The sequence below is a fragment of the Brachyhypopomus gauderio genome, chromosome 1, assembly GCF_052324685.1.
Source record: "Brachyhypopomus gauderio isolate BG-103 chromosome 1, BGAUD_0.2, whole genome shotgun sequence".
Lineage (NCBI taxonomy): Eukaryota > Metazoa > Chordata > Actinopteri > Gymnotiformes > Hypopomidae > Brachyhypopomus > Brachyhypopomus gauderio.
In genome coordinates, this window is record NC_135211.1 from 15,560,954 (window position 1) to 15,631,738 (window position 70,785).

At 41.3% G+C, this 70,785-nt stretch overlaps 5 protein-coding genes across 17 annotated transcripts; 1 reads left to right on the top strand and 4 right to left on the bottom strand.

Moving 5' to 3' along the window:
- Positions 1-1,667: 1,667 nt before the first annotated feature.
- On the bottom strand, positions 1,668-5,006 carry ndufs3 (NADH:ubiquinone oxidoreductase core subunit S3). Its single transcript, XM_076998930.1, has 7 exons — positions 4,853-5,006; positions 3,888-3,947; positions 3,514-3,611; positions 3,233-3,382; positions 2,467-2,592; positions 2,206-2,325; positions 1,668-1,984 (listed from the first exon to the last, which is right to left on the bottom strand). Exons 1-7 carry the CDS (start codon positions 4,905-4,907, stop codon positions 1,823-1,825), a joined length of 771 nt encoding a protein of 256 aa, XP_076855045.1. The 5' UTR covers positions 4,908-5,006; the 3' UTR covers positions 1,668-1,822.
- Positions 5,007-5,387: 381 nt separating this feature from the next.
- On the bottom strand, positions 5,388-8,263 carry ptpmt1 (protein tyrosine phosphatase mitochondrial 1). The gene is made up of 4 exons (XM_076999042.1): positions 7,530-8,263; positions 7,229-7,309; positions 6,765-6,956; positions 5,388-5,674 (listed from the first exon to the last, which is right to left on the bottom strand). The coding sequence occupies exons 1-4, from the start codon at positions 7,674-7,676 to the stop codon at positions 5,537-5,539; spliced, it is 558 nt and encodes a 185-aa protein (XP_076855157.1). The 5' UTR covers positions 7,677-8,263; the 3' UTR covers positions 5,388-5,536.
- Positions 8,264-8,428: 165 nt separating this feature from the next.
- Positions 8,429-37,997, top strand: celf1 (cugbp, Elav-like family member 1). Of its 12 annotated transcripts, none has more exons than XM_076998982.1 (17): positions 8,429-8,626; positions 12,882-12,921; positions 17,489-17,611; positions 24,728-24,915; positions 25,096-25,178; positions 25,280-25,328; positions 25,852-25,986; positions 26,247-26,326; positions 26,501-26,662; positions 27,750-27,819; positions 29,223-29,345; positions 29,798-29,914; positions 30,372-30,560; positions 31,021-31,041; positions 31,317-31,460; positions 31,749-31,920; positions 35,911-37,997. In XM_076998982.1, the coding sequence occupies exons 3-16, from the start codon at positions 17,508-17,510 to the stop codon at positions 31,874-31,876; spliced, it is 1,593 nt and encodes a 530-aa protein (XP_076855097.1). In that variant the 5' UTR covers positions 8,429-8,626; positions 12,882-12,921; positions 17,489-17,507; the 3' UTR covers positions 31,877-31,920; positions 35,911-37,997. The 12 variants fall into 12 exon arrangements, with proteins under 12 accessions (XP_076855097.1, XP_076855058.1, XP_076855101.1 ...); XM_076998943.1 differs by having other exon boundaries at positions 8,430-8,626; positions 29,223-29,393; XM_076998986.1 differs by having other exon boundaries at positions 8,430-8,626; positions 27,762-27,819.
- Positions 37,998-39,280: 1,283 nt separating this feature from the next.
- Positions 39,281-42,044, bottom strand: nudt19 (nudix (nucleoside diphosphate linked moiety X)-type motif 19). The gene is made up of 3 exons (XM_076999055.1): positions 41,150-42,044; positions 40,474-40,681; positions 39,281-40,096 (listed from the first exon to the last, which is right to left on the bottom strand). Exons 1-3 carry the CDS (start codon positions 41,939-41,941, stop codon positions 39,870-39,872), a joined length of 1,227 nt encoding a protein of 408 aa, XP_076855170.1. The 5' UTR covers positions 41,942-42,044; the 3' UTR covers positions 39,281-39,869.
- Positions 42,045-45,655: 3,611 nt separating this feature from the next.
- Positions 45,656-57,336, bottom strand: slc7a9 (solute carrier family 7 member 9). 2 transcript variants are annotated; one of them, XM_076999075.1, is made up of 14 exons: positions 57,271-57,336; positions 56,929-56,999; positions 56,005-56,129; positions 55,509-55,656; positions 50,688-50,930; positions 50,319-50,444; positions 50,011-50,110; positions 49,522-49,566; positions 48,086-48,209; positions 47,768-47,871; positions 47,284-47,380; positions 46,974-47,123; positions 46,612-46,786; positions 45,656-46,435 (listed from the first exon to the last, which is right to left on the bottom strand). In XM_076999075.1, the coding sequence occupies exons 3-14, from the start codon at positions 56,125-56,127 to the stop codon at positions 46,368-46,370; spliced, it is 1,503 nt and encodes a 500-aa protein (XP_076855190.1). In that variant the 5' UTR covers positions 56,128-56,129; positions 56,929-56,999; positions 57,271-57,336; the 3' UTR covers positions 45,656-46,367. The 2 variants fall into 2 exon arrangements, with proteins under 2 accessions (XP_076855190.1, XP_076855182.1); XM_076999067.1 differs by having other exon boundaries at positions 56,929-57,029; positions 57,271-57,320.
- Positions 57,337-70,785: the final 13,449 nt, after the last annotated feature.

Consider the following 70,785-nt stretch of genomic DNA (forward strand, 5'->3'; position numbering starts at 1 on the left):
AGATTTGTTTTTTGAAAACACAGGATGCTTTATTGTAAACACAATATCGTTTTCGTGGAAACGGTATTTGCTTCACATGACCGTATAAGCTACATGTTAAGTAATAGTTTTCTTGATTTACTTCATTTTATACTGTGTTTAGTTGGTGAAAACCCGCAGATTATTAGTCGAAATAGCCAATCACGGACGTCAAAATATTCTGACATTACATCCCGCAGTCATTCTCGGATGACTAACTCCTGTTCAGCCTTCCGTTATAATTGAGTGGGAGTGTAGAATCCTGATAGCCATCCACATCTACAGATACGCCCCTTCTCAACCATGGGATACGCAACTTGACTCCTTTAAGGGTCACGGGCTCCATATGATGTACTTTGTTCTTACCGATAAGTTAAAAAAATACATTCTATAGCCTACATATCTGGGATTGTTTCAGTGGAGGGTCCCAGAAGAGTGTCGGGGTTGGCCAATCCGCAGGAAAGAGACTATTATTATTATCTGTTGTTCAAATATACAGGAAATACAGGAACTTGTGGGAGCAGCTAAACAGTTTGTCACCGTAGAAGACTAAGACTAAACTAAAACAAAAGTAATGGAAAATAATTGGATTAGGTTACTTTATTATAGCAGTCCTATAGTAATACAGATATATGTGTTTATAGGTAATGGGTCATCTGTAACTGAACACATTTTTAAAGTAACCCTCTCAAACCTGTGCATAAATGTTAGTTCAAAAACATTGTTGAGCTGTGCTCTCCTATAGAATAATGGCTGTATATGTACAGATGAATAACTGCAGAGCAGTACAGCTTGTGCCATTATGCAAGAAATCAAGATGATTTTCCATAAACCTGCCCTGAAAGGTACAGCTGTGAATAGCAGGGGTCTCTCCACAGTACCTTCAAGAAGTACCCTTTCTGCCATTGTCTGCATCAGATGAGGAAGATGAAGGTTGTTAAGTCCAGACCCGTTTCCACTGTTTCATTATTGAGAGTGTCCTGGTTGCCCCCATCAGTGCCTGGCTCCTGTCTGTTCTCCAATGCCAGAATGTAGTGTTCTCTCATGGTATGACAGCTGTCCACAAGCAGCACCCTTTCCCTATCTATTCACCTCACTGCCAGTAAACATGGTTTATAAGCACCACTACCCAGACATCACATTGCCTCCCGGTTCTTCTATGAACCAACGTTGTTTCAGCTCCATTAGTTTACATCTGTATTTATTCACTTCCCATGTCCCCGTTTCTGTCACTTCGAATTACTCGTTTGTAGTCAAGCTCCTTTAACATCACGTCAACGTAGCATTAAATGGTCTAGGTTCCTCTGCTTGCACTCCTGAAAACAATGTGCCCAGAAACTCATCTCCTGCCCGAGGTATGAGCGCATATTCCCAGCTGTGTTTCTGATGTTTGTTGTGCATGTTGACCACTGTGCAGCATGGAGCCCATGCAAACTCCCATAAGCTTGTCAAGTGTAAATCACTGCAATTCAGTCCAACTGATATGTTTATATCTTGGAAACCATAAATAACTGAATAATGTTAAACAGGAAATTCAGATAATTTTTTCAAGGAAATTCTGAAAAATGTTAGACAGTGGAAGGACAGCAATGCAAGTTTGTCATGTTGTGCAATGTGAGCTGTAAATAAGTAAATATTAGTCTTTGTTTTTAAACTGATTGTTTATTAAGATGCTTGGGGTCTCCATCAGCTAAAGAGGGTCTAACCAACATCAATACATGGTCTCATATTTACATAAATACCCGGGGAAGGAGTGCAGAGTGACTGGAGGGCCCGTCTCCTGCACCACGGAGCTGAAAGGGAGCTACTGTGCAGGTTTGTCTGCAGCCTCCAGTTTGCCTGGTGCTTTGGACTCCCGGAATGCTGGGAACGCCTCCCACGGGCTGTTCAAGTCAAACTTCCGGAACTCCTGTGACAGCTCCACCGGCTCTGCCACGATCCTCTTTAACTCGTCATCGTAGCGCACCTGAGAGAGCGTGAACAAGCGTGATCGGATGACATGCACATAATCTCACCGTTCCAAATCATATTCATATTAAGTCAAATACAGCAGAGCCATTCTATGGCTGTAGTCTAGCCGATGCTAAAAATGTCATTTACAAAAGAGAAGTAACAAAGAACACGGATTACAATATGAATAATTAGATTCTGAGAAGTGTTAGAAAATAAATGTGTCGATATGTCTACCTCCACATATCCAGAAAGAGGGAAGTCTTTTCTTAACGGATAGCCTTCAAAACCATAATCTGTCAGGATTCGTCTCAGATCAGGATGATTTGCAAAGAATACTCCAAACATGTCCCACACCTTGAGGATAACAGGATGTGTGAACATGACATGTATAAATACTGAATTATAAACGCCTCTGCAATGTTCCGAATATATGAACTGTTGGACGTTTGGAAACATATTCAAAAGTGGTGGTAAAGCTGGGAGAGAATGACTTACCTCCCTCTCATACCAGTTGGCAGCTTGATGAACAGGGACGGCAGAGTCAAGTGCAGTCACCTCATCTGTGTATGTTTTCACCCGGATACGCGAGTTATAGCGCAAGGACAATAGATTGTACACAATCTGAAACGGCATTGAAAATATCCAATTTGTTCAAAATCAGTATGCGGAACATGTAGAACATTGGTGAGAATGACCACAGTACATGAGACTGGGTAAAACTGATACTACTAAACCGAGATTATAGTGAATACGGCAGAATGTTGACTGCAAAATTCAAAAGATTAGAAAATGATCAAACTGTCATTACCAGCAAATCCAACTCCCTGTTTTTCATATGGTCTAATACAAGCAACAATTGGTCAAGCTCTATATTAGCATTAATTAGGTAATCCGGTAAATTTTCATACGAATTCATGTTGGTGATCGTGTATTAATAATGGGTGAAAAACTGCATGCAGTCTGATATTTTACTAATATAAAACTTTGTGTGACTGTACAATGCACACGCACACACAAAATCAAATGGCACATACAACAGCAAATTTAAAAGTCAAATGATGAGAGGGAGGGACAAAAAACTAAATACATCAAATCACTCCAAGCACCATGATGTTTTTCGCAAGATGCACACACACAGCCTTGCTTGTATTAACGTGTCAGGGCTGTGAACAGCTCAAATGTATTATGACAAGGTTTAGGGTACGCGAGTGAATTTCCAACTAATTATCGTCCTGGAAAGTCCCCCTTGTGGTGTGCTGACCTCAAAACGGTTTTGCCTGGTGGGCACGTCGACTGCTGTGAGGTCGATCATGTTGTTGAACTGGGCGTTGGTGTGATCCCGAAGGAAGGTCAGGACAGGGACGATTCCCTCTGGGTGGATCATTACTTCCAGCTCATTGTATGAGGTAACCTGAGGGTGCGTGATTCTCAAGTTATTTGAAAACACAAATAATACAGCAGATTACTACAAAGATAAGAGTGCTAACATAGTTCTGCGGAAGCAACAGAAACAACAACAACAAAGTTGTTTGTGAGCGTCACCTGAACATGTTGCACGTATTTGGGAAGAATCTCAGCCACATACTGCCCAAACTGGGAAAGCTGGTTATGAGTGACTGCATCCTTGGGCCTGATGGTAGCTGTAGAAACACACTACAGTTGAGCTGAGTGAGCAAATCTTAACCAAGTGGTCAGACAGTCTGCTAGCTTGGCCTGGTAAATATGTTAACATTAATATTATAAAAGGATGTAAAATTAGGTAACCAGCCAGGATGCACAAAAATATAACAAACAACTGTATTTACACGTTAAAATCAAATTGATAAATGTTTTCCAGATACAGCTGTAGTTCTCAGAATTAACAGAACTAAACATTTTTGGGCTGGGAAGCCCACCAAAGTTGTAAGTCTACTCACGTCTTGTTTCAGTTGTGGTTGCTTCAGACCGTGTTTGGACCAGTGCAGCACGACTGGCTACTACAAAAATTGAAGGAGAGAATTAATTTTTATTCCCAATATAAGAGGTATCCACACAGCCTACGTGTTCCCATGATATTCATGTCTGTTATACCAAAGGAAGCAACTTCAAGCATGGCACGTTAGGCCACGCACATGATGCAGGCTGCTCCTCAATTTACTGCTGGATGTGTGTTTTTTTGACACGAGGTCAACATGTGCCAGAAGTAAATAAAATATAATTTATCATCATTTACTACTATATTATTTTTACTGTTGTTACACTAGACTATAAGATTATGCTTATTTACTATGCATTACGGACATGAAGCACACAACCTTTTTTTTTTTTTACCGGTGCATCCAATTAGGTTTTACCAGTGTTAATTGGGGGTTTGGAGGCAGCTAATTGTTTAATGTGCTGTTCAAGATGAACGAACTCTGCATATGGCGACAGACAAACGCAGATAGAGGTGTGAGCATGTTTATCTACCAAATAATAAGGAATTTGCACCTTGTTCGAATGCATGTAGCTGCTGTTACAACTGCTTTAGATTAACCTGCACCGACCGTGTCTTTCACAGACTAAACCCCTGCACCTAAACCTAGCCAGAAACATTGCGACGCCCAGCAAAAACAAGATCCGATTAAAAGGCGTATACTTCGGGCGGGTACACATTCTATAGCTTCAAAAATTAACCCAGGTCTTAGTTAATGCGTATAATAATGTATATATAGCTGGACAGCTTATAGCTGTTATTCGTTATCTGATGACCAAGAAGGGAATTTAGCAGGCCGACTAGGACAGAGGTCATTGGTCATGGACGACTCGACAGAACATCGGTTGAGACACCACACAAATATATATGATACATGACAAAGAAACCGCTCACGACACAAAGTGGTGGTCATATTTCCTCGCCTACCGTTCAAGCTTCTGCACAGGCCCCCGCGGACAAACCTAACCAAGGAGGCTGCCATCTTGACCGAACTGACGGAAATGGAGCAACAAATTCTGGGAGTTCGTGAAGCGGCAATGTCGCCACCACTCGGTGAAACGGCGAACCAAAGCAAACAAACTAACAAAAACCCAGCACTTAATCTCACTTATCTTAAAGTGTAAGCAATAAATAAGTAGAGGTGGGAATTCCAGGTTCAGAAAGTAAAAGTCCTCACCAGGATTTTGCTTGCTAATTTTCTAATTGGTGCAATCCAGGTAAAATTAGTGGAATCAACACAATACAGAAAGCCTGAGCAAAATCCTGGTGAGGACTTTTACTTTCTGAACCTGGAATGCCCACCAAGGTCAAGGCAAGGCAATGTTATTTATATAGCACCGTTCATACACACTGGCAATTCAAAGTGCTTCACACTTCTGTAAGCTTATTATTAAGACCCAGGGGTCTATCACCTTGGGAAGGTGCAAGTACCACTGCAAATAAGTAATAAAAACGTATCAAGTAAAGCACAACAGCTTAGTTTAATTATTACAAAAGTGTTCCCGTACATTGTTTTGCATTTCTGTGCATATTTCACAAAATCACATTTTAGTGTTCTTTCTACATTCTTCAGAAAATGTCTCTAACACACACACACACACACACACACTATCACACACAGCCTGACACTGATCCACACACTTTCTGGTGGTACTTCTGGAGCATGTCGAGTTGAGTAGAGCGGATCAGCACATGGGGCCGGATGGCTGCTAACATGTTGCAGGCCTTCTCTGGGCTACAACAGTGTACCTACATAGAGAAGAACAACAATCCATCATATATTTTATACATACAGCACTGTTTAAAAAAACAGGATTACATACATATACTAATTATATATATATATACTAATTAGTATAATTATATGTATATGTATGTACACATACATACATACATACATACACATATATATATATATATATATATATATATATATATACACACACATACATATTATATATATATATATATATATATAATGTGTATATATTATTATTATATTATATATATATATATATATATATATATTAGTAATTCAATAAAAAGAAACCTTAAAGTCTTCACACTGCCAATTGCCAGTGCCTGCAAAATTGTACATATGATCTCTGAATCTTGAGACTAACTTCTAGTCTGCCAGGCTACATTTCCAAATTCATCACTAGATTGCCACCTGTTTAGCAAGCCAAAACCAACCAGTCCTATTCTGTTCAACTCACCACTAACACACCTTCCTCTCGCACTTTATATTTGACATTGCCAGTGCAAACCTTTGTTTGGCCTAAAACTGTCAGTGGATGGGGGAAAGAAAGCAGTGAAATATCAACTAACAAATAGTTCATATATCCTGTTCACCTCCCCACAATAACAAAGAATATTGCATAGGGAGATAGGGTGGGGGTGACATCACTTACAGTGGTGTCCTAAAATCCTTACACCAGAAGATTCAGAACATTTAACCTAAATGGGTTTTGTGACATCAAAGGTGTCATCACTCACTGAGATGTAAATGCTAAGGAATGTCCAAATATTCACTTCACCGGTTCAAGATTGCACCACTAATAACTACTAGAAATTATGCAGAAATATGACACTTCATTTCCAAACAGGGTTTCCATAATTCTCAAAAATGCATGACAATTTGTGACAATCATGATTTCATTCATTTTAACAGATACAAAGGCCATGCAGCTGCAATAAAAGGTTGATGAAATTGTAATCTGCCATTCTGATAAATTATACTACAATATTTTGTGTCTTAGTTATCAAAAGATCACTGTATCTCATCCTGATGACATAGGCACTGTATCATTTACCCTGAGACATGCACTGCATTGCTCACCCTAATGAGGTATGCCGCAGCCAATGTAGCACTGCGTGAGCGGCCTGCTTTGCAGTGAATATAGACGCTGTTTCCTTGCTCACGGTGTTTAAGAGCAAACTCTACACCTTTGTGGATGTGTTCCAGACTGGGAACTCCTATTAGATCCACTGTGCTGAGTCTAATCTGCTCAACTCCTGCATTTTTCCACTCCTAGAAAACCATACACACACACACAACAATAACCACATGAGACACAAAGATTATTAGTATATTTGTCAAAAGATCAGTTTAAGTTAAACTAATTCTTATTATTTATTGTCCTAGTCCTGCAACCAAACCACTCCAAAAACTTAAATCTAACCACATAACAAGCACCTGAAATGTTTAAATATTTATACTAACTACACCTACACACCCAAAAATAGTTAAGGAGATACTGTGCAAGTAAGTGGAAACGTATAACGATATCGGACGTTACTCACCTCCATTGAATTACAAAAATACTTAGTCTCGTATTCTTCGTTCATGGTTATCACCCCTCGAACATTTTCTGTTTCCACCAACTGTATTAAAACACAGAAGATATATTGCCACATAAACTAAAACTAAAGTCAAAGAGAAAATACAGGAAAAAGAAATGTCAGAAAATGAAAAAATGTTGGAATAATGCTAATGAAAATCATAACTATACAGATTTAGCACCAAGCCCGGGGTATTAATACTGCACGTTTGATTAGCTAGGTTCGTAAATTTCACTAAAAAGTGACTACAGATGAAACTCACCTCAACTGTCATTGATTTGAACGGAAGAGCCCCGAGTAGGACAGTCTGATCTACACGATTGAACCATCGCCTCGAGGAGATTTTCTCCATAACAACATTGTATGCCAGTGTGGGGTAAAACAGGATCCTTGCTAATACACCTGACATTCTTATTGTTTTCTTTATCCTCTAAGCACTAGTTATATAAAATTGGAAATTCATGTGGATTCATGTCCGCGTTTTCTTCAACGCCCGTCATGGTTGAGCCTCTGAACCGCGATCGCCGCCTTCTGTTTCGGAGGCGTTTGGAGACGACGGGTCTGTAGTGAACGCATGACGTGCATATAACCTGTTTCTTGTGTCTTTAAAAGTCATCTGTAAAAAATCTAGCAACAAATCACAAGTTATAGCCGTGATTTAGGATCGTGGTGCAGAGGACTAGCAGTGGTCTACCAATATCACAGACCACAGGCTATTTGTGCGGTGTATTGCTGTAAAGCTTGAAAACTGTTTTCTGTTGTTTGTCTAATTAGTACATTTGACAGTAGAAATATATAATTCGTTTACTTTCTAGTGTTGTGAACTAAGATCTTGTACAATTATGTTTACCGCGGATAAAAGGGAGTCAGCGTAACCCACTATATCTTAAGTATTTCACCACATAACAGTGACAAACCTTTGAATTTCATTGACTTCAATAACCACGTGATCACGCACTCCATTTAAGCAGGGGACTAACATAGTTTATATTAAATCGCGTATATATATTAACTAGGTTTCTGATAGATGAAGAAAAATGTTCATTACCTGTGAATTAAGCAAATGTTTACATGTTATTTTCGTGTACAGGCACGCATTTTAAAAGTACTTTTCCATTAAGGCTCCACCCCACTCCCCTTTTAGAAGTTCCGATGGTAGATGCAGGAAAGACAGCCATTTTGCACCGTCCCTAGCAGAAAGTGGACTGTCGTGGGAAGAAGCGCTCAGTAACAAAAAATAGGATTAAAAAAAGATCAAAAATAATAAAATAGACGAATTTCCCCACAAGCAAAAACTATTCCCTCGTGTCAGTACATATATTAACCTAATTCCAGTCACCAGAAAAGGGGACATCGAGGGTAAGTTACCAAAAAAACATTTCTCCTTGTTCCTGTGGCCGCTTTCAGAAAGCGCTGCTCAGCCCCACCACCACGTTAGCTTAGCATAGCCTAGCTTAGCTCTCGGCTAACTTAGCTTAGCTCACTCGGCTAGCTTAGCTCTCTGCTAACTTGTTTACTGTATAGCAGCTCGCGAAGTAACATGCGTCATTGTGTAAAAGGCTAACGGCCGAGCTGCTTCACTAACCAGAGTGACCGATGAAGGGGACGGTATTAAACGGTCCTCCGTGAACCGGTAGCGGGTGTATAGTTCGCCCGCGTCGCCTTTAAGAGCGGAATGATTAAAGTTGTCCTTTAAGTCCGTATGTGGGCCAGCCAGCGGACCGTGGACGGTGGTCGCTACGCGAGGCTAGCTAGCACAGACACTGTAGCTAGCTAACCAGGTAGTTCCCTGTTATTTTTACTTTCATTCTAGTTTTGTTAATTTTCAGTTTAAAAAGCCCAACTTGCACCAACATGGCTGTATTAATGTCGATGTTACACTATCACAGTGAGCACGGAGACACCCAGAGGACTGCGCGGTCGCCCCGGTGGCCTGTTTGATCCGAGTGTCCGTTGTAAATCGATAGGAAAGTTGAAAGTGAGCAACAGCTAAGCGTGTAGGTAGCGCGGCGCCACCAGGCCTGCGCCCTATGTTGTGTGTGTTGTAGCGTTTGTGGCCTACAATTCATGCCCTGGACGTAAGTAAAACAACATAAAACACCGAGGTTTGGGGTTTTTACTGTTGCCAACCACCTACCTACCCGTGTTGAGGTGTTCTACTGCCAGCCCGGGCTGCTAGCCACGCTAGCTAACTGGAAACTTGCCACACACCCTTTCCGCCCCGTGTCCGTGTTGTCGGGTGAAACTGGAAATGTGTGTTTTTGTGTTTGCTTCGTACTTTTATTTAATTACTCGCATAACATTTCGAAGGAGGTCGCAGACGGATTTTAACGGTGTGGTGGGGTTTCTAACACGGTGAATTCATCAAAGCAAATTTCGAGGTGTGGTGGTCGCCGGCCTACAAGCTTGAAAGAGGCCTCGTCGACGCAAAAAGGAGTCGACTTGTAATGTCACGTTTATTGACGTGAACCAGTTGAACTGTGCAGTATTCTTACTAATACTAACGTTTTATACTACCAACGTTACTTTTAATACTACGACTGCAGAGTACATCGTTCTGCAGTTGTAGTAGTGTTTGGCATCAGCCGTGGTTGTCTCGTATATAGCTGCGACGTACAGACGAGTCCTCCCAACGAGTCGCGCAAAACGTTGTTTTCTGTGTTCTTCTTTCACAGCTTCAGATGTTGTGCACAAGTTTTTGTGGGTGTGCTGTGAAATTGCAGCGCTTGAATGATTCAGTGACATAAATACTTTTCATGAAAAACAATGCAAGCCACATTCAGGGTTCATCATTTTAAACGTGAGTCTCTTTTGGCGTTGTAATTGGTACACTGAAATGTAATGTAAGTGAACACTGACAAAAAAATAACATGGGGCAAAACTGAGATATTGACAGATAATGCTACTCAGAATTATACACAATGCAGTAGCCTACAGCATATAATGACCAATATAAAGTCATATGTAGCACATTATTACCCAGTATCATCTGAAATTGAATATACAGTCTTGGGATCAGAGTACTACTGCACATTACTTGGAATTACTTCCATTTGGAATGGGAGTAGCTACAGTTCTTGGGGAGATATCTTCAGTCTGTTTTGTCATTTATTGAATTTTCCTTTAATGCTTCCTGCATTGTAAGGGGGAAAAGAGGTTGTGTCCTGGGTGCTTCAGGTCTCTTATTCTGCTACTGGCTTATTTTGTACCACAGCTGCAATGGGTAACACACAACATCAATACATTTATCGACATTGTGCAGCCCTCCCTGACAATTAAGTATTTAACATGGATGATCAGATGGTTGTTAAAACCCTAAAACATTCATAGATCAGTACTAATTAAATAGATATTCTGTGTACACTTTCAAAGACTCTGCCGTTCAGGAAACTATGCCATGTGTGATTTAATCTTAAGACAGTGGCTTATGTATGTAGTGAGCATGATTTTGTGCGGTATAGAATTCTACTGCTTTGGGGTGATCTCTGTAACTTGATGATTTGCTCATGTTGCCCCTTTAACAAAGATGACCCATTATGACCACAATGACTATCTGCTTAATAATTTCCAATATATAATATAGCAGTTAATTAACTGCTTGACAATACATTTATTAGCCCTTTGATTATGTAGGTTTTGGGGGATTTTTTGTTTAGTTTTTTTTTTCTTTCTACTAGAAATAGTTGAGGTGCATGTACTGAGCACATAACATATAATTTGATAGTTCTCTGTAGGTAATCTGGATATAACATTGTTCATAAAGATTCATGTTAGAAATGTAAAGGCTTTTGTTCACTTCCTACCTTGCAGGTAATCTGACAGTCAGGGCAGTAATGTCTGGCATTAATGCAGTGGCTGGTGCGCGCGTAATAAAACGGTACTCTCCACTCAAAACTCCAAAGCTTTGCAGCAGCAAATGGGTCCTTGTTATATGGCAGAGAATGTTCTTGTTGTAAGAGCTTCCCGTGTTCGTTCGGCTGCATGCTCTTGGGAAGCTCACCCGGGTTTGTTTACAGGGAGTCCTGGTGTGCCGGGTACCTTTTTATAGTTCAGTGTGACCTTATAGCCATAATTAACTCTTTTCAACCGAAGAGATGCTCGCATGCAGCTTTATAGAGTTTGTACAAGTCTACCAGTGAATTCAACACTGACCATTGTGGTAAATCGCTTTAGTCCTGTTGTACGTTCAGATTGAGGTTATTATATAAATATATATGTTTATATAATAATGGTACTAAACTCTCTTCTGTTAATACCCAGGGATTCATGTATGCCTCTAGTCATCTGAAAGATCAGAGTTTTTTCTCCTTCAAACTAAAGCCTTCAAGTGAAGTTTCTGTGAAAAGTAAAACTTTAAAATGTCTGGTGAGATGTTCCCCAATCTTACCATTCTTCTTGCAGTTCTTCTCTGGAAGGTGAGCTGGCAGCACTGTGTGTGTGGAGTAGGAATCGTGAAGGTTGTCTTAGACTTCAATTAGGAAACGTGTCTGCATGCCTGGGACAGAGAAAAACGGACATCTAACATCAGCAGCTGAAGAATAGTTCATTTCAGTAGTTTAATCTCTTAAGAATCTGTTTGCTATGTTGCTATTGCAGGAAAAAGGGTTTAAAATACTTTGTTGTAAACGGCACGTTGAACAGTGGTGTCCATCAGTGGTAAGTCACAGGAATCAGGATTACTTGCTACAGTTGAAGAATGTCACTGATATTGCAACATGTTTTAGGGCCCTGTGGACAAAAAAACTAAATCAGAATATAAACAATTCTGATGAATTGTGGCTAAGTTCCATGTTTTACTGTTTTGACACTCCCAGGTGCGATATATCCTACATGTAACAGGTGTGCAAATGTTTGTTCATGTTGGTTGGGGATGTTTGGTTTTATTTATTGGTTTTTAAGCATAAGATGTATCCAAACAAAACTTGGCTAAATCTAGGCCTTAAGAGGAACTGAATAAATGGGGAAATGTCACATTGCCAGGTAGGAGACTGTTCTGTGCTTTAATGGAGATGTTTAATTGCAATACAGGGACTAACAAGTGTATTCAAGCTTCACAATATCTCTGAGAATAAGGACTAAAATCCTGTTAAAGCTGTCACTCTTTACACCTGTCTATTTTTTGTTTGTTTGTTTTGTGGGGCTTTGCGTGTGGTTTAAGTACAATTACCTGCATTTAATGTGAAACAATTATATATTTATAATTTGTCAATATATGGGTCTTGGCACCCTGCACCAATAATGTAGTAACGGCATTGTTTTATTTCCAATGCTTGTTTCTGTCAATGCTGCACACCACTGCATGCTTTCCAACCTGACATAGTGAGAGTAGTGTGAATTATAGGCTACTACTTTTCATTATTTAATTTCAAACAGCAGGCAGGTTCAATGCTGATCTACAGCCCACATGATGAGGCCGGATGAATGAAACCGACCCGAAGTCTTTAAAATGCACATAGAGCAGAACATATGTTGTGTGTACATAGACCTGTAGCATCCCTGAGTCCTGCCTGTTGATGCACCTGGAAAATGGATGACACACACACACCAGCTTCCAGTGATGTGTGTTGACAGCTACTCTGTTTACGCACCTTCTGTTTTTTTCCCTTTTCTGTAGGAGAAAAGTGCCATTTCATAAAGGAAAGGCCAGTAACAGGGTAAGTGTGCAGTACCATTAACTTTGCATCATTGTATACCATTAAGTGTAAAGACAGGTTTGTATGTTCAATCATCCGTATTCAAGCATTTCATGTGTGACGTTCAGATTTTTAGATCCATTTTCTATAGGTAACCTGGCTGTTTTTGTGGTAAATTTTTATCTTCTAATCCTTCTTGAGAAGAGACAAAATTTTTTTTGTTTGACACTCTGGATAAGAAGGTTCTGCTCACACCATTTCAGAGATTGTGCAGAAATCCGATCACTACGTTAGAAGTCTATTTCACAGACACTCTTTCTCATTAGTTTTCTCCTGCAGTTTGCAGGCCTGTGTATTGTCCACTGGTCTAGACTCTTGAATGGAAAAGATATCAGCATAGAATTAGTCAGTGTTACAGTTGAGAATTATCTAGCCTACCTAATGTATCCCAGTGGCAAACTTTGTTTTTCTCTTTCACATTTCCATAATTCCCCCATGATTACGGCACCTTGTGCTGTTAATGCACGGATGATGGTGGCTAATTATAGACTGTGTGATACTCCTATGACCATGTGCATTTGTTAGCATCTTGCACCTCTTGTGAGCACTGCCTGTAGGTCTCAACATGAATGCTGGTATAGTGTCCGTGCATGAAACGAGACTGCATGTGCTGGATGTTGTTCTATTTAAAGGCTGCTACTCCTCTAAAATAAAAGATGAGCTGTTTCCTTGGTTACGTGCAGCACCAGCACACACACACATACACACTCCTCATGTGTAGCTGCCGGTCTGCTTGCCTGTTCTCAGTGGGTGGATTTTAGTCCTGTGTGGCAACACCTTCATTATCTGATGCTGCAGGCTGACTGTACTGATTCGAGTTTGACTGTGTTGATGTAGAATGTTATGAAGCTGTGTGTGTGTGGTGGGGGGGGGGGGGGGGGGGGGGGGAGTAGAAATGAAGATGTTTATGCTCTTCATGCTGGCATGCGTGTCGGAGTGCAGGCTCTAAACGTGCCATCAATCACACACCAAAAATACACACATGGGCCACCCCAAGCTGCAGTTGGTCCCCCCAAGTACGCAGAGGCTTTTGGATGAACTCCAGAAACTCGTAAAAAAAAATTAGCATTAATATTTACATTAATGTTAGTCTTATTTTTTTTAATTTACATTAGAGATATGGAATTTCAGGTCAAACCTCGCCATGTTGTTTTAGATCATGTCCACTTGGTTATGAACATTACCTTGAGTTCAGCACTCTTTGTTTCGTGCTAAAGAGCCAGGATCTCCTTGCTGTATAAATGTTTAGGCCCTAATAACGCTAAACATTGTTCTCTGCAACCATATTTAAAATTCAAGATGGAACTGTTTGCCGTCTTGTGGGTTGTGCATGAGAAGTGTGACGTGCATAATTGGGCCGATGCTTGGTTTCCTCTGATCTGCACTATTCTGCTATTCTGAGTGAACATGAACACAGCAGCCTATACATGTTTTTGCATTGATGTGCTTGTCAAGTGTTTTTACACGCAGCCTGTCAGTTTGTTGTCTGATGCATGTTCTGAATATTTGATCGATGGATGAGCAGACACTCATAATTGTGAGTGATTCTGCATGTAAACCGGAAAATCTTTGAACCACTGTTCTTAGCACCTGCTCATGGTTCAATCAAAAACGTGCATTAAAAACACTTCACAGGCTTTACAAATTTACATTATCTGAATAATACTCTTGTGTAAGTTAAATTCTCAAATTGCTTGTATTTGAGTGGGATACTTTACAGCCGATTTAGAAACTTAAAAAAATGAACCCAGGGTCCAGTCAGCTGCTGTTTTTACAATCACATTGTAGTGAACAGCCGTTTTTTGAGACCGGCTTCATGGGGATATGTATAAAGGATGTTCACAGGTTACTTATGTGCATATAGCCGTGATGTGCATTGCCTGTGTATAGGCCTCTTTCACACCTATTAAATAGCCTGATTCCTGACTGTCATAAATTTAACTGTACCCATGTAGCAGACAGGCAGATGGATCGCTTGGTGGATACACACACATACTGCTGTGTATTAGTTTAATGGGATATACAGTGTTGTAAGTGCCCTGTTTAACATTGACAGTTTGATGAGCTAGTTAAATACAAATTGGCAAGCACAATAAAAGAGTGATGCTGTATTGCGGAGGCAGTGGAAATACAGATCCAAAAACTTGCCATCGGCCATTGCTATAGAAATTCTTTTTAAAAAATGGTGTTGGCTGATGAAATATTTTAATACAGCAGTAAAACAGTTTTCATATTTAAATGGTGCAACAGTACAGCTGGTTGGCTGGCTAGCTTATAGCATGTCACCGTGAAGGACTGCAGTTAAATTTTTTCATGTTGGTTTTGCAATTGGCTATTGTTTAGCCTTTTCGAGGGCAACAAGATTGGTCCTTATTATATACTTGTCTGTATATAGTCCTACAGCAATGAGTTATTGCTTTTCTCAGTTTATGCTTTGGTTACTGCTTTCCATGAAAATCTGCAGATGACTGAGCATTGAAATATTTCAGAACTTTAATATGGGGACTGTAGCTTGGTGAGTAATGTAACCACCCCAAACCTATGTGACCTTACATAGTCAAACCATGAAGACATGTGTCATCCAGCTGTCATTATAACAGTAGGTCTCTGTAGTCATTGAGCCAAGAACTACACAGCTGCTCAATGTCACTTTAACTATAGGAACATAAATTATCGATGAGCAGTTGTCATCAATGCAATGTGAGCAGTTTACTGCATTTTGTAATTCACGTTTACCTTTTAATCAACGTCACAACAGAATTGCACTTACACAACATGAAGCCATGTAGTAACTAGGGGTGGGAATCTCCAAGCACTCTACGATTCGATTACGATTCAGAGGTCTGCGATTCGATTATAAAACGATTATTGATGCATCTTGGTAGTAGCAATCCATGATGAATTAACTTCAATTTTATTTCCATTTTAAAACTCCCATTTTATTTTATATTTAATCAAACGAAAGCAATATGGCAAGCACAAGGCCACACTCCAGAGAACTGAACAAAGAAATACAAACTGAAAAAGTGCACCTGTAGCAGCATGTTTGCAGTAAATTAACAGATTTCAGCAAATGCCAACTCTTAACCAAAATTATGTGCAAACAACAAACAAATGGTACCAAAACCACAGCTTCCACACGAGTAGAATTATGTGCTAGCAGCTGACTTAAAACAGTATCCTGAGTATAGAACTCAGACAAAATCAGAAATTTACCAAAATCACAAACAACTTTTCATACACACATTCAGAATTCTGTGCCATCAGCTTTAATTAAAAAAAATATGATTGTACACTTCAGCATATTTTGAATAGCTACTAACTTAAACGCATTCCTTATATAAAAATAAAGATTCCAAGACTTCAGACTAAATATTGAAAAATAATATGTCCTAGACGAGACGCTGTATCTCGGCTCCAATGTGTGCAGCAGGGCGCGAAAGCCCTGGTTCTCAACGACTGAATACGGACGCAAATCCTTCGCTATGAAAGTTGAGAGAGTTAAGCACAAAGCAAATTTTAATGTATTTCGAATCATTTCGAGTACATGTATAAATATTTAACTTAAGTTTAACGTGCTGGGAAATATAGAAATAGACCTTGAAAGTTACGTACAAGTGCTTTAATTCCACCTTATAAAGGTGTATGAACCCTGCAAACATGACTTTGTTCATTGCGCTGAGGCGCGGCGCGTGTGAAGTTACAAAACTCGAGAGGTGCACAACCTCGTGAATCGACAGCGTGCGAGACCCTCTTTAGTAAGTTATAGTGTCTGCTGGATTTGCTGCTCTTACTGCGTCTTTGGTATGTGCGCAGCTAACGTCTAGACAATCGATTGTTGTCATTTGTGAATCGATTTTGAATCGTCCATGTTGCACATAGAGATGCATCGAACAATCGAAAATTTCCCGCACCCCTAGTAGTAACTGCAGTACTGTCATGATACGATCATGTGCCCTGCTGGGTGCTCTGTCCGAGTAGGAAGCAGCCATCATACCCCATAGGTAATGCACGACTCCTTTGTAGCCACCTTATTGGGGGAGAGCCGAAATCGGAGTTCCTTCCTGCGAAGAGCTTGCTGATGCACTGTGGGTCGTCCTCACAGTACACTAGAGTGCATTGATCTGTGTCTTGTTGATGGCAAAGCATCATTATGAACCTGTTGATTGTTGCTGGCGTGCTTCCAGGAAAACCCTGGCATTTATCCTGTCCTTTATCAGACGTCTTTGGCTCTTGGTTTATGGTGAAACTGGAGTAAGCGTTGCCCCACGGCACTTTAATCTTTAGACTTCATCTCCACTTGTGGGTTTTCCATCGCAGCTTAGATTGCACGGTTGTCTTGTCCACTGGGCATGTCGTTGAACACCTTGCATGCTGTCTGTTATGTCCCCACTTGTGTCTTGTTCTTTGTGAGGTTTTTTCCCTCTGTTTGTTTTTGTATTCTCCTGTGTGTAAGTCTGATTGTGTGTTTGTGTTTGTGTGTGTGTGTGTGTGTGTGTGTCCTGTACTGTCTGGTGTCTTTCTGTAGCATTTGTCAAAGGCACTGGATGGATAGCATCGACGCTGAAGCTCTTTACCTGACCACCGCACAGCATGGGCAGTCTCAGTGCGAGCTTCCCCACACTGCTGTGGAGGTATCTACTCTTGGGGGGTAAGGACTCGCTCATTATACCTCTCTTTTGCCCTGGAAGAGTAACCCCCCCCCCCCCCTTTCCCCCCTCCCTCCTTGCTGTGAACTGGAAAGGAAACTGATCTCCTCTTTCATCCTTCTTTCTCCCTCCCCCTTTGACATTAAAATATGCCTAGTGACTTGGGCCACCAGATGTCACGTTGGTCAGTAATGACGAGTTGATTGCCATAGCCAGCCTTTAGGGATTGGTGCGTTATAGTAAAAAAAAAAAAATGCTGATGTTTATTTGACCCATAACGTTCTAATTAAACTTAACAGTGAAAGTGTCTTGTTTTTTCCCCACTTTCCTCCTGGTTTGGCTTGTGGATGGTGGCGCAGTACTGGAACATGGTTTTGTCCGGGAGGGTATCGGTACAGGGATTACCACTGCCACGCTGCTGTCCATTCATTCCTGCCAATCACGCGTGCTTATCAGAATCGACCTGACACACTGTTTACCTGACGCTGCACTCTCTTTTGCTTGGCTAAGAGAAATGCTCACAAAACAAGTCCCCAGCCATCAGCATTTTCCTTTGTGGTAACGGGGGAGCTGTTTTCAGTGGCCCGGCCAAGCCCCGGCCCCATTATCAGTCCCTGCGCCATTGGTGTGGCGGCTCTGTGTTCTCACCCAGCATGCTGTGTCCTGTAGCCCCATGTTCATCTGACTTCGTTGTGTCTTCTTCAAATACTCAGTTTTGGGGGGTGATTCTTATTTTTGTTTCCTGGTGGTCCTGCGTTTTGGGTTTTGCACTCTCGTCCCCTCCGCAGGCACTTTGAGTCCTGAGAAACGGGTCAGTTAGCAGGCACCTGTGCTGGCGTTGCATTCGTTGGTGTTGAGAGTCCTGCGCTCCCTGGACTTGGCTGGAGTTTTTTGTTTTGCCGAGGCTTCATTTAAGGTTTGCCTATCGCACCTGACCACCGTGGCGTGGTGTAGAAACAGTGGCGGATTGGGGCTTGGGAAAATGGCGTCCTTTAAGCTTGACTTTCTGCCAGAGATGTTGGTGGACCACTGCAGTCTGAGCTCAAGTGCAGTGTGAGTATGGCCTCCCAGTCTGTACCTGGATTCAGTGTTTTAGCTTGGTGTTGTATGTCTGTCTATGGTTATTTGTGCCTCTTGGTAAACGTTTAACTTGCAAAACACTAGGTAATGACATTGACTCCTGTAGTTTAGTAGTAGTCTGACTCAAGGGTATCTTGAATTCTGGCCTATCCGTACTATTACTTAGGATGAATTCTGTGATCAGATGCAAAGCACTTTGTAAGTCGCTCTGGATAAGAGCGTCTGCTAAATGCCGTAAAAATGTAAATGTAAAATGTAAATGTTGGTATACATTTCTGGCTGTAGCTTCCAAACATGTTGTGAGTATAAATTTTGTGAACATCAGTTGTCACATGATGTCTGTCTACATTTTGGTCTCTTTTCTCTTACACACATGCAAGTGTTTCAGTTTTCATTGCTGTTGATACCAGGCACTTTTTCCGTTGAGGTTTTGTCTTGCATCAGTGTAACAAGTGCTTGAATCGGCACTTAAAAGTTAATGACCCTGAAAGTAGGTTATTTTGTCTTAGGCAGGCATGATCTAGACAGAAATATTTAACTGTTGCAGACTATTGTTACACATTGTAATTGAGATACTCACTTGTTAAATGCAATGTTTAAATGTTTACAGATAAACTCTTCACAGTCAAAGATTAACCCGTTATTTTAGCCGAAATAACCAGTAAAAGCACTTTTCTCTGAGGGGGGAGGAGGTGACAACAGTGAAGCCATAATGCCAAGGGCTCACTGCATCACAGCCATTCTGGGATATCATAACACTTTTTTTTTACTCAACATACCACTGTTTCCACACTGCCATAAAAGTACATGCAAATACGTGTGTAATGTTATTTGTCCTGGTCATTTTACTGGGCCTAAACATCTGAATATATGTAAATAATTTTCCTGAACTTCACCTAGGGCAGTAACCAGACAATGGTCTGTGTAAACACACACATAGACATACATTTTTTCCAGACAGTGCTGCTCAGTTTCTATACATGTCTGGGTAGTGATATTGCACTTGAAATGTGTGCAATACCATGTACTTAAGCATGAGTTTAGGTTTGAAAAGACTGCACAACTTAAAGGAAAGAATAGATTTAACAATACAGAACAATTAAGAGGGAAGAGATAGCTGTGGGCTTGCATAATCACCCACACTTCTTTTGTTCATTTCTGTGCTGTCTTTGCAACAGAACGATGAAGCGGAACAATGACTTTTAAATGAACTGCTGCTTTTTAATGGATGCCAGAGGTGCAATTTAGATTCATAATCATGCATTACTAACGTAAAGCCCAGTTGGACAGCCCTGCGCTATTCTCTTGAAGGTGCCTCTTAAGCCTGTTTTTATATCAAAGGAATCACACTGCACTTGTATTTTAACATTTTCTTCAGTATTGTCTGTTGCCTGTATCAAACACGCACTGCATTGCTTAACGTGTGTGCTGTGGGGGTGTTTGCACTTGTTCAAGATGCGCTAGCAAGCAGAAGTTCTCCTGGTATCGGAGTGTCAAGGGATTGTGCACAGCTTGAGGTCTTGGTCTGATGTAGGGAAAGAAACCTCTTCCGTCTTGCTTCAACGGTGCAAATGTTTTGTTCTTCCTGGCTTGAGCTTTATCCCTCACCTGGGAACAATTGATCCCTGAACAGGGCCACTAATTGCTGACTGTATCAAAGCCGTGGTGCTTGGGTCAGTATTGTGTTGTCTCTGAAAGGTCCTTGTTTGTGCTGCTTTCTGTGCTTTTGTAGTGCGAGATGTAAGACGGAGGGAGGGTGAAATGTCATTGTGAATTTTGCCTGATCCGATTTGTGAGTTCTACATCCTGTAGAATCATAAAAGCATTAGTAGTGAAATATATTTAGTAAAAAGTGCCATTTTTGTAGGGATGCACCGAAAAGAAAATTCTTAGCCGAAACCGAAAACCGAAAATGAGGAAACCAAGGCCGAAAGCCGAAAACCGAAACACCGAAATACATAAAGCACTTTGAGTTACATGTATGTATGAAAGGTGCTATACAAATAAAGATTATTATTATTATGCCAATTATTAGTAACATTGGATTTATGGCTAACCTCACTAAAATCAAGGCATTGCTATTCAAAGAATAAATCAACTACAAAATTTGATTTGTATATATTTATTTAGCACTGACATTACAGTAATGCATATTATAAAATAAAATTAGTGGTGGGCCGTTAACGGCGATACCGCTGACAACGGCCGACCACTAATTAAATTAAACTCGCTTGCAGACCGTTTTTATCTTAGAGGATAAATATATGTATTTTATACGAGTTAAATTTAGTTATAACTGACTGGCCTGAAAGATAAATATAAATTCTCTCATAAAAACGTGACGTGAGTTGCAACAACATTAAACAGCTCGGGTAAACACACTTCTGAGAAATGTCGTCTGCTCGGCAAAACATAACGGGGCTCAATGTGCTCTATTAGCCTACGAAATCCCTACGACAGAGAACGGCTGATCGTCTAAGGCAACGAGTTCCATAATTTTTGGTGTAATGTCTTTTGCCTTTTTTGCTAGCTTTATCCAAATAAGCGCGTGCAGGTGGCGATTTTTGCTCGCGTCATCACAGCACATTGTTTCGGCCGTGTTGTTTCGGTGATGAAAGTATTTCGGCCGAAAACCGAAAATGCAAATTTAAGCCATTTCGGCCGAAAATTTTCGGTGGCCGAATTTTCGGTGCATCCCTACATTTTTGTATTCGTGATGCAGAATTGATGCCACAGTCGTGTGCATGCGTGTAAGGGTGTGCTTGCATCTCTTTAGCTGCTTATGCTATGGACAGGCATGGCTGTGTTGCTGAGGCAGTGTTTTAGACATGCCTGTGTCTAAAATCATCAAAAGATGTTCTAGTAGTTCTTTACTATGGCCCAGTAAGCTAAGACTGCATGTGGCAGTTCATTTTAATGTCTACTTATAACATCTATGGTGTATGGCCAATGTCTAAGGCCTCAGAACAGCCTTAAAACTCTTAATGCAGACTGCCACTGCCTACTTCATTTTCTTCCTTGTCTATTTTACTGTGTAATCCCCTTGTTTGAACAAGTTCTTGATGCTGGGTAATGTGTTGAAAGAAGGGTTTATTAGCCATTTCTCACAGATCAATGAACTCCATTGAGCTGTTGACCGTCAGCCATGCCTGTTGAACCCATAGAGTGAGTTACCATGTTGCTTTTAGGGTAGACCAGTCAGTCATGTCGTGGCTCAGACAAAGCTGAGGTTAAATCAGGAGTACTTCACTCCAGTTCATTAAGCTCACATTCATCACTCTGTGTGTCTACATACACTTCCTGCTGGGCTGTGCAAGATGAATCTTGTGCTGGCATTTTGTTAAAAAGGGTCCGAGTGATGATCATAATGTGCTCATGGTCATTACATGCTCTGGTATTAGAACAATGTGTTGAAGTACAGTTCAATGTTTGTATAGTGGGATGCAGGGTGATGTGTAGAATTGTATTTCACGTGATGGCAAAGGCGTCTACATAATAGTGTGAATGTGGGAGAGTGGAAGAGGCCGTTGTTCCAATAGTCATGTTGAACGTGCTTTACAGCTTCAGTTTGGTCAATCTCTTCAACAGAGAGACTCACTAACTAAATGGCAATTAAGTCATTTAAGGCCTTATTCGAATATAGTGTAGTGTATATAAAAATAGTATTAAAATATTTTTGGTCAAACTTCTGTATTGAAGGCAAAAGCATACCGGTTTTGAGAATTGAGAGGTTTGAATTCAATTAAAGGGCAGTATAGACAGTTGTAGGCTAAACCACTTTAACACTGACCGAAACATAGGAAAGGAAAAAAAGAAATAAAATTCACAACACTGGCATATTATCTTTGATATCTGCACCATGTCATCAAGTGTTTTTGTGGTTGATTGTCGTAATGTAACCTCCAGATGGTCTACTCTTTCTATACACAATTCCATGCTAGCTAGTGCTAATTTCACAGATACCATCATGTATATACAAATGTTGGTGCATGATGATAATGCAGTGAGTTGTGCACTGCCAGTGTTTGTTTTTGTTTATATGTTTAGTTTTTTCTTCAGGCTAATTATAGCAAGTCTACCTCCAACAACTAGTATATTCTTCTGTTCTTTAACAAATTTAGCAATTGCCATTTTTGTCTCATGTTGTAATCGTGCTGGGTTCCCCACTCAGAATTAGTCCTTTGTCTAGAACAGGGGTGGCCAACCCGTGGCTCGCGAGCCGCATGCGGCTCTTTGCCTGGTTTCATGCGGCTCCCCAGCCGGTCCGCGGGCTCACCTGCACAAACGGGGCGACACACTGCTACATTTTCGTGGTGCGCGGTTAGTTTACAAGCCTAGCGAGCCGTTAATACTTTTAAAACCGGCGTAGTGGAAAACACGCATTTGACTGTCTTCACAGCTAATAATTTACACTCGCCCATGTACGATGTGGCTCTTTGCCGTAACACAGTAAGAAAAGTGGCTCTTGGTCTATGACGGGTTGGCCACCCCTGGTCTAGAAGGTAATCAACTTTACAATTACAAACTAATATTATTGATGCATTTACATGCCTAATCTGACCTATGATGGCATGTGGCAAATATTTATATATACATTCACTTATCGTTAACTTTTTTTCTACGGCCTTGATAACATGGTTGAATCCACCAGTTGGTCCTGAGGTGACATGTCTGTGGTTCAGAATCTGAACGGGTTTTGACATCACTGCATCATTCTGCTATTAGTTTTAAAATATGGCAAGCCTGGCATTAAGGTAGCTATTAGAATGAAGGACACCTATCAAACACCACATTCAGAACTGGAGTTTGGTTAAAATGGCTTTTTTTTTGTATTCAGGTAATGTCACAATCCTCATGGACAAATTTATGACCTCAGTAATGCCAATGGCAAATCATTATTCCAGCTATAGAACTAATTTGTCCCAGTTACAATAATTACATGGCAACTTCACAGATGAGTAAGCAGACATTCATTACTTTATGATCTAATTAATGCAATTAAAACACTACCCAATACTGTAAAGTACTTAATTGCCCAATAATCTACCTTCATTAAAATAATTTTGATAAGAATATATTGGTTTGTCATGTGTATACTACTGAGGGGAAATGGCAAAATCCTGATGCTTCACAGGCATTGAATGTGCAGTGGGTGAATACATTGGTCTTATATATATATATATATATCATTTGGCCTCCTGGATACAATTGGGGGTGAAGATATTTTAACCTGATATATAAATAGCTATAGATTTGATCTATTGCCAAATCTAGGAGTTGTAGCAGACAGGAAGGTTTCAGAAATCCTTTTGTGTATATATATTTTTAAAGAGTAAAAATAGAAAAGCTGATACCAATGATGTAATATATTTTTTATTATGAAAACAAGTGAAACCTTGTTAAAGCTATGTAGAAGTCTTATTAACATTGTAGCAAAGCTGCCTTGGTTACTGTCATTGTGAGGCTGTGATCATTACTTTCCCAGTATTTGTACATTGAAAAATTTACTTTAATTAACTGTAATATTGATTTCATATTAAGACTTGAGCCATACTTTTAAAAATGTCACATGTTACTGTTAGCATACTGGTAAGGAGTTTCAACTCGCTAGTAAAAAATGTATGAACTAACGTCATCCGAAAAATTCTCCAGCAACTTATCCAATTAGCCAGCTAATTACCAGAAGATGTCAAAGTTGGCAATTGCAAGGATACGTTAAGGATAAGTGCATCCACAGAATTTGGCTAAAAAAGGACTCCTGTATCGGACACATTTCAAGGATTCTCCTCAACCTTTTTAAATGAGATGATCTTTCTGACGTATTCATCAAAGAAAGGAAATCTTAGAGTATTTTGACATGAATCTTTACTCTGTAGTATTGAGGTAGTTCAGTCAGTACCGTTAAAAGGACCAACTTTAGTAGTACCCAACCCTAGCCATCAAATGGTGTGCATCAACTGTGCTTCTCATAGTGTACTGTACCTCAATCGCTGTATGTGACAGGGTTTTCTGAAAGAGCCTTTTCTGTTTCTGTTCAGAACCAAGAAGATGAATGGGACTCTGGACCACCCAGACCAGCCCGATATCGACGCCATAAAGATGTTTGTGGGTCAGATCCCGCGGGCCTGGTCAGAGGAGCAGCTTCGGGAGCTGTTTGAGCCCTATGGTTCTGTCTACGAAATCAACGTTCTCCGAGACCGGAGTCAGAACCCTCCACAGAGCAAAGGTTCAGTACTGCTGACTTTGAAAACAAAACCAAAAAACCATCATAATACATTTTCAAAAACTTGGTGTTCTGGTCCTGAACCAGGCAATTCATTTCTGTGGTGTCTGGATACTACCGAACTGGTGAGATTGTACAGGCGCTTTGTTCGTAGTTTTAATTTTTCCGCTCCTCTTTATGCAGGTTGTTGCTTCGTCACATATTACTCACGTAAATCGGCATTAGAAGCACAAAATGCTCTTCACAACATGAAAATTCTTCCAGGGGTTAGTACATTCTTGGTACCTTCCCAGTTAATGGGGACGTGAGTGTTACGTGTTTGTAAGTATTGTTCAGAATGTCTGACGCACACTCTCTTGCATGGCAGATGCATCATCCCATTCAGATGAAGCCAGCAGACAGTGAAAAGAACAATTGTAAGTATATTAATAGATTTGCGACTACAGTCAGGGGAAACTAGACGATGGGATAGGGATGTGCTACTGAATTCGCTCTCTTTGTAGCCTGGGCAAAATTCTAACCCATATTTGCCCCAGGGGCACTAGGTGTTGATGTATGTGAAAGGCACAGTGTTCACTCTCCCACAGAATAAGTGGTCAACGTGAAACTTGCTTCTCCTGTGTCTTGAGATTCCCAAGAATGAAATGGAGCTTACAAGTCCTGTGATTGTGACACTTTTACATTGTATAAAATACTGTTATATGACAGAACTCTTGCTAGTTAATAGGTAGCTGGTCATGTAGTTAATTCGCTTTTCTAAATAGGGACCCACTACATAATTTTTATCGTATTAGTTCACTACGCATCTTGCTTGATGCAGTTTCATTTTCAGACAACTTTCCCATGTCTCACATTGGCTTTGGGGTGATTGAGCTACATTATGGTAGCTGTTAAAATAAGTGCGAATGCCGAAAGTCTCCTTTTCATGTGCTGTTTCAGCGGTAGAAGACAGGAAGCTGTTCATTGGGATGATCTCAAAGAAGTGCAACGAGAACGACATCCGACTCATGTTTTCCCCGTACGGTCAGATTGAAGAGTGCCGTATCCTCCGGGGACCCGATGGGCTGAGCCGGGGTGAGCTGAACACACACACACACACACACACACACACACACCCCTCGACCTCTGCTCCATGTCTAAAAGCCAACGCGATGCCCCACAAGTTATGAATGCGTTCTCTGAAACGTGAACATGTCTGGATTCAAATGCAAAAGTGTATTTTTGTCATTTAAATTAATCTTAAGTACATTTGAATAATTAACAGGGGGGGGGAGTCTTGTTAATGAGCTTCTTTTCCACACCCCAACCCCCTCATTCTCTGTTGCTCTCTTTAGGTTGTGCCTTCATCACATTCACAGCCAGGCAGATGGCCCAGTCTGCCATTAAATCCATGCATCAGTCCCAGACCATGGAGGTACTCTCAACCACACCCGTGTCCTTGTTGCAACCGTAATCTTAGCTCCTGCTTTTGTAATAGCCACAGCAAATCCCTAGAATTTCTCTCCCCCTCCTCTGTCTGAAGTCGCGTGCCTGTTCAGCCCTGTAGTTGTTCGTTTGAGTGCCTGAAAAAGTGTGCGTTGTTGGTCAGGGCTGCTCGTCTCCGATCGTGGTGAAGTTTGCGGACACGCAGAAGGACAAAGAACAGAAGCGCATGGCCCAGCAGCTCCAGCAACAGATGCAGCAGCTCAACGCTGCCTCCATGTGGGGGAACCTGACCGGGCTCAACTCCCTCGGCCCCCAGTACCTCGCAGTGAGTAGCCTGCACGGCGCATGCGCTCACACACGCTCACGCACACACGCCCCTTCCTCCCCGCTGCTCGAGACTGCGTGTTGACACGACCTTGTGTCAGTTTGATCCACATATCTGCTGGTGTGCCTTTCTGCCATCGTTATGGAGCCTGCTGTCTGGGCAGTGGGGAGGCTGTCGTGGGCACTGCAGCATTGCATGTGATGTGGTGCACATAAGATGTATTTGAGCTGAAACGGGTTTAAAACATGCAGCAAATGGAATGCAGTTCTTTTAGCAGTACAGCATGCAGTTATTAGAATGCATTTTAATACATCACTTCATGGCAATTTAGGTGATATGCTCTCTTGCCTGATTTATAAGTAGATAATTTTGAACTGTATTACAACAGTTATCAGGTACACACATTTATTTCACTGTTTGAAATGTATTTTTGCTCTGGACTTCAGATCTATGTTGGGCCACCCCACCCCACTTTACAACCAATCTGGCATCACAAAACATCTTGCTTGTTCCTGATTGGCTTCATAAAAGATCCCACAGAGCCGTTTGATTGGCTGTCTCTCTAGGCCAGTATAGATATGGAGTCCTATGTGAACGTGTTAGAGCTGCTCCATGGGTGTGCTGTGAAATCTTTCTTTCCTTCTGTTCCTCTTTTCTCCCATCCCTAACATTTTCTTCTGTTCCTCCTCTCTCTCATCCCTAACCTCCCATCACCTGCCCTTTATCTCTTCCTCACTCTTCCTTCACTCCTGTACTCTTTCTTTGACCATTATCATTCTCTCTCTTTTTAGCCCCCAACTCTGCCTGCCTCTCTCCCTCATGCTCCCTCCCTCCCTCTTTATCTTCCCCATGCGTTCTCTCTCTCTCTCTCTCTCTCTCTCTCTCTCTCTCTCTCTCTCTCTCTCTCTCTCTCTCTCTCTCTCTCTCTCTCTCTCTCTCTCTCTCTCTCTCTCTCTCTCTCTCTCTCTCTCTCTCTCTCTCTCTCTCTCTCTCTCTCTCTCTCTCTCTCTCTCTCTCATTCCTATGCTCACAGACCTGGATGCAGTCCTGACTCTCTCTGTGTTCTCTGTTTTGGTGTAATGTCTAGCTTTATTTGCAGCTCCTGCAGCAGTCTGCCTCCTCTGGGAATGCGCTCAACAATCTCCACCCCATGTCAGGTGAGCACAGCGCATGTGTTTTACTTCTAGTTGCAGATACTGATGATCAGGTCTGGGCTTCCCCAAAGCAGTGCAGAAGAAAGATAATCTTTAAATGCTAGACTGAACATTGCGCTGACCACACTTCCCCTCATTTAAGATATTCTTAACGCTAATATTGGGGAAACAGATGTCTAACATTGCCCGGATCTGACATAAACTTGTATGATGTGAGGATTCTGGCCATTCATCATTTTATTTTATTTGAAATAATTAATTCATTAAGTTCTTATTGACTCAACATGCAAAACCCCCTGTATGTTCTTATGATTTATCCAATGATCCGTTTAAGATGGATATGTGGGTTAATGCGGTGTTATGCCATTGATGGTAGCATGATGGAGACTCCGCCCCCTGACGGAGTGTCATTATGATAAAGAGGGCCACTCGGGAGGCTAAATGTGTGTTCTGGCTGTTGTGCAGTTAGTTGGCCCTTTGGGGTAACAGTGTGTGTGTGCATGCGCGTGAGTGTCAACTGTGAAAATGAGTGCTTTTTCATTCATTCATTTTGCACCTGGAAAATTGCTTAGCTTTGCATCTACCACTGATGTTCTGGTTAGCCTTCCCCCTGAGTCACGCCAAACTCCTGTAGCAAACGGCTCATTCTCTCCGTTCTCTCCAACGGTTTGGAGAAGAGGAAATTTGCCCCCTCGCTGCAAAGGGAAGCCCCAGCATCGCTAGTGTAGGGGCAGTTCTCCAACATGATGTCCTGTTAACTCTCATGCTACTGCAGCTTTCACTTATATGGCCCTTGAGTTCGGAGGAAAGCAAAACCTTCCATGTCAGTCTTGTGTGCGCGCGCATGGGAAGTACTGGTACTTAGGTTTGTCCGAAATACTTTTACACATGGGAAGTACTGGTACCTAGGTTTGTCCGAAATACTTTTACACATGGGAAGTACTGGTACCTAGGTTTGTCCGAAATACTTTTACACATGGGAAGTACTGGTACCTAGGTTTGTCCGAAATACTTTTACACATGGGAAGTACTGGTACCTAGGTTTGTCCGAAATACTTTTACACATGGGAAGTACTGGTACCTAGGTTTGTCCGAAATACTTTTACACATGGGAAGTACTGGTACCTAGGTTTGTCCGAAATACTTTTACACATGGGAAGTACTGGTACCTAGGTTTGTCCGAAATACTTTTTTAAAAATTATTTTTAAAACAGCCGTGTGTGTGTGTGTGTGTGTGTGTGTGTGTGTGTGTGTGTGTGTGTGTGTGTGTGTGTGTGTGTGCGCGTGTGCGCGTTTTTGCGCCTGCCTGTGTGTGTCTGCGTGTGTGTGTGTGCGTTTTTGCGCCTGCCTGTGTGTGTCTGCGTGCGTGTGTGCATTTTTGTGTGTGCGCGTGCGTGCGCATGCAGGTCTGAATGCGATGCAGAACCTGGCTGCGTTGGCGGCTGCAGCGAGCGCCACGCAGGCCACGCCCACTGGCAGCAGTGCCCTGACCACCTCCAGCTCGCCACTGAGTGTGCTCACCAGCTCAGGTACGCCTTCTGGACAGCAGCCTCAATCTGCGTGGGATGGCAGCAAGGGTTGGTCTAGCTTTTGTACTCCTTCGCTGGTTTTGTTTCTCTTGCATATCTAGCCCGCTGCTCTTCAGGACGTGGTGTGCTGCATTTTTGCGGTCCGAGTGTCCTGAGCCAGCGAGTTGTTCCTGTCAGATCAAATATAATATTTGTCGACTGTGTTGGGTTTGGACTTGAGTTTTTGTTGTTGTTGTTTGAGCATTGTGAAGATGTATGAGGCGTATTTGCGTCCTTTAAATGTAAAATTATAAAGTCATCCTGTTTGCTTTAACAAGCTCCCAAGCTTAGAACCACCCCGTTCCACTACGGCCGTCATTTGTGTCTATTTTAATTGCGTATGCATTCTTTATGTTTATGGATCATTGTGTTTCTTAATTTCTTTTGATCCATGTCTTCTCGTTTCTCCACAGCGGGTTCCTCTCCCACCTCTAGCACCAGTTCCTCCGTCAACCCCATGGCCTCTCTGGGGGCGTTGCAGACTCTGGCAGCTGGTGCCGGTTCTGGCTTCAACATGAGCTCCCTGGCAGGTGAGGAGGGCCCACGGGTCCAGGGCTTCCTGTCGAACAGCGAAATCTAACTTTTGGACAAGAAAACTTAAACTTTCAAAAATGTATCGTCTTGCATAAGGGCCTGTACATTTTGGAAAAACACAAAGCCAGGTTTTCTGCAGCTTTCTGATTAATCTGGCATGTACTGTTGGGGCTTAAGGATTAAAATCCCTTTTAAATTCAAGATTTCTTTTGCTGAATCACATTGTGTTCTTTGACTTTTGACTTTGAAATACAAAATCGGTGGTATTGAGTAGAGCGGAGTGTTTTGTTTATTATCATGTTTGTGTTTAACCATAGCTCCAGATGATTATGCTAAGTTTGCTATGCTGGCCCCGTGTTCAGCACATGTGCACCTAAACATTGCCAGAGCACCAGTTGTCTGTGCAGTAGCAGCTGGGCGGGTGAGTGACTGTGCTCTGTTCTCTGTGCTCAGGCATGGCTGCGCTCAACGGCGGCCTGGGCAGTGGGAGTCTGTCCAACGGCTCTGGCTCCACCATGGAGGCTCTCACCCAGGCCGCGTACTCCGGCATCCAGCAGTATGCCGCTGCGGCCCTGCCCAGCCTCTACAACCAGAGCCTGCTGTCCCAGCAGAGCATCAGCGCGGCTGGCAGCCAGAAGGAAGGTAAGTCGATCGGTGACACACAGGCTCGGGGTACTGAACCAGATGTTAAACGATGGGCTAAGAAGGGTTTGGGTGCGTGCTGTGGTAAAGCAGTGAAAGTGTGAAAGACAGGGATCTGTATGCCCAGATCCCTGGGGTATCTAGGGCAGGAACCATGACGCAGTTTAATAGGAGTGTAAAGTCTTGGGTTTGAGGTTTAGGGGGTAGGGGAGGTCCTCAACAAAGGCAGGGTTTGGTCATGCAGAACCATCTTCACCATATTACCAGCACTGATTCACTTATGCTTATTTAAGGAAGTCTGCTAACCAACTAACCATTTACATTTAATACGAAAATAGTTTAGATTAAAATGGTGGAAGTAGTGATGTTCAGTGTTGGCAGGCAGGATCATGTCTGCCATAGACTGTGTATTATCACCTTCAGCTAAGGATTCTGTTTGGTTTTAAATGTGCTGCAAAAGGAAGTGACAATCGAAGCACCGGTAAGAGTTCATAATCACTATTTTCAATAACAGTTACACCATCTTATTATTCCTGTTAAACCTAGATTGATGAGAACTAGATCACTGCCACATGATCCCCTGCACTATACAACTCCAAAAAGTCATTGCTAGTAGCACAATGGGGGTTCTGTAATAGAAAATGTGTGTTATGTTCAGATTGCACCTCTCTCTCTTTTTTTTTTGTCCTCCTCCCCTCTGTCTCGGTCACGGCCTTCCTCTCTGTCCTCTCCACTTCCTTCAATTGTTCTCTCAAGGCCCAGAGGGTGCGAATCTGTTCATTTACCACCTGCCACAGGAGTTTGGTGACCAGGATCTGCTTCAGATGTTCATGCCTTTTGGCAATGTCATCTCAGCCAAGGTGTTCATAGACAAACAGACCAACCTCAGCAAGTGTTTTGGTAAGTTGCTGAAAGTCTTACTCTTGGGCAGTGGCTTCATTTTGATTTGGTGAATCGGTTTGACCTAAAATTGTAAACTGTAAAATTGTAACTGTAAGATTAATGCATCCGTTTGAATTTGAGTGTTTTTGCGGTTTCTTTCATACAGATAGATAGTTGAAGTATTTCCTCCTCCAGAAGCTATCTGAACAGCAAATTTTTTTTGTGATATTGGTACAATGTGTGGCCTACACCAGCACTCGGGCTTGATGGCAGTCATGGGTACCTGTTTTTGGTTTTTTCTTGCAGGCTTTGTGAGTTACGACAATCCAGTTTCATCCCAGGCAGCCATTCAGTCCATGAACGGTTTTCAGATCGGGATGAAGCGACTGAAGGTTCAACTGAAACGATCCAAAAATGACAGCAAGCCATATTGAGTGCTTTAACTCTAAAATGGACTTGGTTTGAAAATGTGTTTCTGGTAAGTGGAGTATGACCTCGGAAAGTCAAAAATCCTCCCACCCCCACCCCCTTCTCCTTAACCCCCCTGCTATCCCTTCACTCCTCCTGCTTTTCTACATATCTTCTTTCTTAACAACCATCAAAAAGAAAAAGGAAAGCAACATGCAAAATGATGAGGTTGTTATGCTGAGATTCTTTTCAATTGTTTAGGTTTAAGATTTGTTTTGTTTTGTTTTTTTTCGTTTGTTTTGATTTTATTTCCCTGCCAATTTGGTGCCATATTACATGTTTGCTGTGTACAAATCTTGCATCAAAGAATATTGCACAATGAAAGCCAGTCACTGAGTGCTCTCGGTCCCATAGTCATCCATTCTCTCATCTCCATCACATCCCTGTAGGTTTTCATGTTGTGTTTTCACTGTAGACTCTTAACAGTATAAGTGGACACTCTAACTGATGCCTCCTACTAAGCTGCCTTTGAAATAGAATTTGGAGGAAATAGAATCTGCTGCATAGATGCAAAAGATAATCGTTCTATTACCGTGATTCGGAGCAGTCTGGAAGGCCATACTGTTTCCCTTTAGACTGATTTTCATAGATGCCTTTTTAAAAATAATTTATTTATTTCGTTTGTCTTATTTATTTATTTATTTATTCTGAATATCGCTACGTTTTCATAATGGGTTGATGTGAAGCTAGACTTTTTTTTTTTCTCTGGGGAACTCTGATGATAATTGATACTTCGTTAGATGTCATTCATGTATAGCACAAGTTGGTTGACTGAGACGTAGGTGCTAAGGGATATCAGACTTACTCTCAGGATTGACTCACTTTGGTCAGAGGAAAGTAACTTACAACAAATGCCTTGACACATCATAGCTGAGTATGTAACAAATATCACTAATTTAGAGCATTCATTATGGGCTGCATGAAACCAATAAAGAAGACTATGTTGTATACATTCTCTCTCACGCGCGCGCGCTCAAACACACACACACACACACACACACACACACACACATGCACGCATACGTGGTGATGCTGTTCCTTATAGCCTCAATGTTGATGATTGATTCGTCAACTTTTATTCCCCCCCCCCCCCCCCCCCCCCCCCCCCCCAAAGTATTTATACTGATTTACTATCCGCAGCTGAAATTGCATTGTGCCACGGAGATTACCTTAAAACCCAAAGTATTGCATATAACGCAATGGCAGCTGTTGTTCAGGAGGCTGCCCAGTCTTTAAGTTGTAATGGTGGTTGTGTAGAAAAATCTTCCACCTCAGTGTATGATGTATGCTTTCAGCAATAAGCGCATCCTGAGTGTGATGTCTGAAGTTAAGTGAAAAAAGAAGAAAAAAGCAGTCAAACTTGGCCTCTTCAGTTTGTGTTCACTCCAACAAATTTTATACATCTTGTGCAAAGAAATGACAAAGCAATCAATTGTCATATTTTACCCCGTTCTTGTCTTGCTTTTTTCTTCCTCACCAAAAGTAGAGATTCACCTCAGTGTGGGTTTGCTAAGACTAACACTGAATCCCTAAATATAATCTAGTTCAGTATGGCTGAGTTAATCTGTACACTGAAATTGTATTCATGGTTGATTATTGGTAAATATTTATCATAGCGAGGAAGGGATTGGCAGTGAATACTTGAGGCCTACAGGGTCTTAATGTTTCTATGGGAATGGAAGAGAAACCATTGTCCAGATTGTGTATATTACTTAACTATTATGCCTTTTCTATTTTTATAGAGGTTTTATAATATTGCGTAAATTATTTCTCTGAATTAAAATAATTGTTTAATCACTCAATAGATTCAACAGTATTTTGTAGAATCCTGATATGAAGTTTTGTGAATAGATTCACAGATTGTTGAAGCAACAGGCACGTGGCCCTTTTTAGCTAAATGTTGTGTGTTGTCTTTGTCCAATGCTCGAAATTGTATCAAGAACTTGTTTATAGTTCCTGGGGTGCTGAATTCTCTGAAGCTGTTCCAAGATTCAGTTAAAAGTTCTTGTACCAGGGAAACACCTTGTCTCTCTCCTCAGCACGTAAATATTCAGTGTGAATGCTTACCAGTTCAGTGTGAACGCTTGCCAATTCAGTGTGAACGCTTACCAGTTCAGTGGGAACACTTACTAAGTATCTCGTGCGTAATTGCGGGAAAGCGAGCTCCTGGAGCCCTCAGTCAGTTTCAGTGCGTTGTGGTAGAGTAGTAAGGAAATGGTAGGTTGCTTAAGATCGGTAGTAATTTGAGACTTGGGTTAAAAAATTTGCTAAAGGGGACCAAGTCATTTAAAAAAATCCACCTCCTTCACCATACACACAAATATACAAATCAGAAATGTCATGTTTTCTCTGTACATTTTTCACGAATTAGTGATGGCTGCAGAAAAAATTTGGAAGGATCCTAATGGGAAGATCAGAAGATAAAAATCCTTTTTTCCAACACTGGGCAAATTCACATGGGTTATAGATTTGTGTGCGAGGTATATCCTCTCAGTCTGTCCGTTGCTCACACAAAAACGTGGCTTGAACAGATGTATTTTATTCGAGAAAAAAACCTAGAATTTCATAAATATAAAATGTGACAGTGATTCATCCTCAGTTTTTTTTTTCTTTAATCTTAAATGCAAACTTTGTTAATTCTAACTGGTATTGTTATACAGTCCCCCAACTGTTATTTATGAAGTGTATTTTCTGCTGAGAAGCTCTGACGTTATTGTGGGTCCTGTCAAAATGTTCCACTAAGATTGAGTATTATTGATCACTGACTTATCACTGAATTTGACTCTCCACTCAAAAATGTTAAAATAAAAAGACTACAAACAGCTTCAGTTTTTTAGTATTCATATCCCTAGGTTTTGTGATCTTTTCAACAACTGCAGTAGCTTTTTTTGACTTGATTCTCTGTGTTAGTGTGCAGATCTATGTCCTAGGATTGCTCAGTCCCTGATCTATGCCTCTGTAAACCCTATACACATTCATATAAACCAAAATCACAGAGTTTTTCTACTGTAGTGCAAAGTTAGCAATTTTCTGAATCCAAAGAGCATTTTCAACATGTTGGCTGTTCCTGCCTACTCCCAACTCTTTGCTGGTGTATATTTGTTAGGCGAATAATTTCCGTAAGGTTCTGTTGTAGCGCTGATGCACAGCACAAGGAGGAGGGTTCTGTCTGGTGTAGACCCGCTGGATTGAGTCCGTTTAGTGAGCTGCTCCACACTGAAAGTATAGCAGAGGAGATCCACAGGTCTGCCAAACGTCCTACGCAGGCTGCTTGGGGATAATGTCCTAATTTTGCCACTTTGATTACACATTCTGTAGCTCCCATTAGATTTAAGACATTTCTCTGTCAGATTGTAAGTTAGTTTAATTTTGTCCATTGATATTGGCCATTATAAGAATTTATTAGACACTAAAGGACAACTTCCACATAAGCGGCCTTTGCATCAAATTTATTATTTTTATTTTTTTTATCCCGTACAATTCATAGATTAAGCACAAAAACTGTGTTGAATGATGTGTAGTAATTCTTTAAAGCACAAAACATTTTTGATCTGAAATTAGCCAACACTTTAAAATGTGAAGTGCACCTAGCTGAAATCATCTGGTTAAAATATTGATGATGGCAACTGGTTTATTTCATGCTTTTATTTCCTGAAGTATATTAGTCCCCTATTACTTACTGAAAATCAACACTATTGTGGTGTTTTTGCTGTGGTAGGCAGTCTTTGTTGTCTCTTGATGGTGTTTGATGTAAACTCCTTCCTATTAGCATGTTGCTCTTGTCTCCCTCTTCCTCTTCTCCTTCCTGTTTCTGCTCCCGTGTTGCATTAAATGTTGTGTGTAAAGTAATTAATGTGTACCTGTGACACCCCCCCCACCCCCACCCCCACCCCACCCCATGCAAAGATAATCATTCACATGATTTCTTTTTCTCTCCCTGTCTGTTTTCCGTTGTGGCTTTAACCTAGTTTTGTTATTCGTTATTTTTGTTTTATTCTAGATATCTTCGTGCCCGTTTGTTCACCGTTTCCCTAGCATGTCGATGTGACGTCAAAAGTTCATCGTCCAGTCCGTTGTCCTCTTCGCTTCTCTGACGCTTGAAATTTTCACCCTTGACCTTTTTTTGTTAACTTTTGTCGCTTAGTGGTTCTTTTGTTGTTGTTTGTTTTTTGTGTGTTGTTCATTTCTGTTAGTGCTGCCAATAGGGGGCGCTAGAAAGACTGCTGTTCTAACTAAAATGTAAAAAGTTTCATGAATATTGTTCTGATCAAAGAGTCTATTTTTCTAGAACTTGCAAACATAACCACTAGATTGTGCAGAGGTTTTTAATTTTCATTGTTTCGTTACCCAATTAAGTTTTTTTCTTTAACAGTTTTTATTTTTCATTGTTTTAAAGCAGTCTTCCTAGCGCACTCAGTTTTACTCATTTGTTTTCCTCTGAAAGCAGCCAATCAATTTATAGAATCACTTTGTGTGTGTGGGTGTGTTTATTTTTTTTCTTTCTCTCACTTGTTAGTTCTAAACCTTTTTTAGAATGTTTTGCAGTCACATTTTGCTGAAACTGAGGATAATGTTGTAATTTTTGTGCTAGGTTAGTTGGCATGATGTAATTTTGGGAGTTCTTATTAACGGAGTGACATTTACAATAGACACTTGAATTGTTTTGTTTTTTCCTCTCTCTCTCTCTCTCTCTCTCTCTCTCGCTCTCTCTCTCTCTCCCCTTCATATAGTGTGTCGAGCCATCATGGGCACATGTTTTTCATTTTCTTATTGTGTGAAATCAGAATTAGTCTGAAATAATTAAAAAAATGCAAAAATTGAGCAGAATTGAGTTTGTCACAGTTAGTTAATATATTAAAGTATGCATGTTTTTTGTGACTGCACTGACATCCTCAGCAAAATGTGATTTAGTTCTGTTAAAGAAAAAGTCAAAATTATAAAATGAATAAAATGGTGCCAAAAGTTTTGCATGTTGCTGTTGGTCACATTTTCTGTACGTTCTATGTCATGTTCACTTACTCTTCCAGTATGGTCCCATTTAAGTCATCAGTGATTTTTGAAATTCTCAATATATCCTGTTGAAACCATGTTTGAAACTTTTTTTTAGGTGGATTCTGGTATCATGGCTTTACAATTACTTCAATTCCACCCTGATTTAGTACTGTCTAAGCACTCTTAACCAATTAAGCAATTGTGGCAACAGTGTGACGCGCGTTTTGATTAGTTGTCAGAAAGCACCCAAAGTACATGTTTGACAAAGTATATGACTGATCTGTTTAGTTAGGTCTTCGTCAGTCTACTCACAGCTCTCTCCAAGCACTGCCTTGAGTGCCCCTGAAAGCCCACGTTTCCCGTGGTCTTCACCCTGTTTTTGCGCCCTAAATGTATCTTTTTTAGACATTTGGCATGCCCATTTTCCACTCGACTTCATTTCAACAGTAGAATGCAAGCAAAAAAAATTATATATATATATATATATATATATATATATATATATATATATATATATATATATATATATACATGATTTTTGACTAATGTAATTGGGTTTGAGATTTAAATCTTCGGCATTTTATATCTAGATTTTAAGCTGCTCTTTGTGAGTTTAAATGTACTCTGAAATATTACATGTGGGATGTTTGTCATTATTGGTACAGAGTGATTGTATTTAATAGTAAAATTTGTACAGTTTTTGCCTTTTCTACTTCCAAGTTCTGTTTCACAATGTGAAATTCAAATCCAAATGTGTGGAGCCATGCCGAACTAGCCACCTTGACCAAACAAATCTGTACAAATGAAAATAATTCTAATAAGCATCCTTCAGTTAAGTTTAAGAGGTGATTTGTTTTACTTTGTCATTAAGTTATGATTTTCATTGGAATTATAGACTGAGGAATTCATTAGATGTCTAGAGGAGTGGCTTTTCTGTTTTCTGTTGAGATTTAATTTAAATTGTGGTGGTGGTTAAGAATTTCATGCTACTGTCTCCACAGAAATATAGCAACGTGCGTGCAAACCCAACAAGAAGTCATTTTGTAGTTTATCTTTGGTCGGGTTGTTTGTCTGATTAAACTAAAATGATTCACACCCACTGTGTCTGAACTTCTCTTTTAGCTTTTTTACACAAGGAATCAAACTTTGATGATGGAGCTGAAAGGAACAAGATCCCATAGAGAAAAAACAGTGCATTACATACATCATATTAAAGTTTTGATGCCAAATTTCAGTTTTTGAGAATGAGTAAAGAGAATTTTTTTCAAATGCAACAAGATGAGTAGACCACTGTCAAATCATTAAAAAAAAGAAGACCAAAAAAACATGGCTGTCACAAAACATGGGTATGTTTACCCCGATCACATTTACCACTTTACAAAAATGTGATTATAAATCTTATTGAATGATATAAAAACATTGGATTAATGTATATATGCTATATATTTTTTAAAAGTGGTTTGCATGGTGTAATTCATTTAAAACTACCTAGTCTAAACACTGGAATCAATAATGTAAAAGCATGGGACACGAGTGATTTGCAGCAAAGGGCATGTTCATCTATTCATCTTTCATCAATTATGGTTTTGTTCATTTTTCACAGCTGAAGTATATTTCTGTATAATATACAAGTAAAATTATTTTGCTCTTTACTTTGTTGTATACAAATAGTTTCATTTGAAAGTGTTTCCCACATTTTGAAAGTGCTATTAACACAAAAAAGTGTCTTAGTACAGCATAAACAGATTTAACTATGCTTTTCTTAAAGTTGTGTTTTACTCGTGTGTAGTGAACAGTAATTTACTGTTTGTTCCATGCTATGTGCGGAAAAGTAAATGGTAAGTTGCATAGGTTGTTACAGGATGTGCCTGGTCAGTTTGTGGCTGCATTTCGGCAAATGGACCAGAAAATTTGATCAGAAATGTCTTCAGTAATGAGAGAAGCAGGCAGATATTTATCCATCATGCAATACCATAAAGGAGGCATCTGATTTGTTCTAAATTGATTCCTCAGCAAATCAACAACCCCAAATGTGATCCCTCAATGTCAATAATAAGCATCTTCAGTCTAAAAAACAAGGAGTCCTGGAAGTCAAGATATGGCCCCCCACAGAGCCCTGATTACATGAATTACATGAACAGATATATTTCAGCAAATCTCCATCCACACATTCTGTGATCAGTTCTACAAGATACTTGGCACAATCTCACTGCAGAGTTCCTTCAAAAACTGTAAGTGTACTTGGAAGAACTAATACTGTTTTGAAGGCAAAGGGTGTTCACACTTAATATTGTTCTTAGATTTTAAGTTCTTAAAAAAACATTACTTTGCAGCTTTTTCCTCACACGTGCCTAAAACACAGGTGTTATATACACTATAATCTGCTATTGCGGTGCACACTCTGAACCCTGTGCAGTCTTCTCCAATCTGTCCTGTGCCTGCTAAATACCGTGAGACTAATTTAACCATCTTCATTTCCATTGAGCTAGACTCAGTGATGTTGAAAATAAGGCAAACCAACAAAATAGATTTATACATGCAATTTATACACATTCATTTCCAACAAATAAATTCAATAGTTGCACAGTGGGATTATGCAGACATTTAAAAGCTAGCAGTTCTTAAGTTATCTGACCATATGGTTGATATTGCCATATTTTTCACTTTTCCATTAAGTTTAGACATTTTTCATAAGCTTAATGCCCAAATATTACCTTGACACCAAGATTTGTATTTAGAATTAAAATCTTTCCCACCATTTGTTTTTTTAATCATGATTAGAAAACCTTTTTATTCTAATTTGCTTTTAAATGTTGACAGTATACTGGTTTTACATACTGGCCAAGTGAATTCATTTCCAGATTCAGTGTTTAAAACTAGTGGAATAGTGGAATGATGGACCTTCTAAAATCTTTTCACTCTTCAAGTATAATTGTTATCTTTTGGTTTTTCATCACAAATGCAATTTTAAAGTTTGTTGTGAGGCTTCAGGTGGCAGTCTATGGCTGGGCTGGTGACAGGAGTCAGGTGCTGATACTTGGGCGTGATGTTAATGTGAACACACATTGTGTAAGGATTGTGCTTCACAATGCGATGCAGATTACTGCTCTCCTTCTGAAGGTCTTCCAGACTTTTCTCTGCTGTGCTGGTAATTTTCCCAAAGTTGTCCACATTCTCTTGGTACAGGCTGTCACCTAAACATTTGGAGACAGAAAAAGTTACTACACCAATATTGCTGAACATTGTTATTTAGACACTGCTGAATACTACTGTGTCTATTTGCCTTTAGAAATGTATTATAAATGGACTGGTGAACTGATGTTATTAGACAAAGATCAAAACACTAACAGTAGATAAATGATTTTGTGATTGGTTGCTCAGAACGTTGGTGTTACGGCTTTCTGTGGTATTCACAGAGAGCGAGGCCAAATTAATCACTAAATATTAAATCAGATGTTACATCAGCAAATGCACCAGTGGGAATGTTGAATGAAAAATTGTGGATCTTAATTTAGAGATTGAGGTAAGCAATAAAAGGGACTTTTTTTCTCTTTTTTAAATGTTACTCTACCTGGTAAGAGGGATACAAGGCAGTCACTGGCCACCAGGACTATAGGTAACCATTGCTCACATCCTTCTAGTGCTCTCAATTTGGCAAAGCTGTGAAGGTCACTCAGTGAATGGAAATGACACATTCGTCCAAGATCATAGAACTGAGGCGGTGCTATCCAAATCTCTTTATTCCGAAAGCTATGAAGGATTTCAGATGGGGTAGACCACTGTAGGAGAGAGTTCGAGAGAGATAAGAGAGTAAAGAATCAGTTAGTGTCTGCCAGACTGTGGAATAGCTGTTCAAAGTACATCTACTTAGAAGTAAGTAACTGAACTAAATAATTAATACAATGAACACATTATTTTGTTGTTTAGGCAATGGACTCCCCACCACTTCTCTGCAGTCAGATCTGGCAGCCAGAATGACATTTGCTGCCTCATGCTTTTAAACCATGTTCTAATACAACCTAATAAGTTTCTGTGATTACTCACTGTACCATTGTGCAATTACTCCCAGTTTGTGTCCTCTCAGTGCAAAACCAAAAGATCAGGAGATGTAGTGCACCCGTCCCATGTCTAATATTATTATCTAATATTGTATCCCATTTAATTGAGTTAATATAATAACAGATTTCAACACCTATGGCCCACTTGGAAAACCAGATATACCTAGATAAATACACAGGAGTTGTTACCTTAAAATTGACAATTTCCTTTTCATCTTGAATAGTGTGCGGGATCTCCTCCAAGCAGCACATGTAAAAGGCAGTGTCGTACCGTCTTTGCTTCTCGTAGACGCCCACGGGAGTCAGCCAGTTCCCCCACTCGTGGAGGGCCCATATGTCGGGCATGCACTCAAGTTCTACACACATTCGGATGAAATTCGAGGGGTCCTTAATGACCAAAGACCTCCATTTGGCGATCTCGGTTTGGTCCCACCGTGAAGTCAACGCTGTGAGGGGCAGCCGAGTGTCCAACTGGTCTGTTTGGTCCTGGGGAGTCTTTACTGTGCCCAGTGGACCTGCAGCCCCAGTACTGGGGACGACCAGCAGCACCCCGGACTCCTCAAACGTCTCCCTCACGGCACATATTCTCAAAGCAACGTCTCCAGGTACCGGAGACCCGAGCTTTAGTCGGTTCGTCGCGAAGATCGGTGGTCTCGTCCCCGCCGGTTGTTTCACCACTGAAACACCAAAGTGCGGCAGTTTCCTGAAGTATTTAAAAACCTCCATCCACTCGCTGGAGAAGTCGGAGGGATCCACTAAACCCCCAGGAAACACATACGCGTTGGGCATGAACCCACTTTTGCCACTTCTCTTGAGCAGAAGCACTTTATAGTCAAACGCTGACTTGTGAGTTAAACTTGTCCCACAGCCAGGCGCTTGTTCTCCATTTCTCTGGAGTGAGTCGGTGCTTTGACAATGCCTTGTTTTGGCAGCTAGAATAACAGTCGCTGCCTCTTTCCAGTGCTTCAAAGCCGTGTTCATTTTGGTTATAAGCGCACTAATCACGTATATTTTTAACAGAGTTAGTCAGGCCATTTTAATTTCGACCGGAACAGGTTTGATGATTTCCTTTCTTCTTCATGTCCTTGGAAACCCGCCAAACCTGCGCAAAACGCATTACCGCCACCTACTGTGTTTAGTGCGAATTTCCACGTGCATTTCTTTACACTTGAGGATATGTCACTGTATAAAGTACTGTACCAAATCACTTCATTTACTCTTCACATATATTCTTGATTCTAACACTGTTATCAACAGGTTTTATTGTCCTAAACACCATTCAGCAATCACACATCATAATCCAATGATTTCAAATTCTACTGAAATTAATCCAGTATGACTTAATTGTTATTTGTGTCATTAAACTATTGAAACGGTAATACATAAACTCTGCTGACACTCCGCAAACAAGCTTCCACCACTTATGCCTAAGGAGTATTTTACCTTTTACTTGTTATGTGCTAATTTGATCAGCTACTTCTCTTTGAACTTGATACATGTGTATAACATTTATAACACATATATACTGTGTTAGAAATTCTGAAACCCTTAAATGGTGAGCACAATAAAAGTCAGAAGCAGTTGGGTTAGATAATAAAGTACAATGATTTATTTTAACAAAGCATGGATTAACCCAGAGATCTCATTTACACACACAAGGTGTCTGTTGCAGAGAGCCAGTTCCCCATTCCGAACTCTCATCTTTTATACTTTTAATCATCAATACACACGGTGTCCACGAGGTGAACATGAGGTGATCAACCAAATGTGATTGGACAGTACATGACATAATTAACACTGATTTGACAGATGCATATGATGCATGCTTGCGGGCTTTCAATCGTAGCATCACTTACAGGAAGTCTATGCATGGTCAATCACGTTACATCATTACATCATCCCTCGTGTGCGAAGCCACTGGGTTGACCAGGCGTGTCGGAAGCCCCGGAGACAGTCCCGCGGGTCTTGAGGTTGTGCCGTCGAAGGGAGTGGGTCGGGGTCCGTCCAGGTCTGGATCTGCAACACACCTGACAGACTGGAGATTTCGAAATTCATGTTTCGTCTTTAATTTTACCTTATATTCAGAGGCGGTCTTTGCATAGAGGCGTGACTAGGCAACTGCCTTCGGCCCCTCCCACTGCAACCCACTGTATGGGCCCCCTGACTAGCTAACTTATTTCTCGCATATTAATGTTGATGGGCCCCCTAGCAAAATTCGCCTTGAGCCCCCAAATTTCTAAGTCCGCCACTGCTTATATTACCACCATTTTGCCTCCCTCTCCCACATGTCAAATGCTTCCCAGTTGACTTTAAACCCATTAAATTGTTCTCTTATCAAATTTCGTTTCAATGGTGCCTCCCGGTTCATGTTAAAACTCCCGTCCTCTGGAAAATCACACTTTGAAACCCATACTTGAAATTGACTCAAACTCTCGGGCCCATAATGTTCTCATGTATTTTATTCTAGGATGGTTACACCGTGCCTTATCGGCTTCTCTGTTAGTACGACTCTGACACCCGCCCATCTTTGAAAAACACAATAGACACAGAGCGTGACTCCCAACAAATTCCCAACAATCACTCAGTAACCACCAATGTGTATACACGCACCAGGAGAGAAGTCACAACCTCTGCAATAAGTTTATCTAAACATTTCAGTTGTACTCACCAGGGTTTAATTAATTTATCTGTAGTTTGTTTCCGGGAAAACTCCGGCACTAAGGAGGCGGTCACCTGCGAGACCCGCTCAAAGCAATTTTTCGTTGGCTGGATGAAGTAAGGCCTTAGGGAGCTAAGTGCTTAGATCTCCCGCGCAGGTGTGCCATACTCAGTCACGGAGTCCCATCTGGGGTGCCAAATTGTGGTTGAAATTCTGTAAACCCAAAATGGTAAGCACAATAAAAGTCAGAAGCAGTTGGGTAAGGTAATAAAGTAAAATTTATTAAGCAAGTATGGATTAATCCCTGAGACCCCTGTTACAAACGCACAAGGCGTCTGCCACAGAGAGCTAATTCCCCTCTGGGAACTCTCATCTTTTATACTTCAATCCATAAGCACACAAGGTGTTCACGAGATGAACATGAGGCAATTAAAGCATATGATTGGATAAACTTGGCATAAATCACACATGATTTGACAAATGTATATTGGCCTCTCCCCACAGGCCCCACCCATGCTTGGTGATCTCATGATGGTCTGAGAGCCGACGTGGCCACTTCCATGTTGAGACTAGGAGACCAGCTGGCGTCTCCAGCGAGGTCAGTTTAGGAACATCATATTCCGGGAATGGGCCGAGGACCTTCAGGGGAAAGACAATACAATTCTATGGCCTACTGAGCCATACCAGATACTGAATGGCTTCAGTGCCCTTCTTAAATGATTAACACATAACACATATATAGGTAAAAAGCTCCAGCATCTACATCTATCATGTAAATATTGTGTTTAACATATACTAATAAAGCATAGCATCAAGGAAAATGTTAGATTTTCCACCACAGCCTTTTATTTGTTGACCATCCCATCATTCATGGATAAGTTAGGCAGGTCTGACTATCTCTGTGTTGGCATAAAGGAAAAACAGAGAATTGTGTTTTTGAGGCTCACATCAGATTGTGCTGGGGGTTCAGGTCAAGGAGACTTTTTCAAAGTGTGGTCTAAGGAGATTGCATTGTACCTCAGAATCATCAGATGTTTCGGCCTTAGACATTCTTCTTTGAAGTGGCCCGCCTTGGGTCAATCAGTCCCTGGTGTGTATCGTAATGTGCCTAATTTTAGTTTAGGTTTTAGGGCCAAGGGGTTACATACAGCATTATGTAATGAAGGCATTCAGGTCCCCACTCTGATCTGCTCTTGTTTCAGTTTCATCAGCTCAGCTGGAAGGATCACATTTAGTTACAGTTTGAACCAAGCATCACAAAAATTGATGAAGTGCTATTGTAAAGACATTACGTGTCACTTTCAGTCACAGCCAAATGTTCGATGAGGAAATAATACAAACAGTAATAGCAAATTAGATTTGAATACCTTTTTTATTGTAATGAGATTTTCCTCTTTGATGGTTGGTGTTTTCTTCTGTGTGAGCTGAATGTGACATTTGAATTTGTGTGTGTGTGTGTGTGTGTGTTTGTGTGTAAATGTGTATGTGCATGTGGGTTTGTGCATTCATGTGTGCGTTTGTGTGTGTTCATTTGTGTTTCTCCTTCCTTTAATGTGTCCTGCTTGTCCTTGGCTGGTAGCTGATGTCACTGAATATCCTGGTGATAAATAATTCTAGAGGACGATGTGACACACACATACAGACACACACTCACATCTCCCTGGTTTTCATGGTCTACTCTTACCTGGATCTTCTGTGTCAACACCCCATTTATGTTCTCTGGGAGCTTCTCTGCCATTGAGCACTGCCCAAATGTGCCTTCATGTGTTTGGAGTGTGGGCTAATAAGTGCACTTTACACCTGATCCTAGTGCTGGTCCTGATCTCAGTCTGTCATAAGCCAAGTTATATTGGCATAAAGCTTATGCTTAAATATGTGGAGTGCTGTCTGTAGAACTGTATAATAATGCATCGCCACCAACCTATAGTGCATACATATTATATATACTATTACTATAGGTTGGTGGTTTGTACTTTATGGTCTTAAGAACTGCTCCCTTCCACTGCCTGCAAGTCATTTTTGATTGTGCCAATGGCCTCAGTTCATCCTTTATTACCTACTGAGAATGAATGTACTTTTAATATGGTTGTTTATACAGAAATACCAACTCATACATTGCATACCATTACAAAAAATGTTCATTAAAACGAGAAAGTAAAAAAGCGAAAGTATGTACAAAATAAGTGCTTCGGTGTATGTGTGTCTGTGTGTGTGTGTGTGTGTGTGTGTGTGTGTGTGTGTGTGTGTGTGCGTGCGTGCGTGCGTGCATGTGTGTGCGTGCGTGCGTGTGCGTGCGTGTGTGTGTGTGTGTGTGTTTGTATGCATGCGTGTCCACAAGTGCTTGATGGATAAAAAACCTGATCGAGTTGGATAACTTTGAGCAGCTTTAAACCACAGATGTCCCTCTTCTCTATATAGTGCAGTGTGTCTCACCTCTGCTGGGCCCAGTGTGTGGATCACCTCCCACACATCTGCACCAAGGAACACTGAACACCTGGTACAGGTGGGGGCTGGGTTCAAGAAACAACATGGACGGGCTGGTTGACTTAGAGGACCGGACTCAATATACAGATTTATAGTATATTATATATTGTGCAGTTTAAGAACATGGTGTGTCAGTTGTAAGTTTTTTTTGCTAGTGAACGTGCAGTCATATTCCCTTTAACAACTCTGAAGCAGATTGGTTGCTGATCAATTCCATGCTGAGCACTATTCAGTGTCTGGTCCTTTCCCAGTCCATGTTGATTATCACTCCATCCCATGATCCTCTGGTGGGACCACCTCCATTAACAGCTGAAAGTGCATGGTGAAGGGTCCTAAAATATCAACAATTAAAGTTGAAATATAAAACAGTCTGCATTTTTACTTTGCCTATAAATAGATTACATTTATAACATTTGGGATTGTAAAGAACTCAAATATCAATGCAGTATATTAGCTCACAGATGACATCAGTGCTCAATCAAAAATCAAAGTTGCCACGTATACTCACTCATTATGCGCTGGGTCCAGCCAAACGTGAAGTACACAAAGGGGAAGTAAAATACCAATCCACCCAAGATAAAGATCGTGCAGTAGAGATACTCCAGTTCAGGTTTGTCAATGATTGGAGCCAAAACCAGGTAGCAAGACACTACCACCACGACAACAGGGATAACTATGGGCACCTGTCAGGGACAAACATCAATATGTTTTTTTGCACTTTAGTCCTGAATGCTATTAAACATTCATGCTATAAAGTGTATCTGGCTATGTTCTAGGTCCAACAGTTACAGACACAGTGCAGGTATCACCTGAATCGAAAATATTGGACTAGAACTACAAATAATCTCCATAAAACCACCATTTTCTTACCTTCACAGGCCTGTGTAGGTGTTTCCTTGTGAACCTCATGAGGATAAGTGAGAAGGCAGTGAGACCGTAGAACATCCACTGAGCAAAGCTGAAGTAGTTAATGAGGGTGTTGATGTCTGCTGGGATGACGTAGAAGATAGATAGAATGCCCTGGATTTTCATCCAAAGCCAGAGGAGAATGAGGGCATGACTGACTGCAGCTCAGTTCCCGCAGGTCCGTACATCAGCAGTATCGCTTAATAAACTTTTGGATCTTGTTAAGAGACAAATGTACAGAAGGAAACAACTGCATATGGACTCATCAGCTTACGTTAAACAAGAGGGCTGGTGCAGGCGTGTAGTATCTCAGACTGATGTAAGAGAGGAGCTTCACCATGTGGCCTTCTCGTCCTGCCACATAGGTCAACCTTAGCAGTGCACAGAGTAAAAATGTTTAGGATGCAAATCGTGTAAATTTGATACTTTTTAAATACTTTTCCACACTTTAAATGACCTATGAATATTTATGGTAAAGCTACATTTGAAAAATCTTAAGCAGAGGTGGGCATTTCAGGTTCAGAATGTTTTGCTCAGGCTTCCTGGATTGTGTTGAGGTTGAATAAAATCCTGGAAAGGACTTTTACTTTCTGAATCTAGATTGCCCACCTCTGGTCTTAAGCAACTTCAGAAGGCAACAGGGAAGATCTACCTTGTGGGACTCTGTGCTGTTAGGCACAGTGCTGTGGATAGCTTAAAAAAAAAGTCTAATGTAGGAGATCATTTTGAGGGTACATTTCCCCAGACCTCGTATTTACCTTCCAGAAGTAAAACAGCTTCCATTAGCAGCACCAAAAGTGGAGAAGACCACAAAGAGTGGCACCAACCAAGACAGTGGCTCCAGCACCCTGTCACCAAAGGTCTGCAGAGCACACAGTCCACAAACAAAACTCACGAGGAAACCAGGGAAATGCAGGGGGATTCCACTATAATAGACCACACAGCTGCGACAGATGATCTAACCTTTACCAGTGAACATTTTTTAAGAGCACACAGTCCATCCTGAGAAATTCAGTATTTGTATTATATCTGAAACCCGGTTTGAAATTATGTGTCGGCAAGACAATTACACTCACCACAGCAACAGCAGGAGACTGGAGTAATTCTGAAGGTTTCATGACGGTGAAGTAAGCAATGTTGACTAGCACGTAGCATACTGACACCAGAGGAATCCCAATAATGATGGACAAGGGAAGGTTCCTGCCGACAGACGAGAGATGCAGACCATAACAATACAAAACGTATGGAGACATCATCAGGCAAAGGCAGGGTACACCATGGGCAGGTCACCAGTCCACCACATGGCCAACACACACACACACACCTACAGGCAATTTAGAGTGACCAATCAACCTTACACACGTGTCTTTGGACTGTGGGAGTAAATCAGAGTACCTGGCGAAAACCCACACAGGCACAGGGGGAACACACAGCCTTCACACAGAGCAGACCAGAACGAGAATCGAACCCAGACCGCCTGGCTGTGAGGTGACAGCGCTAACCACCACATCACGAAGCCACCGCAACAGAAAACATCAGAGTAAAAAATAAATGTTCCTTGCTCTTTGTAGCTAATTCTAAGTCTGAAATTGATAATATGAAATGTATTACCTCCAGCATCCAGAAGTAATAGTTTGATCTAATTGATCTGTAAGAATAAATATGTGATAATGTCCTACAGAGTGATAAAAGACTCTTAAACGAATGAGTTAATGTGTAGAGCATGGAAGATCTCAGCATTTACAAATACTGAACAGTATTCTAGAGGAAAACATGGAGCAGGACCTCTAAACTTTGTGAGTTTGAATGTATTACAGCAGGCCATATAGCTGAAGTGTTCACAGGTGAATAATCTTCAAGGGTTCGCATTGGTCTTTGAAGGACAGAAGAAAATCACGTCACTGCTCATGACATCTACTAGAAATGTTTGCAGCACGCTGCAGGTCTTGGACGTGGCAGAAATGCTGTAGAATCTGAACTGAAGGATCATTATTCAAATCCACTATTCATTCAGACCTGCTCGTACTATGCTCCAAAGGTCAGTGGTGGGAGCACTGATCATGGGATGATACTTTGGAGGTGCCTAACAGCAGGATTCAGCAATCTATTAAGGAACGATGAGAACGGAGAGAAATGCTCCCTGTGAACAAGGATGTTTTAAACAGGCCAGTGGTACCAAACTGTTACGCCAGAGCAACGCAGAAATATCCTCAGGTTAAGATAATATTAAGATACTGTCCTTCCTGCTTGAAAACACCTGTCATAAAACGTCAGTACTGCTGTCAGTCACCGTGCTGCTATTAATATTTTCTGCTTGAGAGGTAGCAAAGGAATTTGACAAGCACTGTTCAGTCATAATGTGTAATGTGTGTGAAGTGATAAAGTTGTTCAACAAGTAAATCTAACAAATTCTACACAATATGGGTGCAAAGGTAAAACGCTGCTTTCTGGAAGCATCATTGTACAGAAGTGCAGAATGAAGCAATGTGGGACAGGAAGGACCTTCACTCACCTATATGGGTCTTTCAGCTCTTCAGTTATGAAGTTTAGTTGATTCCTTGAAGGCAGAAATTAGTTTTTAATATTCTGTTAGTAATGTCTGTTACTGGTATGTAAATACGTCTCTGTAGAATTAAGGCCTTTATAGAGAAACACACTCTTAGGATTTTTGTTCATGCATGAATTGGCCACTAGATGGCAGAATAGAAATTTGCATCTGTCATGATTGCTATGTCTGTCTACAGCTTGCTTTTAATGCTTGCACATGCACACACACATGCACACATACACAAACACATACACACACATACAGACATTCAATGGACAAATGATTTTTTGTGAATTCTCATTGTGGAGATTTAATTAGTTAATTTGTCTCAGACATGTTAATAAGGATGTTCTCAAAACACTTTATTGGCCCAGAAGAAAACAGAAAATAATAATAAATCATAATATATAAATAAACAGCAACAACAACAGTAGATCTAAAAACTGAACGTACCATCCATCATACGCCCAGAGGCCGTTGTAAAACGCAAGTCCGATTGCCCCAAATGAGGTTGTTGTTCCTTCAAATGCGTTTCTGAAATTCTGTGTATTTCCTAAACACAAGCCCATGAAGAATTGAACATGGTTTCATATCTACAGAATAGGTGCTTTTAACATTTTCACATTTTAACATTAGCAAAAACAAACAGCAAAGCGAGAATTTCTGCTGCAGCCACGTTACACCTGGGGCTCTGGATGAAAGAACCTGTCACACCAGATGTAGATAGCTAAGCTTTCGAGTTCTCTGATGCTGAGCAGTACCTTTGGCTAGGAGAACTATGCCTGAAACCACTATGATGATGATGATGAGGAGTTTGGCTGCAGTGAAGAAGTTCTGCACATAGTTGGCCAGCTTCACGCTCAAGCAGTTCACAATTGTAATCAAAGCTGTGTAGGGAGGGAGACAAGCATATGTCACCATCACCAAAACAACACAAGGCAGGGAGAACACACCACATAAACCCAGAGGACTACAGTTTGGTGTTGAATGTATCTATGTCAAACATGCTGAATGTGAATATCTTCAGTGCACTCCTGCACTGTGTTTTTAACTGACTTAGTGTTCCATGGGTTTGTTTCTTTTAAAAAACAGGACATACTGTGGCATTTCTGATACAGAGTCTCACATACAAACACAGGCCGCTGCCAGGCATTTGGTGATGAGCACGGGTGGGGTGCATCCTGGGTAAAAAGGTGTGGAGGCGTATTCTGCGAAGCTGAGAGCGATGATGGCGAAGGATGAAGGCTTGAGAATGAAGATGGTCGTCCAGGAGTAAAGGTATGCGGTCAGAGACCCGAAGCCTTCCAGCAGGTAGGGGTACTCACCCCCGGACTTGGTGATCATTGTGCCAAGTTCAACGTAACAAAGAGCTCCTGTATGCACACACCAGAACACATGCACATGCATAAAACGGTACACACACATGACCACACAAGCACACAGCAGCATTTATCTGCACACTGTGTAGTATTCATTCTAAGGTCACAGAGTTCTTTATGGCAAGGTTGCCATGTATTAAACTAGAGGATTTCTCTCTGGGCTGCAGGATGGGGTTTTGCCCTGGTAATGTGACTTGGGCAGATTGATGGAATGCTTCTGAATGAGTGAGCATGACTGATTAACCTCCCTGCAAGTACAACTCCACTCTATAATCTCCATTCTATAATCTCCACGGCAGAGTTTTGCACTGGTTATAATTTTGAACTGATGTCACATTGCATCGGTTTTCACAAGCGCTTCAACACACCAGCCCTACACCACACCACCCCTACAACACACCACACCTACACCACACCACACTACACCTACACCACACCACCCATACAACACACCACCCCTACAACACACCACCTCTACACCACACCCCTACATCACACCATACCACCCCTCTGAAACACGCTACCCGCTGTCCACCCACAGTCATTCTAGACAGGGGGTAACTGCAGTAAGTGAGTCAGTTCAGGACCACTACTCTGAAGGGGTGGTGTAATGCCCCCAAACAGGCTGGGATCTGGAGGAGCAGAGGGCTTGAACCCCACATAATGACAACAGATATTCCAAAGGAACATCAAAGGATTCTGTTTGTCAAAGGACAAACATTGATCCACCTGTAGCTCCGGAAGGACTAGAGCGTTTTACCGAGCACATCGAGACTTCTCTTCGTACAACTTTAGACAAGGTTGCGCCATTGCGATATAAGATAGCCAGTGAGAGAAGAATAGCGTCTTGGCACAACAAGCACACACGTAGTCTCAAATGAGCCGCGTGAATCCTGGAGCGTAAATGGTGAAATTCTAAGTTAGAAGTCTATAGACTATCATGGAAAAGCAGCCTTATTGAATATAAGCATGCCCTCCATATAGAAAAATCCTCATACTTATCGGCTTTAATAGAAAAACACAAAAACAATTCAGGACTCCTATTTAAAACTGTTTCTAACCTAACGAGGAGTCATGAACAAATCAATTCACTAATCCCACTAGAGTGCAGCAGTAACAATTTTATGAAATTCTTTAATGATATGATTGATAAAATTAGGGAAAATTTTTTGTCATGCTATCTCAGAGCCTGTCAACCTGCCAATGCACCTTGACAGCTGTCTGGTCAGCTCTGATGCACTTTTAGAGTCCTTCTCCCCAATTGGTCGTGAGGAGCTAATTTCATTGGTAGAATCTGCTAAGCCCTTCACATGCATACTAGATGCCGTACCAACCCATCTATTTAAATAATTACTGCATAGCAATGTAGAACCTTTGCTTACCATAATTAACTATTCTCTGAGCCTAGGCTACATTCCCAGTTCATTTAAACTTGCAGTCATCAAGCCGCTAATTGAAAAACCTGGTCTTAATCCCCAGGAACTGTCCAACTCTAATCTGTTGTTCATATCCAACATTTTAGAGAAAATAGTTTCTTAGCAACTCTCTTCCTTCTCACAGGCAGAACATGTCTTAGAGTTATTTCAGTCTGGGTTTAGACCCCAACACAGCACTGAAACGGCACTGACTAAAGTACTGGACGATCTCTTAATTTCCTTAATCTCATAATATTCTACTAAATAGGCTGAAGACACTCATTGGCATAAGAGGTCAAGCACTCTCCTGGTTCAGGTCCTAGCTGACAGATCGTTACCAATTTGTACTAGTAAATAATGAATGCTCAGAACGTACTAAGGTAAAATATGGTGTCCCACAAGGATCTGTACTAGGCCCCATATTATTCTCATTATAAATGCTACCACTGGGCACTATCATTCATAGGCATCATATTAGCTTCCATTGCTACGCAGATGATACTCAGTTGTATATATCTTCCCATCTGAATGATATCACTACTATTCTCAAGATTGAGAACTGCATCCAGGACATTAAAAACTGGATGGCGTCTAATTTTCTTCAACTAAATTTCGATAAGACTGAGGTGCTGATTCTTGGGCCCAAAGCTGCTAGAAGCAATTGGGCTGATATTCCCCTTACCCTAGATGGTTTTTCAGTAACACCTAAATCTACCACAAAAAGTTTAGGTGTCACTACTGATTCGGATCTTTCATTTGACACACACATTTGCAGTGTAACTAAGGCTGCCTTTTCCATTTACATAATATCACCAAGCTGACACACTTACTTTCGTTAGCTGATGAAGAGAAGCTGGTCCATGCGTTTGTTTCGTCAAGATTAGACTACTGTAATGGTCTTCTAATTGGATGTTCTAAACAGTCCATAAATAAGCTACAACTTGTACAAAATGCTGCAGCTAGAGTCCTAACTAAGGCTAGAAAATTCGATCATATTAGCCCCACTCTCCCGGCATTACACTGGCTTCCGCTTAAATATCGAATTGAATTGAAAATTCTTTTGTTGACCTATAAGGTGTTAAATGGTCTTGCCCCACAATATCTGAGTGAACTCATTGCTTACCACAACCCATCTCGCCCTTTGCGATCCCAAAATGCTGGATTTCTCTTAGTTTCAAACATTTGTAAGACTACAGCCGGAGGCAGAGCTTTCTCCTTTAAAGCCCCTCCCTTAATTATGGAATAGCCTTCCAGCTCCAATCCGAGATTCTGACAAAGTTCCAATCTTTAAATCTAGACTTAAGACTCACCTATTTAATCAAGCTTTCAGTTAATATTCCCCTTGTAAGGTGTGGGGTTCGGGGGCCGCCAGACGTTGAGACTTCTGGTAATCTGAAATGTTGATTCTGTCATCCAGCTGTGTCATAGCATCACTCTAGTTGTGACATTGACTTGGCTGGAGAGCAATGTCTCAATGAGCCCTCATGACTGTGGTCACCTCTGAACCCCCCCCCCCCCCCCCCCTTTAGTTATGCTGCTATAGATTAACCTGCTGGAGCCACATGCTAATCACTGGCACATGAGCTAAGTATGTTTAAATCAATGGTTGTTTAAATTGATGTCCACACACTCAACCTGTATTGTCTATCTTTTTGCATGCTTCTACCTAAGACAATTGCATGCAAGCACCTACAAGCACCTAGGATATGGTCTGGCTTGCCGGTGGATGTACTGATGCCGGGGTTGGATGTGCCATTTCCGTAAGAGGACATGCTGATGCTAGCTCCTACCTGAGGCTCACCATCTGCACTGAAGGGACTGTGACTACTTGGCCGGGGAATTAGAACTATAACTATAGAACCACATTTTGACCACAGATACGCATTTGTGCTAACGGGCCCCCCAATGGAGGATGGGTTCCCATTTGAGTCTTGGTCCTCCCGAGGTTTCTTACTAATACCCACCATCATAGGGAGTTTTTCCTTGCCACTGTCGCCTTTGGCTTGCTCATTAGGGACCCATACGATTGTAAAGCTGCTTTTTGACAACGTGTTGTAATTTTTTAAACTTTTTAAAAACTTTTTTGATCCATCAGTTTTCCTCACTTGAAGCGTCATTAGTCTAGGTTAAATATAGTCTAGGTTAAATCTAGGCATCATTCTTTACTTGTACAACATCTTTAATGTGCAGTGCAAACACACCACCAACACACTGCCGCAGGATTGCCAACTTTTGACGTTCGCTTGGAGTGAGATTTTAACCTGGAGCCGGTGGCGAGTGTATTTTGTTGAAGGGGGGGACACAGATTCAGTGTTATATCGCCGGTGGATGGCTCCAGAGCTAGCGAACTAGTAACGTATTGAATCATATATGTGGATGTGAGGTAAATAAACTGGATATTTTTTTTCGGCGTGAGATATCGGAAGTGTGGCGTGAGAGCGTGTGAAAACGGTCAAATGCGTGTGTCTCACGCTCAATGCGTGAGAGTTGGCAACCCTGCTGCCGGACTAACAGCACAGCCAGAACAAGTAAATAAAGCAACATAGCACAATTTCTTATCAAAGTCTTCCTCTAACTGCTAGCAGGAACACTGACATTTAGGTCTATTTAGGTCTAATGAGGGTTATGCAAACATCTAAAATTATTGTTTGAAATAGTGCTGATCACTAATTATTAATGAGCATTAACTGAGTGCCAGTGATTCTGCCGAAGTGTCGAGGATTGTCAGTGCCAGCGCTTCTTCTGCTAATCCACCACACAACAGGAGCTGAAGACAAACCCCAGCCTAACACATCTAGTGCAAGTCCATGTCTACATGGGCATGTGAATTTAGAGGTAGCTTTCCTGAATAATCAGCCAGAGAGCTCTTGCATGACAGTATGGATCAGGATGAAGATATCCCGAAGGTGCATCAGGTTTCTTTTCATCTTTTCAGTTTGCTAACAGTTTTGGTTTTAATCAGTGTTCAGATTTAATTCAGGGGCAGTTCAGTTCAAAAAATGTAATCAGAAAAGTTACAGATGAAACTATAATGATGGCTAAAGTGTTTTTTTTTTTTCATATTGGTACTTTTGGTTGGCTAAACTGGAAGGCATAGGAACATCACACAATGCTTTTAGAGGCTTTTCCCAGCAGTTTCTGTTTTGTCGTTACTAACCCAGAGTAGCCAGGACGCCGCAGGCTGCCCACACACACAAACATGGGCCCACAGCTCCCGTCCCCTCCAGTACGGCTTTAGGGGAGATGAAGATGCCGGATCCAATCATTGTCCCCACGATCAGGCTGATCCCACTCACCAGACCAACCTAATGAATAATTGAAACGTACATTTATAGGGCGCCTTTCAGGGTGCGTTACAATTAGCACAGGTACACCCTAATACACCAGGAGGAAAGCAGGTCACAGCACAGATCGAAATAGAACCTCTCAAATTATTTGCGGCACTTTGGGCTAAAAGTATGGTTGCTTTAATTCTCCAACTGCTTGTTATTCAGGACACTAATACCGAGTCTTACGCTTTCTAAGATTTCTAGTTTTTAGTTTCTTTTTCCAATTTATAGTTTGATTTCACTTTCAAACTCTCTCACTCTCTCTCTCTCTCTCACACACACACACACACACACACACACACACAAATACACACACAGACTTACATCTTTCTGCAACACAGTAGCTTTCTCTTTGTTGTTGTTCTGCTTGGCGGAGGACTCTGTGGAGTGTGTGATACTACCATTGTGAGAGACATTTCTCTTCCGTATGTACTTCTCATCCATCATATCTGTGATTTGGAAAGCTCAGTCAGACTCACTTAGGCTCACTTAAACACAGTCAGACTTCTTCTTTAGTGACTTGCCACTAAACAAACAAATCAGATTTAACCTCAATTCATTCCTTTTCTTTATACATTTATTTTTGTCAATGATGCCTGCTAACAGTTTTACAAACTCCATTTACAAATGCTCTTTACCAACATAAAGATAAAGGGTTAAAGGTCTTTATCTGTGACCAGTGACAAATGACATGAGCTCTCCATCTCATTCCCTTTATGTCACCATATTTTGCCGTAGGTGCAGTCTAGTAATGACTTAACACACACTTCCACTCCGCTCAGTTCTGTCATCATGTCTGCCTTTGACTGCCATAAAACACCCAGAGGAAAGCACAGCAGGCTCCTTCCAGTGACATGATGACATGATGAAACACTCAGATCTCAGGCCCCTATGCCAGATTTCAGTCTTCTATGCCAGATTTCAGTGTCCTATGCATTCAACTGTTTTGCTTGTTTGTTGATTTGTTTTAACAAACTGATTGTCCTGTGCTCAGAATCATTTTACTTGGCCAGAACAGAACTAAACAATTATTTTTCTCCTTAAATACCTAATAAAAGTAAAATGTTTATTTATTTAAAAAATATTTAGCAAGTAATTTTAAAAAGATGAATTGAACACTAGTTGTAGCCTATCCAAAGAAGAGCTCTGTTTTTGTCTGAACACATGTATATGAGGTAACCGTGTAAGAGAGGGTCACAGGTATTAACTCCTTTTACTTCCTCTCAATAATTCAGTTTTTATACTTACATTCTTATGTGATGACTGTTGTTACTGACTTTCCAAAATCAGGTCTTTGATATAAATGACTGCAGATTAATCTGTAACAAATTAAGGACTCAGTAGAAAACCTAAAATCCAAAGAGTAAAAGCTGAGCTGTGATTTGATTTGTAAAGGCAACATGCATCTTGCTAAGTACAAACAAACTCCAAAGAGTTCAAGAATGATCTAGTATTTTTGTGGTGAAATATATTTAAAGCAATTGTCATATTTACAGACAGAATTTCTTTCACCAACTTCACATCAAAGTGAAAAACTCTACTATTAATGCGATCACGTCTTTTGCTACAAAACAAAAAAGAAATTCAAACCTTAGAGCTGACTTCTCCACATTCTGTATTTCATAGTATGTTTAGATTCCTTGTTTCCTTAGTTCTGATTCAGTCTTGTATTCATGTTGATTACACTTAAGAAGAGGCGGGTCCTGCGCTGTTCATTTTCATCAGTCTTGTCTTTGATAGGAGCAGGTGAATGACATGTGGGAGGAGAGAACTGGGATTGGCTGGACACGGAAAGTGCACTGACCCACACAATAACTCTTTGATAGAGACACCCGATACCATTTGGATGGATTGAGAGAGTGGTAGAATGGATGGGGTGGGCTTAGGAAGAAAAGAGAATATAGTAGAAACAGTGTAGGTCCATGGTCAGGAATGGATTCCAGATCACACCACCCAAGCAACACTTGGGCCTCAAATGCTGACATACTGTTCTCACTTTCATGGTTTGGGGGTTCAAGGAAAGATATACAATTGTTATACAGTTGTATACAATTGTGCAACTAAGCCACAGGACGTTTTATTGCCCTTCTATTTTAATGTCACTGCCACAACAACAAAGGTGACCCAGTCCATGTTTAAACATGATTACCTTCCTATCAGTCATCTCGATCTTCCCATCACACACAACAACAAACCCTCTAACGTTATAAAAAAGATTTAAAGAGTTTATAAAAGAGATAATTGTGATTGGACTAAAATGCCCTTTTATGCCATGCCATTCTCTCTTGCTCTCTGCAGTTCTCTCTGCAGGTCTCTCTGCAGGTCTCTCTGCAGGTCTCTCCGCAGTACTGCCACATCTCTGATTTAGCCTTCAGAATCATTCTGCATCTCTTACTGAGCACAGTGCACATTGTGGTGTGGAGTTCTTCTCCTAGTTATTGGCATCTATATGCGTGTATGCAAATGCTCACATGTACCATGATTTGTACATGTCTGTACTTAAATATAGTTACAACTTTGAAACAAACTTTTTTCTTTCATGCCAAATAAACACTTAAATAAGCATCTTTACTGTTGCCTTACTCATTCACTGGCAAGGTGTTTGAACACCTGTGCCTACAGCTATTAACCATACCTGTAAAATCTTACATGATTCAACAACAATGAAATGAATAATATATAACATAATACACAACACACATTTTGTATATGTGCCCTTGGATGTAATGTCCAAGACTCCGCCTTCTCTTCTTCTGTTGCTCTTGTGTACCGGGCATGCTCATTGTGGGCTTTCCTGTGTAATTATCCCTGCCTAGTTAGGCATGCTCACTCAAGGCCATGATGCAGTTCCTCTTGCCAGCTGGGTAACCATTTGTTCTTTGTACATTTGATGTGTCTCATTATAGACCCATGATGGTGATTTTATAACTGATTTTATAATGTTTCAGGATAAACCACACCCATTTTACCACCCTTTCTAGAACTGTTTAACAGTCTATGGAAAAAAAAATATTTTTTTGAATAGTTCCTCAATGTTTACACAGCAAAACATTTTTCTCTTCTCTAGATTTTGTGATGTTTCACCTTCCTTACTGACAAAGCAAACATCCGAGTGGAGATGGGTTGGCCTGATTGTATTGTTGCAGAGAGACACCACTGTCACTCAACCCTCCATTAAGCCAAGTGCTACAGGTTTCCACTCTATTTCCCAGAATGCCAAACAGAATCAAGAAAGGTCACCCTGCATGATCAGTGTTTCACAAAACATAGCAGATTATCATTTCCAGAATGAATAACTGAACTCATCTGTTTCTCATTCACCATCCCTATAAAGACCCATTACTTTTAGTCTTGTCTTGTCACTGTGTTTTTTCCTTTAATCTTCTAATTCATGGTTCCCTGCTCTCTGACCTTGTCAGTGTTGTTGACCCTTTTTTTCCCCACATTAAGCATTTGTTACCATTTCATGAGTGTCTGTTTGTGACGTGTTACAACCACAGTACAATTATACTATTTTTTTGCTCCTGTGTTTTCAGTAAAATGCTTATCAGAATTCAATCAATAGTCAATAATTAGCCAAATCTGTATGCTTTTACAAGGTCTGACTGAAGTAAGTTAACTATTAATCTTAACACCTTCAACACACAAATGTAACTAAAGCCTCATGGGTGGTTAGACATTTAAAACAATAGCAGACCAAGCAGTTCTTTATTGTACATTTTCACAAGAATTAGGACAACAACTCTACCCTTCTGTGCACAGTGGACATTACTTTCAAACAATTACTTTCAGGGCTTCCCATACTACAGTGTGGTACTCCTACTGTTGAATTTTCTAAAAACAAAGTGGATGAATTTTTTGATTTTGTGATTCCCAAACTTCAAAAGCAGAGCTCTGAGAACAAGAACCAGTAATTAATTACATGGTGAATCACATTTTGAAACTAAACTGGTGAGAGTGGGGACTAGGAAATCCCTGTCCATCATAACTATCCCACAGGTCTTCCCTGTCCATCATAGCTAGCCCACAGGTCTTCCCTGTCCATCATATCTAGCCCACAGGTCTTCCCTGTCCATCATAGCTATCCCACAGGTCTTCCCTGTCCATCATAGCTAGCCCACAGGTCTTCCCTGTCCATCATAGCTAGCCCACAGGTCTTCCCTGTCCATCATAACTAGCCCACAGGTCTTCCCTGTCCATCATAACTAGCCCACAGGTCTTCCCTGTCCATCATAACTATCCCACAGGTCTTCCCTGTCCATCATAGCTAGCCCACAGGTCTTCCCTGTCCATCATAGCTAGCCCACAGGTCTTCCCTGTCCATCATAACTAGCCCACAGGTCTTCCCTGTCCATCATAGCTATCCCACAGGTCTTCCCTGTCCATCATAGCTAGCCCACAGGTCTTCCCTGTCCATCATAGCTAGCCCACAGGTCTTCCCTGTCCATCATAGCTATCCCACAGGTCTTCCCTGTCCATCATAACTAGCCCACAGGTCTTCCCTGTCCATCATAACTATCCCACAGGTCTTCCCTGTCCATCATAGCTATCCCACAGGTCTTCCCTGTCCATCATAGCTATCCCACAGGTCTTCCCTGTCCATCATAGCTATCCCACAGGTCTTCCCTGTCCATCATAGCTAGCCCACAGGTCTTCCCTGTCCATCATAGCTAGCCCACAGGTCTTCCCTGTCCATCATAGCTATCCCACAGGTCTTCCCTGTCCATCATAGCTAGCCCACAGGTCTTCCCTGTCCATCATAGCTATCCCACAGGTCTTCCCTGTCCATCATAACTAGCCCACAGGTCTTCCCTGTCCATCATAACTATCCCACAGGTCTTCCCTGTCCATCATAACTAGCCCACAGGTCTTCTCTGTCCATCATAGCTAGCCCACAGGTCTTCCCTGTCCATCATAGCTATCCCACAGGTCTTCCCTGTCCATCATAACTAGCCCACAGGTCTTCTCTGTCCATCATAGCTAGCCCACAGGTCTTCCCTGTCCATCATAGCTATCCCACAGGTCTTCCCTGTCCATCATAACTAGCCCACAGGTCTTCCCTGTCCATCATAACTATCCCACAGGTCTTCCCTGTCCATCATAGCTATCCCACAGGTCTTCCCTGTCCATCATAGCTATCCCACAGGTCTTCCCTGTCCATCATAACTAGCCCACAGGTCTTCTCTGTCCATCATAGCTAGCCCACAGGTCTTCCCTGTCCATCATAGCTATCCCACAGGTCTTCCCTGTCCATCATAACTAGCCCACAGGTCTTCTCTGTCCATCATAGCTAGCCCACAGGTCTTCCCTGTCCATCATAGCTATCCCACAGGTCTTCCCTGTCCATCATAACTATCCCACAGGTCTTCTCTGTCCATCATAGCTAGCCCACAGGTCTTCCCTGTCCATCATAGCTAACCCACAGGTCTTCCCTGTCCATCATAGCTAGCCCACAGGTCTTCCCTGTCCATCATAGCTAGCCCACAGGTCTTCCCTGTCCATCATAACTAGCCCACAGGTCTTCCCTGTCCATCATAGCTATCCCACAGGTCTTCCCTGTCCATCATAACTAGCCCACAGGTCTTCCCTGTCCATCATAGCTATCCCACAGGTCTTCCCTGTCCATCATAACTAGCCCACAGGTCTTCCCTGTCCATCATAGCTATCCCACAGGTCTTCCCTGTCCATCATAGCTATCCCACAGGTCTTCCCTGTCCATCACAGCTAGCCCACAGGTCTTCCCTGTCCATCATAGCTAGCCCACAGGTCTTCCCTGTCCATCATAACTAGCCCACAGGTCTTCCCTGTCCATCATAGCTAGCCCACAGGTCTTCCCTGTCCATCATAGCTATCCCACAGGTCTTCCCTGTCCATCATAACTAGCCCACAGGTCTTCTCTGTCCATCATAGCTAGCCCACAGGTCTTCCCTGTCCATCATAGCTATCCCACAGGTCTTCCCTGTCCATCATAACTATCCCACAGGTCTTCCCTGTCCATCATAGCTAGCCCACAGGTCTTCCCTGTCCATCATAGCTAACCCACAGGTCTTCCCTGTCCATCATAGCTAGCCCACAGGTCTTCCCTGTCCATCATAGCTAGCCCACAGGTCTTCCCTGTCCATCATAGCTAGCCCACAGGTCTTCCCTGTCCATCATAGCTAGCCCACAGGTCTTCTCTGTCCATCATAGCTAGCCCACAGGTTTTCCCTGTCCATCATAGCTAGCCCACAGGTATTACCTGTCCATCATAGCTAGCCCACAGGTCTTCCCTGTCCATCATAGCTAGCCCACAGGTCTTCCCTGTCCATCATAGCTAGCCCACAGGTCTTCTCTGTCCATCATAGCTAGCCCACAGGTCTTCCCTGTCCATCATAGCTAGCCCACAGGTCTTCTCTGTCCATCATAGCTAGCCCACAGGTTTTCCCTGTCCATCATAGCTAGCCCGTATGTTTTCCCTGTCCATCATAGCTAGCCCACAGGTATTACCTGTCCATCATAGCTAGCCCACAGGTCTTCCCTGTCCATCATAGCTAGCCCACAGGTCTTCCCTGTCCATCATAGCTAGCCCACAGGTCTTCTCTGTCCATCATAGCTAGCCCACAGGTTTTCCCTGTCCATCATAGCTAGCCCGTATGTTTTCCCTGTCCATCATAGCTAGCCCACAGGTATTACCTGTCCATCATAGCTAGCCCACAGGTCTTACCCAAGAAATGCAGGACACCCACTCAGCCCCTTCCTCTTCCTCAGCCACTCCAGCAATTTCAACAGTAGCCTTGTCCTTCATCGCCTGGGCAAACACAGGGCACGTGCAGTTATTACTTCTGATAGCAGCGGCAGGATACACAACATTCATAAAACAGTTGTGATATGCACTGGGTCCATGCTTCAGTAGAGATTGTAACCATGGGTGTTTTGAAAACAAGCTGGAGGAGGAGGAGGAGGCACGACGAGCGCAATAGTGGTGACAGAAAACACTTTAATCGAACAGACAACGAACAAGTCCAGCACTTCTGGCACATACACACTCACGCTGGCCTGAACTTTAGACAAAGACGAGCACAAGACATTGCGCGAACGGACATTAAATAGGTGATTAACACAAACCCTCGTGATCTCGAGACAAGGCACAGGTGCGACTACGAACACGCTCACAGACAACCCACACCCACGGAACTACAAACATGGACATAACGACACGCAGACAATGTAGCGACATGCCCACAGGGAAGGGTCCGGAGCTGTGACCGTGACAGCGCCAAAATGCCTGGAACCAAGCGTACACTTGTTTTGCTCAGTAAAAGAATGAATAGAAGTGCCTAGAAGTGGACGTCCATCAAAATGTACACCAAGGAGCACCATAAAACTAAATAATTCTGGTAAAGGCCAACCCACCCATCACTTGCAGAGCGTTGCAGACCTGTCAGCATGTGGAGCAAAAGTACATCTACAAGCAGGTGAAAAATAGGCATGGCATTCATGTGAGAGTTGCTATAAGGAAGACTCTGCCCTCAAAAAAGAACAAAGGTGCCCACTTAAAGTGTACAGAGAACACTTGGACACACCAGAGGCTTTCTAGAAGTCCATTCATGAGTCCAAAGTTGAGTTTTTTGGCCACAATCATAGGCACCATGTTTGGAGAAAAATCAACACTGTAAAGAAGAATCTCCTCCCAACAGTGAAGTATGGTGGTGGAAATGTGAAGGACTAGGCCTACTTTTCTGCCTCCAGACCTGGACAATTCTATATTTTCCAGGGAACCATCAATTCCCAGGCCTATCAACAAATTCTTGACCAATATCTCCTCCCATCAGTCAGGGAGTTGAAGCTGGGATGTGTATGTGTATGTGTATGTGTGTGTATGTATGTATGTCTATATTGTTTCTGGTTCCCTTTTGCCCCTCCTCTGTCTCCCTGTCACAGCTTTGTTTTGGTATTCCCATGTGCTCTCTGTTGCCACACCCTCGTCCTTTGTAACACCGCCTCTTATAACCACCGTCACCTGTTCCTGGTTTGTCTCCTTGTAATCCCTTGTGCTTGTTTTAGTAGATTGTTGGTTATTGTAGAAGTCGATGCTTTCTTTATGTAAGCCTGTGGATATTGCCAGTATGTTCAAGTTTCTACTCTTGTAAGTTTGAGTGTTTAGTCTTGGTTTGTTCCTACTTTAGTCATTTTCGTGTTTCTTGGCCCTGGACCATTCTTACGACTTTTCGATTTATTTTCCGTAATAAATCTCGCTCCTCTCAGCAAACGCATCCGTCTCATTCAAACAAACAGTAACACAGTGGCGAGAATCCGTCTCGATTCATATATATATATATATATATATATATATATATATATATATATATATATATATATATATATATATATATATATTGATGGTGTGTTTACTTGGCACAACTGTCCCTTGCCACTGACCCTCGGAGTCCAACAGACTTGATTGTCTAAAAGATATCAAGTCCTGCATGGGTCATCATTTCCTGCAATTCAAGGACAAGGACATGAAAACAGAACTGATCATCATTGGGAATGATCATGTGCGCACGGATGCAGCGCACTGAACATATCTGGGGTCCCAACACTATCAAATCCATGTTCTCAGTGGTATTGGGGCCATCATGCATGTCTGCACCACAGATACACTGTCTTAAATCTTTAGTGCTGCTTAATCTTAAATGACTTCTGAATTCAGCTATACATAAAATGGTATTTCAAACCATCTTTATTTCTGTATTTATTCCTTTAACATCTCTTCATTTTTAATTTTTCTTAAGTTGTCTTTCAATGAACACATTAATACATTCGTTTAAAATTAAAATTTATTTTATACTATTATTTATACTAAGTCCTTTAATGGCAAGTTAATTCCTCTAGATTTCTCATTGTATTCTTGAAATAATAAAATTTTTTTTTTTGTTTTGAATGAATGTTTTCAATTGTCTTTAAATTCTATACATTTTGGCAATACCTCCTTGAGGTCATGGATGGTGTAACGGGCAGGGGTGAGCAACAAAAAGGAAGCGATCACGCCAAGTCTCAGGGAAAAAGGATGGTTTAATAGAAAGTGTGCAAACCTAAAACCCGTGCAATATCACCAAATTAAGGATATAATGACCAGCGGTCAACTGGTACAAAGACAAGACATATATAGGCAAACAAACGACCCTCAGGTGAGACGGATCACGGGCTCCGCCCACCTGAGGGACGCACATGACGTCACCAAACAACAACAACAACAGCCGCTGTGGACGGAGGCGGCTGGTAGGGGGCCGCCTCACCATGACAGATGGATGTAGGATTTAGTAGTCTTTATTACTGATTTATTGCCACGGTACGGCAGGGCCCCTGCTGGTCGCCCCCATCCACAGGCAGTTGTCTTGTTGTTGTTGTGTTGTGTTTGTCCCTCAGGTGGGCGGGGCCTATGATCCGCCTCACCTGACGGTTGTTTGTTTGTCTATATATGTCTTGTCTTTGTACCAGTTAACAGCTGGTTATTGTATCCTTAATTTGGATCTTGTCACGGGTTTTTGGTTTGCTCATTTTATTCATTAAAACCTCCCTTTTCCCTGAGACTTGGCATGATCGCTTCCATTTTGTTTCACATTCCCTGCCCGTCACATCTATTCATTCTATTCCCTCTAAAGCAAAAAAAATAAAAATCTTATTTTCTTATTATATACATTCTTATTAGTTTCTTATTATGATATGGCACAGAAATGTTCTTATTACTGGAACCAAAGATGACTTTCTTTAATTTAATAGTAATAATTTAATAATAATTAACATTTATACTATTTAATTTATACTATACATAATTTAACATTATTTTGTGACCAAATGAGGACAATTTATAAAAGTGTTCATTTCTTGGGGGGGGTTTAACTGTGTCTAGTTAGATCCTTATGAGGTTGTGCATTTAAACCCTGTTTCTCTTGTTTTTTTTCTGGTCATTGTACAAAGCCGCTGTTTTTCCTAGCCTGTTGTTCAAGCACCGTGTTATCACCGTATATATAAAACTAGGCGGTTATTCACTTAGTGAGTACATAAAACATTATGGAATGTTTTCTGAAGAGCCGAGTTCAAGATTACATTCTTCAAAGACCAAAGTATGTCATGCATATGAAAGAGAGCCTTGGGAAATCAAGTCTTTTTTGTTTGTTAGTGTCATAACATTATCAGTGCTACACAGTGTCATGGAGTTGTTAGTGTAGAGTTCATGTGTTCATTTGGTTCTGTAAAACCAAGCTCTCTTCGCTTTAACCTTAAATCTCTCAATTGCTTGAATGAACTTATACCTGTCATTAAGTGTGTACAGGAGAGACCACACCATGCAAAAACCATGAAGAATTCATGTTAGAGTTTTTCTGAATTGCTAAAACATTTCCTAAACTCTCCTTTTCTCAAAAAAGTAAACACAAAACACAAAATCAATCAACTCTAAACTATGTTAACCTTGCTCTGAACCAAACACTGCTATCAAATGACAAATGTAACCAATGCATAAACACTACACAGCGGTTATTACACACTACATAAAATATTGTGCTTTTAGCATAGCAGTCTTTGAACTGTGTTATGATCCTCGTAACAGCAATTCTGGTGATAATGAAAATACTGCTAGATTGTGGACTGTAAAATAACTCAACCCAGAAACAGGAACAGTTGACCTTTCTGTAGTCGGTACAGACATGGTAGGTGCCATGGCGTTCAGGCACTAACACACAGGGTGAACAGAATGTACTCTTATTAGGTGTGGCAAATGAGTGTGTGTGCATGAATGTGTGTGTGTTTGTATGCCCAGTGGTGGTGCTCTGTCACTAGGGTCTGTCCTCTCTCCCCTTCCTGCACCCCATTCAGTCCCTCAGGGGGCTGTGTATCCCGGTAGAGAGTACACTGAGCACAATTGGCTGCTGCTTCTCGCCGGTGTGTGATTGGTTTGTAAGACTTGTACCTGTGTAAAAGTTGTAAAGCGACCTTGGGTATCTCGATAGGTGCTATATAAATTGAACATTTATTCATTCAAAGGTTTTTTTATATCAGATAAGGGTCATTTTTTACATCGACATTATGCTCTAAGATGGAAGTATGAGTGGGAACATCAACATCAAGAGTGAGGGACAGTGACCTATAAAAACGCTTTAGATTAGTAATTAAGTACAAGTTTAAGAAAGAACTTGTAATGCTTTTTGAGTTAGGCAATCTAAAAGTTAGGACACTAATCCTATCTAATTCCATCCTGCTTGGGAGAATAGGAAGAATTACAGTAGGCTGGCTAACTATTGGCAAAGACAGAGTGGCTTGTGAGCCTTGTTATTTGTAATTCTTGCAATCTATACAGGGCATTTTAAGATGACAAAGGTGAGTCTTGTGTATGCAATATGCAAACGACACATTAGGAACTGACCAAGTATCATATAACAACTTGAGGCCCACAAACAGCACAACCAAACACCGAAGTGTTCGGAAAGCATCCAAGGGACTCCTGGATGACAAACATTAACAATGGTACCACTAGTGTTTTCCAAATTCCAGGAAATATGAATAAGCATGCTGAAAAGTTTGATGGAAGAACAATGCCTGGCATTAAGGATGGTATGCACTAGAAATCTGGTGCGGATATGCAATTCAGACATGGTGCAGTCTGACCAAGGTTTCAATTTCATGTTGAAACTCTTGGCTCGAACCTTCTTGGGCAGGTCATAAAACATAAAAAATAAAATAAAAACATTCACAAGTGCCTTGATAATAGCGTTGGAAGTCAGTGATCGTAACGGTATCGCCTCAGGAAATGTGGTAGTTAAACACAAGAAGGTTAACATGTAACAAGTGCCTGAACTAGTTTTAAGTAAGTCAATAATCAACTAGACAGTCAATGATCAACTTCTCAACAAGTTCTCCCACTAGAGGGATGGGGTTCAGGAGGAATAAGCTGACTAGGCTTTCCTATAAGTTCCCTATATATGACAATTCATTGCATAGCAGGTCATAAAATGCAGCATCCAAGATCCATGGTCTTCCTAATGCCAGAATAAGGGTGGTCATGGACTAAAGACATTACATGAGATCTGTTAGGGTTTAGGAACTACTATCTGATGATTGTCCTCCCATCCATCATGTTCTAGTAGGAGACCACTTCCTCATTAAGACTCAAAATCTAACATGTAGTACCTAGTCTGAAATGGGCTTAAAACAAGAGATGAGACTCTGGTCTGCTCTGTAGGGTCCGTATTTTTATAGAAGGCTCAGGGAGAGTCAAAGTTTGCAGTTTCCCTCAACTTTGAAATTTCAAACTGGGGTCATCACTTAAAATGTCTGCCCTAAATTTGCCTCGTCCGAGGTGCCTGTGCATGACCAGGAAACAGACTCTAGCTCAGGGGTTTAGACAACCCAGTGATGTCCACTGGATCATTAACAACCCCAGGGAGACTACAAAGAACCACCAGCAAAATCATTGCCTAAGATGAACAAGTACCTTTCACTGGTAAAGCCAAACAAGCTGCAATTAAACATGAAATTCTGGCAAAGTGCAAAGGAACATTATGTAACCTCTAATTCAATAACTTGTACAAGAACATTAATTCTACAATAAATGTCATTTGAGAATGACAGTGTGGCATCTAACACAGATGACTGACCTGCCCCTGCATCTCAGTGTCGTAACAGTGGGTTTTTGTTCATCATCGGTTGATAATGCTCTCGTTCCTATGAGTATAAGCGCAGCATGAACTGGATCAACAAAACCAGTATCCAGTTACCTTACAATATATCATTTCTTTATTCAGACTAAACATCTGCCATGGCCACCAACCAAAAAGCAAATAGTGTATTTAGGGCTTAACATGTGCAATTGTGTGTGTGTGTGTGTGTGTGTGTGTGTGTGTGTGTGTGTGTGTGTGTTCATTTATTCCTGGTCAGGGCAACCAGATTGGCTGGTTTATCAGGAAATAGGCAACATTGAGCCTTGTGAGGAGACACACTGGTCCTAAAGGATGCCTTTTGTCCAGAGTTATTCATAGTCTGGAACTTAATCCACAACAGTACTGGGACTGAGGGTCCACCGCCTGGACATTTGTCTGTGCTGTCCATGAGGTACGAGAGGACAGTAAGCGGTCAGCAAAGACTTTAAAGACTACATTAATGTCCAGACACTGTTAGAATGAAACCAACTGTTTAATGTGCCTTCATTGTGGCAACTGCACCAAATTAGTGGTGTAGCCAATATCAACTCCGTCTTGCTTTTGACTGAACAAAAATCGAACACTCCACTTTTTCCCGCCAACACATTAAGCCTTGAGGATGTGAGAGGATATGGGAAAACATTATTTATGTGGTTGGTTTTCCTTTACTTATTAAAGGAATTCAGTATTTTTACCACCACCAATACGGTTTTCAATCATTTGTTCAGTACACAGCGTAGGTCACACTACTGCTCAGTAAGGATGTAATGTAGAAGTTGCCAGTAGGTGTCAGGATAGTAATGCTGGTTTCTGATGTTTCCTGAATTATTGTTTGAAGGAAATAGCTGAATCTGAATGCTGATGACATTGGTCATTTCACCCTTGGTTTGGTTACCATGGTGAGTATTTAAGGCAAAAATTAAAGAGAGCATTTGGTAGCCACATTGCAAGGATGCTTAATTGTGCAAATGGTTTGAAGTGGTTTCTGTGGAAACCGTGAATCAAACAACCAAGAACAGCAAAACAAACTGAAAATAATAACAAATAATTTCCAAAGAGGGAAACAAGTGATCTAATTTGTACGTTATATGATACATACACACTCACATTCACACCCACACCCAGCAGTATTAGGTGCTAGCTGACATTCACCTTACATTTAATCCCAAACACTCACATCTCACCAAGAGCTGCCTCAAACAGACTCAGTTCATTCACCAGGGATTATCATCCCATCAGTGCACAGTTCAGGTTTTCTCAGGTGTAACCTTAGATCACAAAGAGCTCATTGTCGGTACATAATTATCTGATGCTATTAATCACGCATGTAAAGCAGAAACAACTGGATATCTCTAGAAGACATACACCACTGTCACACAGTCAGCTCCATCAGCAGCTCCCAGGGAGGCCAGAACATTAAACTCAATTAAGACTGTCACTTGTTTCAAACCAGTCGTGATCTCATGTCATTTGAAGTGGGATATAGCATGCAAGCCTCACGTGCAACACAAACGTGAGTGCGTGTGCAGACAGACAGGCAAGACAGCCGGAAGATGCGCAGAGACAGGCGTCTGCTCACCACAGCCGTGGGGCGTCTGCCTGTCTCTCCTGGTTCAGATCACCTTTGCCCTTCCACTGCCCCTCTGCTCTCGTGGGGGCGGAGCGCCTTTGTGCCTCTACAGTCATCCAGACCGAAGACTGCTTTCAAGCCTGGCAAACATACACTAGGTTATTTGGATGAATTTTTTTATTTTTATTTATATTATAGTTTCATAATACGTACGTCTGTGACAGCATGAACAGCTCATGTAACATTTCTTGTTACATGGTTTCGTCCACTCTAAATTTCACTATTGATCTCGATTTTTGAGAAGGGCACCTGTCCTTCATTAAGTCTGGAAATAAAATATGCTGGTTCACAATTCTCATTAAACATTCACTCTTACACAAACAACTGTTTGGTCATGTATGATAATCTGGTGTTACAACTTTTAAACATTTGCCAAATCTGACATGGAACAGACTGACTTTACAACAAGAGAACAAGACATTTAAAATAAATGATCTTGCATGAAGCCCACTAATGAAGATTTTAACAGATCCTGGCCCATATCTCTTATGGACAAACCAAAAGCACCAGGGCATGAAGCATGGTGACGAGGTTTAGTAGAAGGAAGAAATCTGGAGAAGAGCCAAGACTTCAAACAATAAACCATTCTCTCAGCCTCACACTGCACACACGGAGGTCCTACCATACATTTATCTTTGTAAAGCGAAGCTCTATCATTTTAATAGCATCCATCAAGGTATAACAAGACCTCTTCAGGTCCTTTCTTGTCTGGTCACATGACCAGGGGTGATTTTAATACAGAACACTCACTCTTCTTAGTCTCCATTATCTTTTAGACATTTTTGCCTCACGTTGGAG

Excerpts from the sequence above, each read along its gene's own strand:
- ndufs3 (XM_076998930.1), bottom strand. The coding sequence starts at position 4,907 with ATGGCAGCCTCCTTGGTTAGGTTTGTCCGCGGGGGCCTGTGCAGAAGC. Across the intron at positions 2,326-2,466 it reads CCAACTGGTATGAGAGGGAG|GTGTGGGACATGTTTGGAGT; the intron begins GTAAGTCATTCT and ends GTTATCCTCAAG. Across the intron at positions 1,985-2,205 it reads CTCTTTCTGGATATGTGGAG|GTGCGCTACGATGACGAGTT; the intron begins GTAGACATATCG and ends ACGCTCTCTCAG.
- ptpmt1 (XM_076999042.1), bottom strand. The coding sequence starts at position 7,676 with ATGTCAGGTGTATTAGCAAGGATCCTGTTTTACCCCACACTGGCATAC. Across the intron at positions 7,310-7,529 it reads TCAAATCAATGACAGTTGAG|TTGGTGGAAACAGAAAATGT; the intron begins GTGAGTTTCATC and ends GTTTTAATACAG. Across the intron at positions 6,957-7,228 it reads ATTTTTGTAATTCAATGGAG|GAGTGGAAAAATGCAGGAGT; the intron begins GTGAGTAACGTC and ends ATGGTTTTCTAG.
- celf1 (XM_076998943.1), top strand. The coding sequence starts at position 17,508 with ATGGATAGCATCGACGCTGAAGCTCTTTACCTGACCACCGCACAGCAT. Across the intron at positions 24,916-25,095 it reads GAACCCTCCACAGAGCAAAG|GTTGTTGCTTCGTCACATAT; the intron begins GTTCAGTACTGC and ends CTCTTTATGCAG. Across the intron at positions 27,820-29,222 it reads CAATCTCCACCCCATGTCAG|GTCTGAATGCGATGCAGAAC; the intron begins GTGAGCACAGCG and ends GTGCGCATGCAG.
- nudt19 (XM_076999055.1), bottom strand. The coding sequence starts at position 41,941 with ATGAACACGGCTTTGAAGCACTGGAAAGAGGCAGCGACTGTTATTCTA. Across the intron at positions 40,682-41,149 it reads AGGAAATTGTCAATTTTAAG|TGGTCTACCCCATCTGAAAT; the intron begins GTAACAACTCCT and ends TCTCTCCTACAG. Across the intron at positions 40,097-40,473 it reads CCTTGTATCCCTCTTACCAG|GTGACAGCCTGTACCAAGAG; the intron begins GTAGAGTAACAT and ends CCAAATGTTTAG.
- slc7a9 (XM_076999075.1), bottom strand. The coding sequence starts at position 56,127 with ATGATGGATGAGAAGTACATACGGAAGAGAAATGTCTCTCACAATGGT. Across the intron at positions 49,567-50,010 it reads CTCTGGGCGTATGATGGATG|GAATCAACTAAACTTCATAA; the intron begins GTACGTTCAGTT and ends TCTGCCTTCAAG. Across the intron at positions 46,787-46,973 it reads ACCTACACAGGCCTGTGAAG|GTGCCCATAGTTATCCCTGT; the intron begins GTAAGAAAATGG and ends TGTCCCTGACAG.